The following is a 60,066-nucleotide window of genomic DNA, read 5'->3' on the forward strand; positions in this document are numbered from 1 at the left end:
AAAAAAAAGTTAAATAAAGTTTTAATAAATAAAAATAAATATTAAAAAAATCAAACCAAAAATCGCCCTTTACTACGAGGTATTATATAAAAAAAAAATTAATAAAATTAAAAAGACCCTGGCTAAGTAGACATCACGTGATTATACTCATACTGAGAAGTGTATACAAAATTTTTTTTAAATCCAAGCACTGGGACCTCCACGATCAGCAGAGTAGGACGCCTCATTTCACTTACGATGGACTGGTGATGCCATAGAGTCAAGCCCCTCTATCCATAAATGAAGGACAATGGGGCTCATTTACTAAGGGTCGCGGATCACACTTTCATCGGACTGTTCGCTGTTTTCACGGACACTGCACCGGCTCTCATGCAACACAAATCGGAGTGCGTGATTCAGACTGATCACAAGATTTAAGATTAAAATTGTGTCGCAAGCCCAAGCACTTACATGCAACAGGAAGAAGAAGGTGAACTTCTGTGGACCTGAGCGGGGAAGCGACACATGCAGGATATCGGGTGCGCGATCTTAGTGAATCGCGGTAGAGTACATTATCGTCGGACAACGCACTTTCGGTGAACTCCGCGAACCGGGTAATTAACGTGCCCTAATATGTATTTGGGTTGTTAATTGTCCAACCTTAAAAGGGCCTAAAGACACGTTTACGATGTTCCAAATAATTATTATTTACGTCCATCACATGTCGGCTCACGGTTCACGTTCAGGTCATACTTGTCTGCCGTGGTCATGAATCATGGTTTAATACTGTATATACAATAATAGAGGCTTTCAGAGGGTGAGAAAAGCTAAAAATATCTCAAATTTATGCGACTACTGTGGTTCCATTATTTGGTACATTGGGAGGGGTCGGTTCTAAGTTGCAACTTCCCAGCCCAGCCACTACACAAAGAAAGGAGCTCCGTTCTATCTGGTGGCAGCTGATCAGTGGAGGTCCTAAGACCATCACTATATGGAAATAGAGAAACCCTTTAAGGACCTTGTTTTTCCACACACCAACAGATATCATTTAAAGGGGTTTGCCCATGAAAGAAAGTGATGTTTACATAAAAGGATCATTTAACCCTCTTACTTTACAATTTTACTCATTTTTATTGATGTTTAGCACCTATCACTCAGTGATGGTCAGTGTAAGATTTCAGAGCATGAACGGAATCTAAGACATGATTCCTCTGTGCTATGAGATGCTGTGTGCTGACAATGTGCTTAGATTATCAGGGAACAGGTTTATATACACTTTTATTTAGCTTCTCAACATTTTACTAGTATTTGACACACAGAAAAAGAGAGATGATGAGATCCATGAGATGGATATAACACACAATGATACTCTTTTAACTCACCTATAACACATACTGACAGCTCTGCTATATGCCTCCTTCCCCTGCTATAAAAAAAACATTATCTTGCCTGTAGCTAGTCGATTAAGTCTCTGCACACTGCAGCTTGCATGCAGGAAGTGCCTGCGTCTGAGCTGGTCTTGTAATGCAGGGGGAGGGGCAGAAGGCAGAGAGCATTGCAGTGTGCAGACAGAAGAAGCTATTCATGAGAAGAATCCAACCATAGTCAGAAAATTTACAGTCGTATCCAGGGGCAAGCAAAATTGTAAACATCGGGACTGATAGAGACAGGTTGGAATTATATCTGTGAAATGCTGTATTTTTGTTAATAATAGTGAATTAGAGAAACCCTTTAAATGAAACCTATCAGGGTGATTTTGGACACTAAACCACCCACAGGTCCTAATGGACCAAATCTCCCTATACAATTTCCTTCTAGTACCACAAAAATACCTTTATACTTACCTTGGTCCTGAGCTATCTTTACCTTATCAAAATCATCTCTTGGTGCCCATGAAATTTGGAACACTAAACCATAGGTCCGTAAGGTTCAAATCATACAAATCAGGTCTCCATTAAGGGGTTTCCTGGAACGGACAGTATAAAAACTTAAAAAATCCAGAGCATACAGAGATTAAGGGGGCACTATAACTAGATCTTACCCCATTAAACGAGTCACTTATATAGGGTATGAAATTTCCTTTTTTTGTGAAATCTCATGAAGAAAATATTTCAAGTTAAGTCAAGTTTAGAGGCTGCAGTGTCACTTCAGACACCGCTATCTTCGGTTCTATATCACCTAGAAACAAGATGACATATTAAACATAAGGTCCGTAAGGTCTGTAAGGTCCGAACAGTAGGAAACAGGCAGTTAAAGATATGTGAGTTGGAAATGTGAGCTGCAGATAAAGAATTAGGCTGGAACTGGATCTTTCACTGCCTGCATTTCTGATTGCGTACTCGGAAAGATGACATTTTTATCTTTAAAATGACAACAAAAGCATGTGTCTAGGTGCTATAGAACGGAAGATAGGGGCATATGAAGTGACACTCCGCCTGCAGCTTCCTGGCTTGACTCATCCTGGCAAAAAAATGACTCTTCTCTGCTTGTTATCACATCATTTTTTTTTAGGTGAAAGGGTGAGATTTTGCCTAATAGAGGGAATTCTAGTTTAATCACCCCATTTATTTTGACTATTTATTTGCCTTCATGTAAAGCAGGAGGTTGTGTAACTATCTATTATTATGCAATGAGTGTTGTGCCATGTGCAGCACATGTGACAGGGCGGGTCTGACATGTTCCGTCACAGGAATGTCCACACAAAAATAGGATTAGAGGGCAGGGATACCCAACAGGCTCAATTAAGTAGTGGCAACACTCTGTCCCAGTATTGTGCTATTTTTGGACATGGATGCATCAGGGGAGATTTATCATAAGCCTCTTAGAGCAGAACTGTTCTAGTTGTCCATGGCAACCAATCAGAGCTCAGCTTTCATTTTCCCTCAGCCGTTTATAAAATTATAGCTGAGCTCTGATTGGTTTCCATGGGCAACTAGAACAGTTTTACCTCAGAAACTTGATGATAAATCTCCCCCATCATGTGGATCTCAAGTTATGAAATTGGGGTTCAGGTTATGAATAATAATAATTATTTTTTTTTGGAAAACAACCCATGCAAACAAAGTGGGGCACATTTACTTACCCGTCCCATTGAAGCTGCCAATCTGGAATGTCTGATGAGGATTCGGGTCTGCCGCGATTCACTAAGCCCATGCACCCGATATCCTGCATGCAGGGGCGGACTGGCCATTGTACCCACCGGGAATTTTCCCGGTGGGCCGGTCGGTCCTGGGCCGGTCCGGAGCTGGTCCGGGGCCGGTCCGCACTTCCTACAACTTTTGATTTAATCTATAGTACCTGCATCGTACGATGCAGGTACTATTGATTAGTACACAGACGCAGCGCAGCACCGCTGCTTCTGCGTCTGTGTATACAGGCAGCTACACAGGTCGCGCAACTGACGTCATTGCGCGACCTGCGTAGCGTGGAGGAGGCAGACACTTACCAGCTGTCAGCTCTCCGGCCCTCCGTAGCTCCGCGGCTTGGTGTAAGAGGCGCGGAGCAGTGACGTCACTATCCCGCGCCTCTACACCAAGCTACAGAAGACCGGAGACCGGAAGAAACCTGCGCCAGAGGTGAGTATTATGTTTGTTTTGTTTTTTTTAAATTATAGAATGGGTAACATTAATTATGCCTGGGGCGGGGGATTGCATTGTTCTATCTATCTGGGGCAGGGGGCATTATTATATGTCTGGGGAGAGGGGACTATTCTATATCTGGGGCTGGCAGGGGGGAATTATTATTATTATATGTCTGGGGAAGGGGGGGGATTATTATATGTCTGGGGCAGGGGGGGGGGTTATTCTATATCTGGGGCAGGCAGGGGGCATTATTATATGTCTGGGGCAGGGGGGGGATTATTCTATATCTGGGGCAGGCAGGGGGCATTATTATATGTCTGGGGCAGGGGGGGGGGATTATTGTATATCTGGGGCTGGCAGGGGGCATTATTATATGTCTGGGGCAGGGGAGGGGGATTATTCTATATCTGGGGCAGGCAGGGGGCATTATTATATGTCTGGGGCAGGGGGGGGGATTATTCTATATCTGGGGCAGGCAGGGGGCATTATTATATGTCTGGGGCGGGGGGGGGGATTATTGTATATCTGGGGCTGGCAGGGGGCATTATTATATGTCTGGGGGGGGTTATTCTATATCTGGGGCTGGCAGGGAGCATTATTATATGTCTGGGGCGGGGGGGGGGGATTATTGTATATCTGGGGCTGGCAGGGGGCATTATTATATGTCTGGGGGGGGTTATTCTATATCTGGGGCAGGCAGGGGGCATTATTATATGTCTGGGGGGGGGGTTATTCTATATCTGGGGCTGGCAGGGAGCATTATTATATGTCTGGGGCGGGGGGGGATTATTCTATATCTGGGGCTGGCAGGGGGCATTATTATATGTCTGGGGGGGGTTATTCTATATCTGGGGCTGGCAGGGAGCATTATTATATGTCTGGGGCGGGGGGGGATTATTCTATATCTGGGGCTGGCAGGGGGCATTATTATATGTCTGGGGGGGGATTATTGTATATCTGGGGCTGGCAGGGGGCATTATTATATGTCTGGGGGGGGTTATTCTATATCTGGGGCTGGCAGGGGGCATTATTATATGTCTGGGGCGGGGGGGGGATTATTGTATATCTGGGGCTGGCAGGGGGCATTATTATATGTCTGGGGGGGGTTATTCTATATCTGGGGCAGGCAGGGGGCATTATTATATGTCTGGGGGGGGGGGGTTATTCTATATCTGGGGCTGGCAGGGAGCATTATTATATGTCTGGGGCGGGGGGGGATTATTCTATATCTGGGGCTGGCAGGGGGCATTATTATATGTCTGGGGGGGGGATTATTGTATATCTGGGGCTGGCAGGGGGCATTATTATATGTCTGGGGGGGGGGTTATTCTATATCTGGGGCTGGCAGGGGGCATTATTATATGTCTGGGGCGGGGGGGGGATTATTGTATATCTGGGGCTGGCAGGGGGCATTATTATATGTCTGGGGGGGGGGTTATTCTATATCTGGGGCTGGCAGGGGGCATTATTATATGTCTGGGGCGGGGTGGGGATTATTGTATATCTGGGGCTGGCAAGGGGCATTATTCTATGTCTGGGGCAGGCAGGGGGCATTAATTCTATTTCTGCGGTAGGCTGGGGCAATTAATTTGATGTCTGGGGTAGGCTGGGGCCATTAAATTCAATGTCTGGGGTAGGCTGGGGCATAAATTCTATGTCTGGGGTAGGCTGGGGGCATAAATTCTATGTCTTGCGTAGGCTGGGGCCATTATTATTACGCCTGGGTCATAGTAGGAGCTATATCAATACTGGGGTGGGGGGGTTAAGGGGGTTAAAGGAGAGAAAGAAGAAATAAAATATCCTTCCCATTACAGTGTGTTACATTATGGGGCACTATTTGTGTGGTACTAATATTGTAGGGGGCTCTATTACAGTATTTGGGGCACAGTATTGGTGGTAGCAGAAGAAGGGACAGTTAAGGGACAATGGAAAAGTGCAGAACATAAGACGTCTGTGTGGTAAACTCTGCAGGAATGCTGTGTACCTGGAGGAAGAGACAAGGTGATGGTGGAACTAATGGAGAAGAGGAACGAGAACAATCCGGGGACACGTCACCTGATGTCACTGGATGCAATAGGTGAGGATCTCATGTGTTTTCTGTAGTTGTATATGATAAATACTGATTTTTTTTCATGTTCGCTTCTGTGTATATATGTCGTATTATAGTATATAGTATAGTATATAGTTATATTCTTGTACATAGGGGCAGTATTATAGTAGTTATATTCTTGTACATAGGGAGCAGTATTATAGTAGTTATATTCTTGTACATAGGGGGCAGTATTATAGTAGTTATATTCTTGTACATAGGGGGCAGTATTATAGTAGTTATATTCTTGTACATAGGGGGCAGTATTATAGTAATTATATTCTTGTACATAGGGGAAGTATTATAGTAGTTATATCCCTGTACATAGGGGGCAGTATTATAGTAGTTATATTCCTGTACATAGGGGGCAGTATTATAGTAGTTATATTCTTGTACATAGGGGGCAGTATTATAGTAGTTATATTCTTGTACATAGGGGGCAGTATTATAGTAGTTATATTCTTGTACATAGGGGGCAGTATTATAGTAGTTATATTCCTGTACATAGGGGCAGTATTATAGTAGTTATATTCTTGTACATAGGGTGCAGTATTATAGTAGTTATATTCTTCTATATAGGGGCAGTATTATAGTAGTTATATTATTGTACATAGGGGGCAGTATTATAGTAGTTATATTCCTGTACATAGGGGCAGTATTATAGTAGTTATATTCTTGTACACAGGGGGCAGTATTATAGTAGTTATATTCTTGTACATAGGAGGCAGTATTATAGTAGTTATATTCTTGTACACAGGGGGCAGTATTATAGTAGTTATATTCTTGTACATAGGGGGCAGTATTATAGTAGTTATATTCCTGTACATAGGGGGCAGTATTATAGTAGTTATATTCTTGTACATAGGGGGCAGTATTATAGTAGTTATATAGTAGTTATATTATTGTACATAGGGGGCAGTATTATAGTAGTTATATTCTTGTACATAGGGGGCAGTATTATAGTAGATATATTCCTGTACATAGGGGGCAGTATTATAGTAGTTATATTCCTGTACATAGGGGGCAGTATTATAGTAGTTATATTCTTGTACATAGGGGGCAGTATTATAGTAATTGGCTTGTATATGGGAGAAGGTATTGTAGTAGTTTTATTTTGTATATAGAAGGCAGGATTGAATGTGTTTTTGTAGCATTATTACTGTACATAGGAGGCAGTATCAATATATTCTTTCTCTGAATTGTACATGTATGGCACAGGGGAAAGGTATTTAAGGTTTATCGGGCTGTGTTTTTGCATCATTTACTGATCCACAGGTCACATTCTTTGCGCATTAGATTCACTTACTAGCAAAAGATGTTCTTGTTTTGCATTAAGGCCATCTACCAACAATTTGTCTGTAGTAACCCCACCCACATTATCTGACCACACCCACTTGTTTTGACTCCGCCCATAAAATGGGGCCACTTTTATAGTTTTTTCCAGGGCCATTTTATATTCCCAGTCCGCCCCTGCCTGCATGTGTCGCTTCCCCAATGAGATCCACCGGAGTTCACCTTCTTCTTCCCGGTGCATGTGAGTGCTGATCTTTTGACACAATTTCATTTTTAAATTCCGCGGTTTGTCCGAATCAGTCGAGTTTCCCGGCGGCCACGTCCCCCGATTTGTGTTGCATGAAAGCCGGCGCCGATGTGCCACAATCCGATCATGTGCGCCAAAAAACCTGGGGCAATTCAGGGCAAAACGGAAATATAAACCCAACGGGAAATGCGTCTGACGGACCCTTAGTAAATGTGCCCCAGAGTCTGCATACAAACTCCATACAGAGGTTGTCTTTGGTAGGTTCCGATGCCAGGACAGAGCCACTGAGCCAACTTTCTGTCCAATGGCGTAAATGCAAATGTGGGATCAGTGCAATCTATGTTCGTTCAGTGTCTATTCACGTCATAATTACACCTCATTTGTGTCAGTAAAGGCAAATTTACAGAATATATTATGTGACCTCTGATTCAGAATGTTGCGCTAAATGAATTCGATCGCACCGGTTCTACTGAATCTCTGCCAAGTATTTCTGAAAACAGATAAAATCTTCTGGGAGTCTGATGTTTGGGCAGGGAAGACTTTATAGCCCGGTTCCCAACATTTCTGCACATTCAATTCTTATGGGAATACCGATTCTAGGAATTCCAAGAAAATCTGCCTATAAAAGTTTAAAATGATCGCCCGCATCATTCCATACCGGTTTAAAATGCCATACAGTGCCGAATGAGGACCCAAGTAGTCATATATTAAAGGGGGTAATTTTGCAAACCTTCCGAGAGATAACTGACTGCAAGAGGGGAGGGGGGGGACTCTGAATAGTATCGAAGAGGTTAACCACACCTAGATGCACCTACTATGAGGGACCTCGGAGGAAGTATTTCTTAAAAAGAAGGGGGGAAATGGAGCAGCATATGCAGCAGGTTGGATATAGACAGGTAGGTCTCATCAAGGCATTTTTTATTCCAATGGTAAAATATTGCAACACGTTTCGAAGCTGGGTGGGTGTCTTCGTTAGGCTACTGTGGGTAGCAAGCCGCTCACACGTCATGAGAGGTAGCTGCACCTATTAGAAGACTGTGGGAACGTTGCAGCGGGGCAAATGAGGTTGGGAAATCCTAAGACTATGGAGGACTGTGGGGATTTGCTGAAAGAAAGTAACCACTGGGTAGAAACGCCTGCGGAAGACCCGACTACAGAATGACCTGAAATCGTCCAATCTACAGTAAATGGACTCCTCTGTGACGCAACCGTCCCACCACCGAGGACCAGCGCAATCTATGTTCGTTCAGCGTCTACTCACGTCATAATTACAAATTTACAGATTATATTATGTGACCTCTGATTCAGAATGCTGCGCTAAATGAATTAGATCGCACCGGTTCTACTGAATCTCTGCCAAGTATTTCTGAAAACCGATAAAATCTTTAGGAAGTCTGCTGTTTGGGCAGGGAAGACTTTATAGCCCGGTTCCCAACATTTCTGCGTATTCAGTTCTTATTAGAATAGGGATTCCAAGAAAATCTGCCTATAAAAGTTTAAAACGATCGCCTGCGTCATTCCATGTGGGTTAAAAATGTCGTAAAATGGAAACGGGTCCGGTAGCTATGATCCGTGTCCAACTCTACCCCACCAATGCACTTGTTAACTTCTTCTTTCAGCGCTCTAGTACAGCAATGGCGAACCTTTTAGAGACCGAGTGCCCAAACTACAATCAAGACCCACTTATTTATCGCAAAGTGCCAACTTAGACATTTAATTTGTGATTTATACTCCCTTCTCTGTCACAGCTTTCATTAATATCAGCACCTGAGGCACCAATACAGCAGAAAGTAGAAGAAATTTGGATGATCATTGTAGTTTCCCTCCAAGGTCCAATAAACAGGAAGAATTATCAGGGCTGGAGCAGGAACTACAATGATAATCCAGATCTGTCCACACCTTCCCACTCCTCCAGTAGTCCCAGGTAGTCCTGTCACTTTAATATAGCTCTGTGCACAGCAAGTCCTGGGCTGTCTGGGACTGCAGGAAGATACCTGGAGTCATCTCTGGTGATGGCCTGAGTGCCCACAGAGAGGGCTCCGAGTGCCACCTCTGGCACTAGTGCCATAGGTTCGCCATCACTGCTCTAGTACATTGCCCAATACTGAAGCAGGTGGCCCCCAAAAAGATTAAAGGGGTTGTCCGACATTAATAAAAACTTTGGGCTGGGGGGGGGGGGGCTGCTCAAAAAAAACAAACCTATACTTACCTTCCTCAGTGCTTCCGATGTCCTACGTGACCTGCCGCAGCTGCTGCGCCCCAGTTCCGCTTAGACAACTTCCAGGATCCCAGCGCCAGGATGAGCGATATTGTCACCACGGAGATGGCGTGTAAACAAACAGAGGGGGCACAGAGATGTACGACCGCTCAAGACACCAGGAGCGCAGAGGGAGGTAAGTAGAAGTTTATTTTTTCTCACAGCCAGCTCCCCTTCCCCCCAACGAGTAAAAATTAAAATCCTGGGTCATAGATGTAGCACATATACTATGAAACAGTTTTGGCAAGCTTAAAGGGGATGTCAGGCATTAAAGGGGATCTATCCCCAGGATGAAAGACTGCATGCAAATGAGCCTGAGGGGCTCCATGCTGTATTAAACCTATGGAGGCCGGAGCCCCTCAGACTAATGTGCATACAGTCCTTCATCCTGGTGGTAGATCCCCTTTAATGCCTGACATCCCCTTTAAGCTTGCCAAAACTGTTTCATAGTATACGAGCAGCATCTATGAGCAAGGATTGCCTGAGGAACAATAAGTGCAAGACCTTTTCCCCCAATTTCTTTCTATATTTCCAATGAAATTGACCGTCTAAATAAACCCCCTAGTATTTGTAGGCTTCAACAATTTCCATCGCTTTGCCACCAATTTACCAAAGCCCATTTACATCATTGCATTCCGCGAAAGATACAATACGATGTTCTTCTCACCATTGGTGACTTCTCCTCCAATCACAACGTTTCATCAGAAAATCTCTGGAGATGGCACGTGGGGGAACAATTGGGATAAAGCTGAGGTAAATGAAGAATATTACCACAACAAATACTAGAATGAGTCCCATCGGCCCGGTCCTATTTTTAGGCCTGCGTTTTATGAGCAGGAAAAACAGGTACAGCTTAGAAGTTGCACCTCTGGACCTAATCATGTTAGTTCTTCATACTACTTTAACATGAAAATCATCCTACGTACTGTACTTAGATGATTTTCATTTCCTCGAATTTATTAATCCGCAAATTAAAGTTATAATTACCTCTAATCCCTTATGCTACTTTATATAATGTAACAATATGATGGAAAAGGGAAGGAAAGCCGCCTACCCATATTCTCCAGATGGTCAGGCAATTGTCATATAACACATTTGTTACCAGAGCTAAATGTACCTTAAAGGGAACCTGTCATGAGAAATTGGTCTAATAACCAGTGTGGTGGCATCATCCAGAAAATCAACTTTTGAAGTGAGATGTACGTTAGTTGTATAAAGTCAAGGAGGCGGAGAGTTTAACACTGAAGTCACGGTGGGGAGCCCTGAACTCCTCCTCCTCTGTGATTGACATCATACATCAGACGTCTGGAGATCTGGTTAGTGATGTCTCTGGATTCAGAACCATATATTACAGTGAAGGGGCTTTCTGAGGAAGAGAGAGCTTGACTTCAGTGTTATAATCTCTGCCTCCTTGACTTTATACAACCAATTTACATCTCAAGTTTATTTTCAGGATGACGCCACCACACCGGGTGAATAAAGAAACACAGATTGGAAGGTGTTCAGCTGCTTGGCAACATACTGGAAGTGGATTATTAGGTCAATGTCTGCTGATAGGTTCCCTTTAACCCCTATGCGTCCAAGGGTCATTGGTGTCTGAATGTCCAGGTCAATTTTTTCAGTGTTGTCCCGCGCTTTGTTAAATGAACATATCTTTGGAACCAGTTTAAATATAATAACCATTTTTATTTCGTTTTTTTTCATGACTTGACAGAATAAATTTATTGATAACAATTCCTTTTTTTTAAGAATTAGCAGACAACTCAAAATGTTCAAATTTTAACAAGTGATAAATCTTCACCAAAGTAAGTGTTATCACCATTTTCCAGGTTCAGGAGCAGAGGGTGCATGAGTGTCTTCGGCTAAGTTCACACGACCTTTCAAACCCCAGCACCTTACCTCCGTTAAAAATAAAAAGCAATAGTTTGGCTATTTTCAGTGCTACCTTATACCGTGATGGAGAGTGGCTCTGAAGAGGTGGGACTGGCATCGATCATGTATATAAGACATTTCCTGTGGAAATCCGATAAATTCTGACCATGAGAATACCCGGTTAAGGGAATCTAGGATGTATATGAGAAAATGTGTGCTGTGTAAAATCACTACAGCTCCTGGTTGTGAATAGCGGGGAAGCATACAACAAGTTGTCCATCATTGTACAGTCTATCAGTGAAAGGCGCCAACTCTTCTCAGAGATAATCACAAGCATTTAGTGTCTGGTTTATCGATGTAGACTGGCATTATGGATCGCTAAAGTTAGTAAACACTTTTGGCATGTACTTATGTTCTTTTGGCACGGCCAATAAATTGCAAAAAGCGTGAAAACATAACTGTTATCTACAACTTCTACTTCCATCTAGTATGACTTTTACTCAACAACTTCTACTTTCATCTAGTATGACTTACTCAACAACTTATACTTCAACAATGTATGGCCTACTCAACAACTTCTACTTTCATCTAGAATGACTTACTCAACAGCTTCTACTTCCATCTAGTATGACTTAAGCCCCTTCCACACTGGCGTTTTTCACGCGCGAGTTCTGCGCGTGCATTTGACGCGCAGAACTTGCATTGCACTCTGTCCCATTGTATTCAATGGGTCTTTCTTCATTAGCGTTGGTTTTCACGCGAGTGCTTGCGTTCGTTTTCACGCGCGTCAAAATCGCAGCATGCTCTACTTTTGCGTGTCACGCACGTTTTTACGCCCCATTCAAGTCTATGGAGATGCATCAAGAACGCATTGCACTCGCAATCATTGCAAGTGCAATGCGAGTGCAATGCGTTTTAATCGTAAGGGTTGCTAGGTGACCAGAATAACAGTATTTCCCCTGCTCGCGAACGATCATTTAATTAAAAAAACACAGTGAAGAACAGTGAAGAATAGAATAAAAACAGTGAACACAGTGAAAACAGTGACCACAGGATCATTTAAGAGAAAAACACAGTGCAGAACACAGTGCAGAATAGATTACAGATGTTCGGCACATCTGCTTACTTATCGGGAGATACGCGCGGAGCGGTGCGAACAAAATAGCATGTGAAGAACAATATATATGTGTGAAGAACACATTGCAGATGTATTTAAACATCTGCAATGTGTTCTTCACACACATATATATTGTTCTTCACATGATATTTTGGGCGCACCGTTCCGCGCGTATCTCCCGACAAGTAAGCAGATGTGCCGAACATCTGTAATCTATTCTGCACTGTGTTTTTCTCTTAAATGATCCTATGTTCACTGTGTTCACTGTTTTTATTCTATTCTTCACTGTTCTTCACATCTGCTAACTTGTCGGGAGATAATATACACGGGGAACAGTGAAGAAAAGATTGTAGATGTTTGCAACTTATCAGAAGACATTCTTTTTCAATTAAATAACACATTTTAATCCCAAACCATGGTCCCTTTGAAAAATGCTCGAGTCTCCCATTGACTCACGCGTGAAAAATGCGCCGAAAACGCAAAAAACGCTAACAACACGCGCGTGAAAAACGCAAAAACGCTAATTACTGCAAGGAAAAATGGAACAAAAACGCAGCCAAAAACGTCAGTTTTTCACGCATTGCACCCTGACGTGAAATGCAACGCTAGTGTGGAAGGGGCCTTACTCAACAACTTCTACTTCGATCTAGTATGACTTACTCAACAGCTTCTACTTCGATCTAGTATGACTTACTCAACAGCTTCTACTTCGATCTAGTATGACTTACTCAACAACTTCTTCCATCTAGCATGACTTACTCAAAAACTCCTACTTTCATCTAGTATGACCTACAACTTCTACTTCCATCATGTATGACTTACTCAACAACTTATACTCCACTATGTGAACCTGTGATGTTTTTGGGCTGTGTAAGACTCCAACTAGGGGCCTTCAGAGAACCTGGTTTGCCTATGACCACTGGGCAACTAAGGTCATCAAATTTACAGGAAAATATCTGATAGTGTTCTAATCGAGTGGCATAATCAGACACATAAAGGAAATAGCGGGATTTTATTGAATAAAACATCACAATGCTTTGGTAGAGTAACCCTTTCTCAAGTGCAAAATGACTTATGCCAAGAATGTAGGTTATTTGAATCTTGGGAATCACCCAAGATTCACATAACCTTATTAGGCACCTAATCTGTCAGACATTCCTGACCATAAAATGGCCGCAGATGGAGGGTCATGTGATCTCTATCTGTCCATGAGCAAGAGCCAGATAGAGATCACATGACCCTCCATCTGTGGCCATTTTATGGCCAGGAATGATGAGGTAAAAGACAGGAGGTTTCACTTTACATATCAAGAAAGTGGAGCAGAACTATGTTGGTAAATTATCTTATATCCTGCCCCTACACTTACACATTACAAAAATATGAGGTAAAGTGGCCAACCCCTTTAAGACTGCTTTTTGATGTCTCAGCTGCCTTTACCCTAGTTATTATGCTGTGTAAGTCAATTTAGGCGGAGAATAAATGTATTTATGTCAGCCGAGACGTTACTTGGAAGCCTCTATTATCATTTAGCATATAATAATTATAGCCATGCTGTGTCTGCCCGGGGACTAGTTCATTAGCACACAGGACACAATGTGCAACTAAGGGAAAAAACTTTGGCGCTTCTTCATGTAACCATGTGGAATATTTTATCCATGACGTCCTATCTTCACGCAGTCCAGGATACGGCATGTACATTATATCGTTGGTGATTGTGTCTGTCTTGTAAAATTGTTGCAGACAGAAGATAGTTTAATATTATAAAAGCAATATAATAATTACAAATGCAATCAATCTACCTGTCATGTCTGTCACGGGTGGTCCCGCGACCCATATCGCGGGTCGCGGGCTCACCCGTGCCCCCAAGCCTCGCAGGCGCGACTCACCTCTCCCCGCTCCGGAATCGCTGCCAGGTTCCGGCCGCGCGCATCCCCGTCTCCCAGGGCGCGCGCGCGGTATCTGCAGGAAATTTAAGGGGCCAGTGCACCGCTAATTGGTGCACTGGCTGATCACTTCCCCTTTAAAAACTCTGCACCTCCCTCACACTCTTGCCGGATCTTTGTGCCTCACAGCCTTAGAGAAAGCTCTGTTACGATTGCCTGCGTTCCAGTGTCTTCTGCGTTCCTGTGTTTTCCGCGTGCCTGACTCCTTCCGTGTTCCTGTGTTACCTGACTACCTTCGTGTTCCCGTGTACCAGTGTTCCCCCGTATTGCTGTCATGAATTCTGTGTTCCCGTACCCTTCTGCTTGGACCTCCTGTTGCTGACCCCGGTTTGGATTCTGACATTGCATCTCTGCCGCCTGCCCTGATCTGCTGTTTCTGTACCTCAACCTTGGCCGCCACTGCAGACAAGTCACGCCTGAGGAACGACCTGGTGGTACCACGCCGCAGCTTGTCTAACCCGCTTTGCGGCGGGCTCTGGTGAAAACCGGGTACCACTTAGACTCCGGTCCCAGGTAGTGGCTTGAGCCATCGTCTGCAGTGGTCCAGCGGATCCACATCCCGCAAGCCTGACAATGTCATTACAGTAGTGTGTGGACAATAATCTAAAATTTTTGAGGATGTTTTTTTTATCCTGGTCCCTATGAAAGTTTTAAAATAATATTATAAAACTAAATGAAGCTCCTGCTCCAATTACAGTCATGGCCAAAAGTTTATATTATATATTAATATTAAATATTATATTGTCACATGATCTGTTGCCTTCTGGTTCGTCCGATGTTTTTATCACATACAGAAATACAAGTGCAATCATATTATGAGAAAAAAAAGCTTTTATTGTCAGTGAGAAGGAGTTACTGCAGCGAGTCAGTATCTGCAGTGTTGACCCTTATTCTTCAGGACCTCTGCAATTCTCCCTGGCAGCTCTCAATCACCTTCTGCACCAAATCCTGACTGATAGCCGTCCATTCCTGCACAATCACTGCTGCATTGTGTCACAATTTGTTGGTTTTTGTTTGTCCACCCGTTTCTCTTGATGATTGACCACAAGTTCTCAATGGGATTAAGATCCAGGGAATTTCCAGGCCATGGACCCAAAATCTCTATGTTTTGTTCCCTGAGCCATTTAGTTATCACCTTTGCTTATGGCAGGTGCTCCATCATGCTGGAAAAGGCATTGTTATCACCAAACTGCTCCTGGAGGGTTGGGAGAAGTTGCACTTGGAGGACATTCTGGTCCCATTCTTTATTCATGGAGGTGTTTTTAGGCAACAGAGAGCCGACTGTGAGAGAGCCGATTCCCTTGGCTGAGAAGCCACCCCACACATGAATGGTTGCAGGAGGCTTTACAGTTGGCAGGAGATAAGACTGGTGGGATCGCTCTCCTTGTCTTCTCCGAACAAGCTGTTTTCCAGATGTTCCAAACAATCGGAAAGAGGATTCACCAGAGAAAATGACTTTCCCCCAGTCCTCAGCGTCCACTCCCTGCACCTTTTGCAGAATATCAGTCTGTCCCTGATGTTTTTTCTGGAGAGAAGTGGCTTCTTTGCTGCCCTCCTTGACACCAGGCCTTGCTCCAAGAGTCTCCTCCTCACAGTGCGTGCAGATGCACTCACACCTGCCTGCTGCCATTCCTGAGCAAGCTCTGCACTGCTGGGAGCCCCATCCCCAAGCTGAAACACTCACCTGGCACTTGCTGGTCCTTCTTGGGTGACCTGGAGCCTTTTGGCAACAATGGAACCTCTCTCCTTGAATTCCTTGATGATGCGATAGATTGGTGACCGAGGTGCAATCTTTCTGGCTGCGATACTCTTCCCTGTTAGGCCAGTTTTGTGCAGTGCAATGATGACTGCACGTGTTTCTTTAGAGATAACCATGGTTAACAGAAGAGAAACAATGATGCCAAGCACCAGCCTCCTTTTAAAGTGTCCAGTGGTGTAATTCTTACTTAATCATGACAGATTGATCTCCAGCCCTGTCCTCATCAGCCCCCGCACTTGTGTTACTGGAGCAATCACTGAAACAATGTTAGCTGCTCCTTTTAAGGCAGGCCTGCAATGAAGTTGAAATGTGTTTTGGGGGAAAAAGTTCATTTTCTAGGCAAATATTGACTTTGCAATTAATTGCTGTTAAGCTGATCACTCTTTATAACATTCTGGAGTATATGCCAATTGCCATTATAAAACCTGATGCAGTAGACTTTGTAAAAATTAACATTTGTATCATTCTTAAAACTTTTGGCCATGACTGTACATCTAGAGGCTAAAACTATACGTCACTTTAGCTAAATCCTGTTTATGTAGTCAGTAATTTGTCCAACAAGTCAAGCACATCTGGTACAATGTTGGTGCATGAAGACAAGTTACTGTTTACTTTCAATATTTGAGCTTCAGTGTTCCATAAAGTGTTGGATGAAATAGGTTTTAGAGAAAAGGGACACAGCCCGTGGTGCAAATCCAGCTGCCCCAGTAGAGACCAATGAGCACTTCAATCCCTAAATGGGTAGGGATGAGGACAGCTGGCAAGTTCTCACCTCTCTCTGGTCCTCTCCTGCTGTTAGTTGCACGTGCTGGTTTCAGTTTCCAGAGGAAAGAGGCTCCTGGAAAAGGAGAGAAACGGGACATTGCAACCAACATCGCAGCATACTGAAGAAAGGCCAGTGTGGGGTTTGGTTTCCAGTATTATTATGTTCTGCTCTGGGGTCTCCAGTATTCTTGTCTGCTCTGGGGTATTCTCTATTATCATTCTTTGCAGTGAGATCTCCGGAAGTATTATTGTCTACTCTGGGGTCTCCAGAAGTATTATTGTCTGCCCTGGGGTCTCCAGTATTATTATTGTCTGCTTTGTGCTTTACCGTATTATTATTTTCAGCCCTTGGTTCTCCAGTATTTGTCTACTTTATGGTCTCCAGTAGTATTATTGTCTGCTCTGGGGTCTCCAGTAGTATTATTGTCTGCTCTGGGGTCTCCAGTAGTATTATTGTCTGCCCTGGGGTCTCCAGTAGTATTATTGTCTGCCCTGGGGTCTCCAGTAGTATTATTGTCTGCCCTGGGGTCTCCAGTAGTATTATTGTCTGCTCTGGGGTCTCCGGTGTTTGTCTACTTTGTGGTTGCCAGTAGTATTATTGTCTGGTCTCTCGAGTATTATTGTTGTCAGCCCTTGAGTCTCCAGTATTTGCCTACTTTGTTGTCTCCAGTAGTATTATTGTCTGCTTTGTGTTCTCCAGTATTATTATTGTCTGATCTGGGGTCTCCATTATTATTGTCTGCTTTGTGGTCTCCAGTATTATCGTCTTGTTGGGTCTTGTATCGTCCAGTGTAATAGCGTGTATTTTAAGGGTCCCGCAGAAACTTAGGGTCGTACTAACGGTGCGTTCTTGGTCCGTTTTAAAACGCACTAAAAACGTATGCGTTTTTGCATGTTTACCATGGGTTTGGCAACATTTTCAAAGCTGCTTAAACCAGCCAAACAAGCAAAAACGTGTGCATTTATAACGCACTAAGAACGGACAAAGAAAGGCCCAAGAAAGCACCGTGTGACTGCAACCACCGGGGCGGGCCGCAGCCCGATCGCAGGCGTTTCCATAGAAACGCCGATGCGATCGGGCCGCGGCCCGCCCCGGTGGTCGCGGCTTTGTCTGCGTTTGCAAGCACAGACAAAGCGCCACGTCTGACATCACCCTTAGGGTGGTGCCACATGTTAGCATTTTGAATCCGTTTTTAGGCCATTTTTAAGCAGTCCGTTAAAAAAACGCATCTGTTTTTTGTCCGTTTTCCAATTGTCTGAATTAAGGTAATTGGGAAAAACAGTCAAAAACGGATGCATTAAAAAAAAAAAACCTGCGTAAAAACGGGTTCAAAACGCCACGTGTGCCACCACCCTAAGGTGTTCTGCAGCAGCTGTAAAGAGGTTTTGCAGCAGCTCAGGTGTGTTTCCATTGGTTCTACAGAAACTAAGGTGTGTATAACGATATGCAGCATCTATATTGAGGTTCTTCAGCAGCTGAGGTTTGCATAATGAGGATCTACAGTAGTGACGGTGTGTATTATGAGGTTCTGCAGCAGCTGAGGTTTGCATAATGAGGATCTACAGTAGTGACGGTGTGTATTATGAGGTTCTGCAGCAGCTGAGGTTTGCATAATTAGGATCTACAGTAGTGATGGTGTATATTATGAGGTTCTGCAGCAGCTGAGGTTTGCATAATTAGGATCTACAGTACCGTCGGTGTATATTATGAGGTTCCGCAGCAGCTGAGGTTTGCATAATGAGAATCTACAGTAGCAACATTGTGTATTATGAGGTTCTGCAGCAGCTGAGGTCAGCAATATTATTTTCTTCTCTTTCCCTTTTATGCCATAAACTTTTTAATAGCTACAAATCAGAAAAAAAATCTAATTTCTGTTTAATATGAAGAGAAATAGCGCCACCTACAGGAGATATTGAAATTCTGCAGCGCCTTCAGAATGATTTACGGATTTTATGTTTGACTGATAAGACTCAAAACCCTGCAATCGTATAGATGATAGAAATAATGAATGAAGTTACAGGACTAAATGGTTTTTATTTCTGCGAACACTTATCATATGGTGGGTAAGTATCTGAGCGCTGGTTAAGTTTAGGATTAGGACACTACGGTGACATTCAATAAAAATAGAGAATGGATGCCGAAATGTAACAGTGGTTGTTATAGTGTATATATAATATCCATAACATAAAAATAGTATTGTTCATTCTGTCTGCATATTATACCTATGTACCTCAACTAGTGATGGCTTTGCCTCTTAGCTTTTTGTCCCTCTGCTGCTCCCATCCCTTTATTGAAGGTAGAGAGACCCCAGTGCAAGACATAGGGGCACATTTACTTACCAGTCCGCAGAAGTTCCCCAAAATTGCATTGTCCGACAATCATGCACTCTGCTGCGATTCACTAAGATGGTGCGCCCGATATCCTGCATGTGTCGCTTCCCCGCTCAGGTCCGCCGGAGTTCACCTTCTTCTTCCTGGTGCATGTAAGTGCATTGTCTTGCGACGCAATTTTAAAGTTAAATCCCGCGCTCAGTCCGAATCAGTCGGATTGTCCGACGGCAACCCCCCCCCCCCCCCCCAATTTGTGCCGCATGAAAGCAGCGCAGCTGCGCCAAAATCAGGCCGTGTGAGTTAAATACCCATCACAGTGCCGCAAATCCCGAAAACGTCTGAAAATCCAACGAAAGTGCGGCCGCAGACCCTTAGCAAATAAGCCCCATAGGGTTCTGGTTACCGATCGCTTGCATTTCAATAGAAACACATATGTAAGCGGCCGCGGCTCACCCCCGTACCTTAGTGGTACGTATGACCCCCACCCTCATAGTCCTAAAAAACATCAGTAATATACCAGTCAGGCTCCGTAAAACATCAGGGGAGACAAAGGAATACATTGCATTTCTATACATTTTAGATACTTTTTAGAGGAAATGTCACATAGCGGTCACTCGGTGCGTTTGACGCGTTTTTTAAACAGCGTGTGATCAAGGCTGAAGCCTTTGGAATGCGTCAAAAACGCATCATGTGAACGCGCACTGAGGGTGCAGTCACACGTCGCGTCTAACGTATACATTACAAAACGCATTGTAATGGCGCTTTTTTATTTGAGACCATTTCAGTAGTGACTGCAGCGGTTACATGCTGTGCTCCCTTATATACTGCAGTGACCCGCTGTGCACCAGGATATAGAGGAGTCTGGGGTAGTCTATGGAGGATGCGTTTCCTGTGCATTGGATGTTCCTGAGCCCGATTGGGGCTGCCCCGCCCCTCCTGTAAGTACTGACGACTCTTCTATGAGCAGAGACGAGTCATATTTGCTGGAGATAAGTAGAGCAGTGGGGTGTCACCTCATACACCACTATCTTAGGCTCTATAGTTCTATATTGTGCTACCTTATTCCCCACCAGACATGCAGTCCCATGTAACGTACACTTCATATCACCTGCAGCCCCACCAGACATGCAGTCCCATGTAACATACACCTTATGCTATTACAGCCTCCACCAGACATGCAGTCCCATGTAACATAACCTCATGCCACCTGCAGCCCCCACCAGACATGCAGTCCCATGTAACGTACACCTCATATCACCTGCAGCCCCACCAGACATGCAATCCCATGTAACATAACCTCATGCCACCTGCAGCCCCCACCAGACATGCAGTCCCATGTAACATACACCTCATATCACCTGCAGCCCCACCAGACATGCAGTCCCATGTAACATACACCTTATGCTATTACAGCCTCCACCAGACATGCAGTCCCATGTAACATAACCTCATGCCACCTGCAGCCCCCACCAGACATGCAGTCCCATGTAACGTACACCTCATATCACCTGCAGCCCCACCAGACATGCAATCCCATGTAACATAACCTCATGCCACCTGCAGCCCCCACCAGACATGCAGTCCCATGTAACATACACCTCATATCACCTGCAGCCCCACCAGACATGCAATCCCATGTAACATAACCTCATGCCACCTGCAGCCCCCACCAGACATGCAGTCCCACGTAACACATAACTCACCAGACATGCAGTCCCATGTAACATACCCCTTATGCTATTACAGCCTCCACCAGACACGCAGTCCCATGTAACACAACTCACCAGACATGCAGTCCCATGTAACATAACCTCATGCCACCTGCAGCCCCCACCAGACGTGCAGTCCCATGTAACATAACCTCATGCCACCTGCAGCCCCCACCAGACGTGCAGTCCCATGTAACATAACCTCATGCCACCTGCAGCCCCCACCAGACATGCAGTCCCATGTAACATAACCTCATGCCACCTGCAGCCCCCACCAGACATGCAGTCCCATGTAACATAACCTCATGCCACCTGCAGCCCCCACCAGACATGCAGTCCCATGTAACATAACCTCATGCCACCTGCAGACCCCACCAGACGTGCAGTCCCATGTAACATAACCTCATACCACCTGCAGCCCCCACCAGACGTGCAGTCCCATGTAACATAACCTCATGCCACCTGCAGCCCCCACCAGACGTGCAGTCCCATGTAACATAACCTCATGCCACCTGCAGCCCCCACCAGACGTGCAGTCCCATGTAACATAACCTCATGCCACCTGCAGCCACCACCAGACATGCAGTCCCATGTAACATAACCTCATGCCACCTGCAGCCCCCACCAGACATGCAGTCCCATGTAACGTATACCTTATGCTACTACAGCCTCCACCAGGCATGCAGCCCCATGTAACATATACCTACACCCCCCACCAGACTCTCCCATGTGACATATAAATCACCAACCAGACGTGCAGTCCCATGCAACATAACACCATCTCCTCCATAACACACATGTAATGAGACACCACGTGCTCCCTCTCCCCTGCACGTGTATAACATAACTTCTCTGCTTCCTGCAGTGTAAAGGCAGTGCGGAAAGCCACACCCCTGTCCACGAGGCCCACCCCTTTCCGTGACATCGCACCAACCAGGAGCAGCTCCATTCCAGGGACCACTTCCCCCTCCCTTCCCTGACACGTGGTGACGTCACAGCAGGACGCAGGAGGTGCGGTAGGCTGTGACTGCGCATGCCCGGGATCTCAATGTCAGCTCTGCCCGTCCAGAGGTTAGCGGTGATTGTGTGACATAGTCGGGGAGGGGGTGGACGTCACTATGGCAACTAATAGCTGCTGCCTATAGACCTTATGTAGTCCTATAGCAGGGAGGAGCCTCCTCCTGGCGGCATGGCGGGAATGAGGAGAGAGATGGACGCCCACCATGTGCATGAGCTTGTGTGGAGCCCCCCATGCACATCAGTATTCCCCTGTATTACACCACATTGTATACAAATGTTTCAGGCTGCGTTCACACATGACGCTTGCATTGAGTTTCTAAGGCCCCATTCACACTTGCATGTGTTTTTCATGTGTAGGACTTATAGGCACCACTCATTGTCTATGGAGAAGCATCAAAAGTGCATTACATGCCTCTCAACTGATCCAAATCACCTAGACAGGCCCAATTCTCAGGTTCTGCCCCGTCCGGGAAATAAAAACCATAAAATGACAGGGGGAGCTGCTGCGAAGGATGGCACAATATCATGGGGAGCTGGGAGGGAGGGGGTCACAATACTCGGGAGTTGCTGGTGGGGGAATCACAATAACAGAGGGAGCTTTAGGAATTTGCACCATAGAGGGAGCCCCTGCCGCTGGGGGTTACAGTGTGAGAGGGAGCCCCTGCCGCTGGGGGTTACAGTGTGAGAGGGAGCCCCTGCCGCTGGGGGTTACAGTGTGAGAGGGAGCCCCTGCTGCCGGGGGTTACAGCGTGAGAGGGAGCCCCTGCTGCTGGGGGTTACAGTGTGAGAGGGAGCCCCTGCTGCTGGGGGTTACAGTGTGAGAGGGAGCCCCTGCTGCTGGGGGTTACAGTGTGAGAGGGAGCCCCTGCTGCTGGGGGTTACAGTGTGAGAGGGAGCCCCTGCTGCCGGGGGTTACAGTGTGAGAGGGAGCCCCTGCTGCCGGGGGTTACAGCGTGAGAGGGAGCCCCTGCTGCCGGGGGTTACAGTGTGAGAGGGAGCCCCTGCTGCTGGGGGGTTACAGCGTGAGAGGGGGCCCCTGCTGCCGGGGGTTACAGCGTGAGAGGGAGCCCCTGCCGCTGGGGGTTACAGTGTGAGAGGGAGCCCCTGCTGCTGGGGGTTACAGTGTGAGAGGGGGCCCCTGCTGCTGGGGGGTTACAATGTGAGAGGGAGCCCCTGCTGCCGGGGGTTACAATGTGAGAGGGAGCCCCTGCTGCCGGGGGTTACAATGTGAGAGGGAGCCCCTGCTGCCGGGGGTTACAATGTGAGAGGGAGCCCCTGCTGCTGGGGGTTACAATAACAGGGGCAGCTGCTGAAGTGGCACAATAAGAGTGGAAGCGGCTGGGGACACAGTAAGAGGGGACACAATGAGGAGGAGATGGAGGGCACTGAGGGACAAATAATACTGGGTGTAGTAAGGGGCGGAGAAAAGGTGTGGCTTGGGCAATAAACAATTCCATCGGTGCACATGGAGCGCCACGTATTTAGTCCATCTTTCGCTTTTACGAAAGTTGTGAGGTCTGGTGCGCTCTTTTCAGGGGTTGCACTCTGCTGTGAATGAGACCTTAGCTAATCCGGATGGCACCAGATGGGGCTTGACCCGATCCCATATACATTTCCACAAAAAACCCATACGATGGCGATCGACCACCATGTGAGAAATCCAAAAATGTAAACAATGTAAAACAATGTGGTGCTTGTTACCAATCAATTGTGTTTCAGTAGAAACGTGAACATCGGGCCAAGCTCCAGCCCCTCCACCTGAGGGTCCGGCCTTGTGTACCACTATTGGTTAGAAGCACAATGTTCGTGCACGGGGGCGGCCACGGCCCCAATCACATATGCGTCTTTCTATGGAATCCAGCACCCAGTGTCTTGTATGTGGATATGCGATGGGGCCGTGTTACACCACACTGCGCTTCTAAACAGAATCCAAGGCACCTTAAGAGACCAGGGCTGTAAAGAGGTTCTGGGTCTCACCAAAAGTCTCAATTCTTTCACTCCTTCACGGCTGCTCACCGTCTTTAGTCGCACCGTGTAGCGTTTGCAGTTCTGTTCTTTGTCGTCGCTACCGTCTCTCCACTGGAGCAGACAGCCTAATGGCAGGATCTTGTTTCCGGTTTCCCTAGGGGCATTCTTGGCCTGCAGCATGCTGTACGTAGCCCTGAGGGGCCTCCGAAATGGAGTACTGGCAGGGGACTCGTTCATCCGTACCATGGGCTCGCTGTCCGCTAAAATGGCAGAATACAAAAAAATGTGGAAGCCAAGTGAACCCAGAGACTGGACTGTGCAGTACCAGGAGCGATACATCCCGTTCTCTACAAATCAGCTGGTGGAGCTTTTATCCAAGGTTAGTGAGACTGCGTGGATTTACATGTCTGACTGCAGGCACCCAAGGCCCCCCTTGGTTCCTCCCTTAGTACCAGTGTCCCACAGTAGCCAATTTTTCAACAATGCCCCCACTGTAGCCATTATAGTACCAGTGTCCCCACAGTCGCCAAAACATTAACAGTGTCGCCACTATATGCAATATAGTCACGGTGCTTCCACAGTAGCCCATATAGAAATGGTTCCCCCACAGCAGCCAGTATATTAACAGTGCCCCCACAGTACACTAGTGGCTGTGGTTTCGGTGCCCCTATTGTAGCAAATACAGGCAGTCCCCGGGTTACATACAAGATAGGGTCTGTAGGTTTGTTCTTAAGTTGAATTTGTATGTAAGTCGGAACTGTATACTTTATAATTGTAACACCAGACAAATTTTTTTTTTGGTCTCTATGACAACTGGATTTTAAAAATGTTGGGTTGTCATAAGATCCAGGATTAACCCAGCCCAGTGGGTTGTATAGCAACATTTGAGAAAAAATGGACCGCGTGTACGGATGTCATCTTTATGCAGTCTGTGTGTTTTTTTTTTCTTTTGTGGATCCAATGACTTCTATAGAAGCCTGTAATCCACATATGGATGTGCAGATCGCGTAAAACGGCCGTAGCCTTCTTTTTAAGCATCAGGTTTGCACTCCCTCCCTACTTGTTCCTATTTTTGTGAGTATGTGGCATGTGTCACTGAAATAGTTACTCAATTTCTACAGGATATGGGCGAGTGCCGTTCCTGTCAATCTGCTTGCACGTTCCGTGTGGATTAAACTATTTCTTTGGATCTGTGCACCACGTTAATCCTGATGGACATTACACCTGCGATAGACACTTTTGATGGACTTTGCACCTATCCGTATGGTGGTAGAAGGTAGAAGGCCGATATCCCTTGTTTGTTGAATTAATGGGTCAGTATGCCATCCGCAAAAAGATAGCATACAGACCTCAAAAATGTCCGTCTGAATGAGCCCTAACAGTTAGTCGTTTTATTGTCCAGTTAGTTTATTACTTATCCATCAATAAAAGCAACGCGGTGTCCCCTTTACCCTCCAGGAGTTCCACTCGTCTCATGAGGCTGAAGAGCAATCCTTCCTTTCATTTGTGAAACAACTGGAAACCTCACTCCTCCAACCTTATCACTCCATCCTGCAGGGGCTCCAAGTAAGTTTTCTTTCTCACGCCTCCCAAGTACGTAAAGGGGTTATCCCGAGGCTGAAAAACATGGCTGCTTTCTTCCTAAAACAGCGCCACACCTGACCGTGGGTAGTGTGTGGTATTGCAACTAAGCTCCATTGATTTCTATATAGCTGAGCTGCAATACCAGCATTAACCATGGTCAGGTGTGGCGCTGTTTTTGGAAGAAAGCAGCCATGTTTTTCAGCCTCCGGAGAACCCCTTTAATACCATCCCCTCTGCTGTAGCATTTCTAGTTCGGAGTTGATCGGCCAACATATTTTTATCCACATTTACTGTGATGTATAAGGGGCATTTATCCTGGAAATGCCATAAATATGTCCTAGAAAAGCAACTTTTTCTCCACTTACACCACCTTGAAGCAAGTAAGTAGATTAAAGGGGTTGTCCCACGAACCAAGTTAGGCCAGTGATGAGACCCCCCCACAGATCACAAGAACGAGAGGTTCCGATGGGGGTCCCAGGTACCTCAGTCGAACCCCTTTTCGCTCCTGGAGATTAATGGAACAGATGGCCACGCACGACCGTTCTGCTCCATTCATCTAGATGGAGCTGATGGAGACCCCATTGTATCCTTAGGGGGGGCACCGTGGCTTATTGGTTAGCATTACAGCCTTGCAGCGCTGTGGACCTGGGTTCAAGCAAAGAGTTAGTATATTCTCTCCGTGTTTGAGTGGGTTTCCTCCTGGTCCTCTGGTTTCCTCCCACACTCAATAAAACATACTGGTAGGTTGATTAGATTGTGAGCCCCATTGGGGACAGGGACTGATTTTGTGAACTCTTTGCAACGCTGCATATTCTGTGTGCGCAATATAAATAAAGGAATTATTATTATCCCTCGTGATCTATAGGGGTCTCATCACTGTGACCCCCATCAATCAACAAGTTAGACGCTAACTTACTTCGTGGGACAACCCCTTTAATTGTAGTCTTTCCAGGTTCCTGCCAGAAAGCCGTAGAATTCATCCATCAGAGCCTCTCGATACATTCCCCGTCGTCTCTGAGCACTGGTTCTCATTTATTATAAAGCTTCTCATTTCATAAAAAATTTGAGTCGGATTGTTTCTTGCATAGTTTGTGTTTTTTGTTAGGTTTTATATGATCCTATTAACCCCGACCGCGACGCCCTGCTGGAAACATCAGGCCTTTCAGACGCAGAGAAACTGTCCAGGGAGAAAGAAGTTCTAGAACATTTACAGCCCATATTGGATCAGGGTAATTTCAACGTCTTGTCAGAGGACGCCTTGGCGTATGCTCTAATAGTACATCACCCCCAGGACGGAGTGCAGGTAATAGATCTCGTGTCACCTTCTTCTGTGGGTTGAATAAATGTTATGGAAAATGCTGCTTGGCCTTAAATTATTATGAAAATAGTATATGTTGCAGTATAAGCCACCAGAATGATGAAATGCCCTGCAGCAGCCCCCTTGTAATAATACGCAATGACCTGCAGCAGCCCCCCTAGTAACGCAATGACCTGCAGCAGCCCCCTTAGTAATTAAATTCCCTGCAGCAGCCCCCCTCTAATGATATGCAATGACCTGCAGAAACCCCCCTGTAATGATATGCAATGACCTGCAGCAGCCCCTCTAGTAATGCAATGACCTGCAGCAGCCCCCCCCTAGTAATGCAATGGCCTGCAGCAGCCCTCCCTAGTAATGCAATGGCGTGCAGCAGCCCCCACCCTAGTAATGAAATGCCCTGCAGCAGCCCCCCCAGTAATGAAATTCCCTGCAGCAGCCCCCCCCAGTAATGAAATGCCCTGCAGCAGCCCCCCCAGTAATGAAATGCCCTGCAGCAGCCCCCCCAGTAATGAAATGCCCTGCAGCAGCCCCTTCCAGTAATGAAATGCCCTGCAGCAGCCCCTTCCAGTAATGAAATGCCCTGCAGCAGCCCCTTCCAGTAATGAAATTCCCTGCAGCAGCCCCTTCCAGTAATGAAATTCCCTGCAGCAGCCCCTTCCAGTAATGAAATGCCCTGCAGCAGCCCCCCCAGTGATGAAATGCCCTGCAGCAGCCCCCCCAGTGATGAAATGCCCTGCAGCAGCCCCCCCCCCAGTAATGAAATGCCCTGCAGCAGCCCCTTCCAGTAATGAAATGCCCTGCAGCAGCCCCTTCCAGTAATGAAATGCCCTGCAGCAGCCCCCCCTCAGTAATGAAATGCCCTGCAGCAGCCCCCCCCCAGTAATGAAATGCCCTGCAGCAGCCCCCCCAGTAATGAAATGCCCTGCAGCAGCCCCCCCCAGTAATGAAATGCCCTGCAGCAGCCCCCCCCCCCAGTAATGAAATGCCCTGCAGCAGCCCCCCCCAGTAATGAAATGCCCTGCAGCAGCCCCCCCCAGTAATGAAATGCCCTGCAGCAGCCCCCCCAGTAATGAAATGCCCTGCAGCAGCCCCCCCAGTAATGAAATGCCCTGCAGCAGCCCCCCCAGTAATGAAATGCCCTGCAGCAGCCCCCCCAGTAATGAAATGCCCTGCAGCAGCCCCCCCAGTAATGAAATGCCCTGCAGCAGCCCCCCCCCCAGTAATGAAATGCCCTGAAGCAGCCCCCCCCCCAGTAATGAAATGCCCTGAAGCAGCCCCCCCCCCAGTAATGAAATGCCCTGCAGCAGCCCCCCCAGTGATGAAATGCCCTGCAGCAGTCCCTTCCAGTAATGAATGCCCTGCAGCAGTCCCTTCCAGTAATGAAATGCCCTGCAGCAGCCCCTTCCAGTAATGAAATTCCCTGCAGCAGCCCCCCCAGTGATGAAATGCCCTGCAGCAGCCCCCCCCAGTGATGAAATGCCCTGCAGCAGCCCCCCCCCCAGTAATGAAATGCCCTGCAGCAGCCCCTTCCAGTAATGAAATGCCCTGCAGCAGCCCCTTCCAGTAATGAAATGCCCTGCAGCAGCCCCTTCCAGTAATGAAATGCCCTGCAGCAGCCCCTTCCAGTAATGAAATGCCCTGCAGCAGCCCCTTCCAGTAATGAAATGCCCTGCAGCAGCCCCTTCCAGTAATGAAATGCCCTGCAGCAGCCCCCCCCCCCAGTAATGAAATGCCCTGCAGCAGCCCCCCCAGTAATGAAATGCCCTGCAGCAGCCCCCCCAGTAATGAAATGCCCTGCAGCAGCCCCCCCCCAGTAATGAAATGCCCTGAAGCAGCCCCCCCCAGTAATGAAATGCCCTGCAGCAGCCCCTCTAGTGATGAAATGCCTTGCAGCAGCCCCTCTAGTGATGAAATGCCCTGCAGCAGCCCCTCTAGTGATGAAATGCCCTGCAGCAGCCCCTCTAGTGATGAAATGCCCTGCAGCAGCCCCTCTAGTGATGAAATGCCCTGCAGCAGCCCCTCTAGTGATGAAATGCCCTGCAGCAGCCCCTCTAGTAATGAAATGCCCTGCAGCAGCCCCTCTAGTAATGAAATGCCCTGCAGCAGCCCCTCTAGTAATGAAATGCCCTGCAGTAACCTCCTTAGAAATGAAATTCCCTGCAGCAGCGCCCCCCCCCCCCCCACTAGTGAAATGCCCTGCAGTAGCCTCCTTAGAAATGAAATTCCCTGCAGCTGCCCAGGACCTCTAATCTGCATATCCTAATTAGTAGCTTCATCAGCTTCAGTATCAAATCTAAATTGGGCTCTACTGTCGTGGGGATGCTCCTGGGCATCAGCAGGCAGCCTAACTCTGCCATTCTGACACCTTAAAGAGAGACCTTAAAATAATTAAATTAATCACTCGGGAACTGTGAGGGAGTCAAGGAGAAACTAAGCCAGAATCCATGGAACAATATCTCTTTGCTTTTGCAGAATTCTAAGAATCTGTTCACATCTGCATTACACAGTTACATAGTTGATACAGTTGAAAAAAGACATTTGTCTATCAACTACAACCAAGGAACAGAAGGGATATAAGGGAACACAATTTGATAAAATAATCTAACCAGAAATGTTGTTTTGATGTAAAAAGACACCTAGACCTTGAAGCTCTCTGCTGTCCCTGCTGTGCTCTGCTCCTGAGCTCAGCTATTCCACTTATTCACAATTCTTGCGGTAAAGTAGTCCTGTCGCCTATGGAGATTAAGCCTTGTTTTTTTTCCGGTTGGAGACCACACCCCCTTGATTTTTGTAATTGAAAATGGAACAACTTTCCAGCATATTTTTTTTTGTACACATGATTTATATGTTTATACAAATTGATCATATCCTCCACACCCTTTTCACATTTGATCTATGATGTACTAGAACACCCTGGTCCTTCTCAACAAGGGACTCTCCCAGATTGACTCCAATTCACCTGCAGCCTATGAACATCCTCCATAGACTGTATAACACTACACAGCTTGTACTACTACTCCCATCCTCCATAGACTGTGTTACACTACACAGCTTGTACTACTCCCATTTTCCATAGACTGTGTTACACTACACAGCTTGTACTACTACTCCCATTCTCCATAGACTGTGTTACACTACACAGCTTGTACTACTACTCCCATCCTCCACAGACTGTTACACTACACAACTTGTACTACTCCCATTCTCCATAGACTGTGTTACACTACACAGCTTGTACTACTACTCCCATCCTCCATAGACTGTTACACTACACAACTTGTACTACTCCCATTCTCCATAGACTGTGTTACACTACACAGCTTGTACTACTACTCCCATTCTCCATAGACTGTTACACTACACAACTTGTACTACTCCCATTCTCCATAGACTGTGTTACACTACACAGCTTGTACTACTACTCCCATTCTCCATAGACTGTGTTACACTACACAGCTTGTACTACTACTCCCATTCTCCATAGACTGTATTACACTACACAGCTTGTACTACTACTCCCATTCTCCATAGACTGTGTTACACTACACAGCTTGTACTACTACTCCCATTCTCCATAGACTGTATTACACTACACAGCTTGTACTACTCCCATTCTCCATAGACTGTTACACTACACAGCTTGTACTACTCCCATTCTCCATAGACTGTGTTACACTACACAGCTTGTACTACTCCCATCCTCTATAGACTGTTACACTACACAGCTTGTACTACTACTCCCATCCTCTATAGACTGTATTACACTACACAGCTTGTACTACTCCCATCCTCCATAGACTGTATTACACTACACAGCTTGTACTACTACTCCCATCCTCCATAGACTGTATGCTACTACACAGGAACAATAGATTAAAGTCCGATTTTTAGCTTGGAGAACATAGTAGTTTGGGTTCTCTTCACTTTGAACCCCAGGATACCGGGCTGGTCTTGCTGTCAAAATTACAAAAAAACTTCCTTTAAACAATTTTTTTTCTTTTTTTTTAATTTTTCAGGTTCATGTGAATCTGGACAAGTATGAATATATTCGTTATTGGGCTCTAGGACAGAGAGTTGGGCCTCTCACCCTGCAGATGAGCTCCAAGCCTCAGGATTCTTGGTTCTCCAGGACCCCTCGAGTGCCACCAGAAAGGCAAGACATAGTTCTAGGTGCTCATCGTGTACAATGTAATTATAAAGTTTTGCTATAACTACAGTAGACTATGTGTGACATACGGTACCGAATTATTATGCAGGCAGCACATGCTAATGCTAATAAAGTATACGGGGAAAATATGCGTGTATGTCAGCTGAAGGAATCTGCGCCGTTGTCTTTACAATTACCAATGTTTGCACAGTCCCTCTTGCACTCCGGGAACGTCATAAACTCAGTTTTGAGTCAAAATTTTCACCCCACGCTTTCCAAAATCCACTTCTTAACCACCATATGCAGGAGCCATTGTCTGCTGGATGCTGTGGCAGTAAAAGACCAATCATAACTTACTTTCTATTTTGCCTCAGGTCATGAATATGAGCTCTGAGCTTTGATTTGGTTACTATAGGCAATGAGTATACAACGCTTATGTGTGGGGTAAGATGGGTAGAGAGGGAGAGAGACAGATATATACATACAGATCACTAAAATACAACGAAGCAGCACTCCTTAAAGGGGTTTGCCCATGAAAGAAAGTTCTCAAATTTTAATCTTCTAGTGATGTTTACACAATATCATAACTTTACAATTTTACCCAGATTTATTGCTGTTGCAGCTTCTATCACTCAGTGATGGTCAGTGTGAGCTGGGAATCTCTAAGCAGACACTTTATGATTCCTCTGTGCTATGAGATGCTGTGTGCTGACAATGTGCTTAGATTATCAGGGTACAGGGTTATCTACACTTTTACACTTCACGTTCTACTAGTATCTGACACATAGAAAAAGAGAGATGAGAGATTAGAGATATAACAAACAATGACACACTTCAGCTCTGCTATATCTGAGCTATAACACACACATAGTGACTCCCTCCCCTGGCTAAAAACTTTATCTATAGGTTGTAGAGTAAGTCTCTGCAGGAGGATGCTAGCCAGCAGGAAGTGTCTGTGTGTGAGCTTGTCTTGTAACGGAGGGGGGGGGGGGAGAGACAGTGCGCAGATAAGAGAAGCTATTCATGAGAAGAATCTGCACTGCCCGACCATAATCAGAAGATTTACAGTCAGATCCCAGGGCGCCCGAAATTGTATACACAAGGAACTTGCTTAACCTTCTCCTTCCTCCTGCTTGTTTTCTACATAGATAGATATAAAACATATGTTGTGACATCTAAGAGCAGTCATTTCCCTGGGCAATGTCGGGAACCATTTGTTTCTAAAGTTTTATTTCCATCACAGTCGGTAGAAATTTGGAATCTCACCTGACTTTTTTTTCTGTTTGAATAGGCGATACTTTAAGAGAGTTCTTATAGCCGCTCGCCCCAGACAGTCCCATATGGTCTTAAAGTGCTTCAAAGACATCCCCCTGGAAGGCCTCGAGCAGCTCCTCCCTGTGGTAAAGGTCCGGACCTCAAGTATCGACCGCACCTTAATTAACACTATGTTGTTGGTGAGTGGAGGAATGGTGTTTGTCAATGTCGGAATGGTGGTCCTCACCGACCTGAAGATCGGGACGTCGTTCTTACTGTTTTTATTTGCTGGATTCATGACTTTTCGAACTTGGAAGGTAAGAAGCTAAAACAGAGTCACAGCTGTTATAGGGTTTGACACTTTTAGTGTGATTGTCAGGAATGATTCAAATGAACCCCCAAGAGTCATACCCGAGACCTAAAGTATCCCTGTGCTCTAGGGTAATTTGTGACTAAAGCCAATGACGGCAAGTCACCCTAGAGTGCAGGGGTGTGCTGCAACCCAGGAAATTCGTTGTATGGCTGGTCGCCTCCAACAGCTCGAGAACCGCCTATTCGCATAGAAAGCCATCAGCTATCGCTGGTGAATGGCGAAAGGTTCATTATAGACACTTTTAAGCTGATTATTGCAGTTTGGAACTATAGTAAAGCATGCAGAGACTTCACCAAAGATCACAGTGGCCAGAGGGGTCCGTCTGTAACTATGGGTCGTTTGTAAGTCGGGTGTCCTTAAGTAGGGGACCGTCTGTATTTATATAGCTCACACAGATCAGCAGCTCTGCACAGAACTTGCCAAATCAGTCCCTGTCCCCAATGGGCCTCACAATCTAATCAACCTACCAGTATGTTTTGGAGTGTGGGAGGAAACCGGAGGAAACCCACGCAAACATGTAGAAATTCTTAAAATGACCCCAGGCTCCTATTATTATTATTATTATTATTATTATTGTTTATTTTTTTCTGGTGTCCATGAACCACAATTTCCCAGCTTTAAACACCCAGACTTCTGGCGTTCGTATATATGCAATCCATCAGGTTATAAATTTATTAGGGTTAAGTTTTCTGTTTTTTTTTTGGCCTAAAACATAGCAACAATAAAAACTGAATGAGATTTTCCCATGAAAGAAAGTTCTCAAATTTTAATCCCCAAGTGATGTTTACACAATAAAGATCATTTTATCCCCCTTACTTTGCAATTTTAGTCAGTTTTATTGCTGTTTCGGGCCCTCATCATTTCCTAGACAGGTCAGTGTAAGATTCCAGAGTGTGGGCAGGGGACACCCTAAGCAGACACATTATAATCCCTCTGTGCTATGAGATGCTGTGTGCTGACAATGTGCTTAGATTATCAGGGTACAGGTTTATCTACACTTTCATTTAGCTTCTGTATATATTCACTAGTATATAGCACATACAAAGAGAGATGAGACTGATCAGAGATGAGGAGATCCATGAAATGGATATAACACACAATGACACTCTCACCTCTGCTAACTCACCCACAGCACACACAGAGTTAACTCTGCTATATGCCTCTTTCCTGGATAAAGACCTTATCTGTAGTGTAAGTCTCTGCACTCTGCTGCTTGCTGGCAGGAAGTGCCTGTGTCTGAGCTGGTCTTGTAATGCAGGGGGTAGAGAAGGAGGCAGAGAGCACTGTAGTGTGCAGACAGGAGAAGCTATTCATGAGAAGAAACCGACCATAGCCAGAAGATTTACGGTCGGATCCAGTGGCAACCAACACAGGTGGGAAGAATCTTGTCTTAGTGAGAAATTATAACTGTTAAAGATATTGCAACGTTATGTAACTTTACACCTGACCGTCCATTCCGATCTGTCATTGGCAGGTCTTTGCCCAAAGAAGGAAAGCTCATTCGCTAGAACTGGCTCACATGCTCTATTACAGAAGCACTTCCAACAATTCTGAGCTTCTCGCCGCCCTCATCCAAAGAGCTCAAGAAGAACATGCAAAAGAAGTCATCTTGGCTAACAGTTTTATGAAACAACTTAACCTATCATGTGACGGAGATGAGACAGGTGAGAGCAGCAGGAAATCACAGCAGCCATCGAAAGGAATTTTTCCTTCCATCTTTACAGCTCTATACCCAGTGCACAAATAACGTTTATAAATGCCAAGACAGTGGCCAACTTCAAAGGGCTATATCTCCTGAACCCTGGCACCTAGAAATACAATTCTAGAAATGCAGGAGAATCTCCACTTTAATATGAACTCAGGATTGTGTGTGGATGCTTCACAGAACCAGAGATATCCACCCTTAGGCTACATTCACACTGACATATGGAGGACGTATATACGGCCGACGTATATACGGCCGATATACGTCCTCCATACACGTCAATGGGCGCACGGCACCGTACCGCTCCGTACCCGGAAAAACATAGGACCTGTCCTATCTTTCTCCGTAGTATGGCGCCGTGTGCTATTAATTCCTATGGAGAGGGGCGGGGGTGAGCTGCGCTCACCTCCTCCTCCTCTCCCCGTGCACTGCTGTTGCCCGTTACGGTACGGTACGGGCGGGCAATGGCAGTGTGAATATAGCCTTAAAGTTGGAGTAGAAAATTTAGATTTTTTTTTTTGTATAGAGCTTTCTATTTCTGAGATGTCTGACTGTGACTTTAAGAGTGGATTTCCCCCGTTTTGTGAAGCATCCTCACACAATCCATATATATTTAAGGGGAGATTTTACTGATTTGCTTGTCACCTGAAGGCAGAATGTAGAAGAAGCTGCAGGAAAGACTTACAATTTGCACAATTATAGAAGTGCATGCACCCTCTGCACCTGTAGCTGGACTTGGGGAAAGGGTAATAGAATGACGCTGTACATTTTTACTACTTATTTAAAAAAAAACTTTAATGAGAGAAATGACAAAAAAGCTTATTTTTCTTGCATGTGCAGTTTTTACATATCAAAACAATTTTTAAAGATATCGTCCTATAAAGTAGCGCATAATAGAACTGCAAAAAATTAGCTGGACATTCAGGATTACCCGGTCCTGTCAGGATCCCCGAACCGGACGGTCCGACGAGGATGAAGTCCGGCGCGATTCATCAACATTGTGCGCCCGATATCCTGCATGTGTCGCTTCCCCGATGAAGTCCGCCGGAGTTCACATCTAAATCCTGTGCGTTGTCCGAATCCTTCGGCTTGTCTGCCGGCCCGCCCCCCTCAGTTGTGTCGCGTGAAAGCCGCTGCCGATGTGCCAAAATCTGATCGCGTGTGCCAAAAACCCCCTGTTAAATGTGGCGCAACTCAGAAATCGTTGTGAACCCGACGAAAATGTGCTCCACGGACCCTTAGTAAATGAGCCCCTTTATGTTTTATAATTGTAGATCCAGACAATTTTTTTTTTTTGCTTCAGTGACAATTGTAGTTTCCAAATTTTTTGCTGTAATTGGACCAAGGGTTATGAATAAATCTTCATTACAGACACCTTACAGCTGATCATTGCAGTCTGGGACTATAGTAACATCCAGAGAGGTCACAGGGGGCAGAGGGGTCCGTCTGTAACTAGGGGCCCTCTGTAAGTCGGGTGTCCTTTAAGTAGGGGATCACTTGTATGTAGTTTGTACATTGTATGTAACGATATGACTTTGGGGATGAAGTCTGTAATTCTTTATGAACCAGAAATAATTAAAAATGTTTACAAAAAAGTAGGACAAAGTACTACTGGTATACACTCACCGTCACTTTATTAGGTGCACCATGCTAGTAACGGGTTGGACCCCCTTTTGCCTTCAGAACTGCCTCAATTCTGCGTGGCATAGATACAACAAGGTGCTGGAAGCTCCTCAGAGATTTTGGTCCATATTGACATGATGGCATCACACAGTTGCCGCAGATTTGTCGGCTGCACATCCGTGATGCGAATCTCCCGTTCCACCACATCCCAAAGATGCTCTATTGGATTGAGATCTGGTGACTGTGGAGGCCATTTGTGTCCAGTGACCTCATTGTCATGTTCAAGAAACCAGTCTGAGATGATTCCAGCTTTATGACATGGCGCATTATCCTGCTGAAAGTAGCCATCAGATGTTACAGGGTACATTGTGCTCATAAAGGGATGGACATGGTCAGCAACAATACTCAGGTAGGCTGTGGCGTTGTACCAAGGAGCCCAAAGAGTGCCAAGAAAGTATTCCCCACACCATGACACCACCACCACCAGCCTGAACAGTTGATACTTGTTGATGCCAAATTCTGTTGTTGATGCCAAATTCTGACCCTACCATCTGAATGTCGCAGCAGAAATCGAGACTCATCAGACCAGGCAACGTTTTTCCAATCTTCTACTGTCCAATTTCGATGAGCTTGTGCAAATTGTAGCCTCAGTTTCCTTTTGAGTCACTGTTGCCTTTCTATCAGCTCGAACCAGTCTGCCCATTCTCCTCTGACCTCAACAAGGCATTTCCGCCCACAGAACTGCCGCTCACTGGATGTTTTTTCTTTTTCTGACCATTCTCTGTAAACCCTAGAGATGGTTGTGCGTGAAAATCCCAGTAGATCAGCAGTTTCTGAAATACTCAGACCAGCCCTTCTGGCACCAACAACCATGCCACGTTCAAAGGCCTCAAATCACCTTTCTCCCCCATACTGATGCTCGGTTTGAACTGCAGGAGATTGTCTTGACCATGTCTACATGCCTAAATGCACTGAGTTGCCGCCATGTGATTGGCTGATTAGAAATTAAGTGTTAACGGGCAGTTGGACAGGTGTACCTAATAAAGTGGCCGGTGAGTGTATATTGGCTGCAAAAAAGGTAAATTTATTGAGTTTTCTGAATAAAGGGAAAATGGTGGGGAAACGGCCACCGTCTGCTTCCTGGATGGTAAGGACATAACATTCATTGTATAAGTGCCATCTGCGGCAATCCCTGGCATATAACGTGACTTCTGAGGACAGGGATTGGCTCGGGGGACATGTGTACAATGACTGCATCACCATAGGCTCCAAGAGCTTTCTTCTATGTCCCACATACATTGCCATTTAGGAGCAGAGATCCCCTATAACTGGAATTCCTAAAAAGTAAAGCCTGTTTTTTTTTTTTTTTTTTTTTTTTTTCTTGCAAGACCCTGAACTAACGCTAAAGATCAAAAAGCACGTAGAGTCCTGGCTGCAATCACAATCTGGATTGGAGATCACGTTTTCAGCAGAACGAGCTCTTCAGAATCTGAGGACTCTGAAAAGACACAAAGAAAATACAAGCCCTTCCAAAGAACGAGTCCTACAGATGCACAACTAAGGACACGCACTCTGCTTTATCAGCATGTGGATGTGTAATGGCCGGAGCGTCTGTGTGTATGTGTGGGCTGCGCGGCAGAAATGTAAATATACTTAATATATATAAAAACTTAAGTTATGCTTCACACATTGACTGCTTCATTTTTTTATGTATTTAAGGTTCATTTTCATGCAATGTCACAAAATCAGTTTATAAACTTATGTGCAACTCACCTAAGGTGACACTACATGAGTTACTTGCATGGCCCTCTTCTTGTTCCTGAGAACAAGTCATCTGACCCGGATGACATCGTCAAAGGTTCTGTTACATCTGCAATATCTACCCTTTGTATGTATATGATCACATGAAATTTCATTTCTGCAATTTCATTTGATCACATGTATGCATGGTGTACAGTTTGATAATGTTAAGAGGCTAAAGGACCTGTGATGATGTCACTCTGGTCACATGACATGCGGAGAAGAGGCATGGGACATGTGGTGGAGTAGAGGGAAGGGGCTGACCGAGCAGAACAAGCCTTCTCTGATGCCAGGGAATATAATATAAAGTTGATTTATGGAGATGTAAGGGAAAATATTTTTAACTACAAGGCGGTCAGTTAGTTAATAGGGCTCTATAGGAACCTGTCACTAGCCTTATATGTGAAAATGTGGTGACAGGCTCCCTTTAAAGTTATTTATTTCTATGTCGTTTCTATGATATATGATATACAGGTTTTAGTTTTCTTTAGGCCTCTCAAAATCAATTGAAAGCTGAGCAGGTGCCTCTAAATATAGATTTTGGCGATTAAAAAAAACTGCACCTAAAATCTAAACCTCCTAACATCCTAGAAATAATGATAAAAAACATACATAATTGTTTTTTCAGCAAAACCACTCAATTCAGGGATCAAACAAGATATGTTTCTGCATCGGTGTAGCTACAGCATTATCAGGGTGTGTTTGGTTCACTGGCTGGCTGTATACTAGAGGGGGCAGGCTTGGCTGGCTGTATACTAGAGGGGGCAGGCTTGGCTGGCTGTATACTAGAGGGGGCAGGCTTGGCTGGCTGTATACTACAGGGGGCAGGCTTGGCTGGCTGTATACTACAGGGGGGCTGGCTGGCTATATACTGGGGGGGTCTGTGACCAATGCATTTCACACCCTCGGCTTACACTCGAGTCAATAGGTAAAATTGGGGGTCTGGGATGATACCCGGGTTGGCTTATACTCGAGTATATACGGTACTTCAAGGGTCAATAAACTTCATAAAAAATCTTTTAGATACGTTGGGGGGTGTAGTTTCTATAATGGGATAATTTATGGGGTTTTACTATTATTTCGGCCTCTCAAAGTGACTTGAAAGCTGAGGAGGTCCCTCAAAAGGGTTATGATTACATGTTTAGAACGAAAATGTGAAAAATGTCACCTAAAGTTCTAAGCCCCCATAACATTGGACAAAAATGTGAGGACACATAAAAAACCAAGTCAACATCAAGCAGACATCTGGTAAATTTCTAGTCATGTTGGTGTTATGACCGTCAAAAAAAGTAGAAAATTTTTGAATTTGGAACATTGAGAATTTTTGAAAATTGCTTTCCAAATATCCTTTTATAAACTCAAAATGTATCACCCAAATTTTTCACAAGAAAACATGTCGAGGCGCTCCAAAGCTATAACCACTTGAAATTTGAAAAAAAATTGGTCTTGGCAGGAAGGTGCAAAATTGCCAAGTCGTTAAGGGGTTGAGCCGGCTTCTGAGCCGGTCACTATTCTATCTGGTGACAATGTGGACCAACGGAAGTGCTGTGACCACGGCTCCGGAGAATCCTGCAAGTACCCGAGGTTAGAGGTGCGGATATTGTGCAAAACTACCTGCCCGTGAGCGTGTCTTGTCTTCTGAAGATATCCCTGTTTTTGAACCTTTTCAGTCTGCAAGCTTTCCCTTACAAAAACAGCGCCACACCTGACCACGGGTAGGGTGTGGTATTGCAACTAAGCTCCATTCATTTCTATAAAGCTGAACAGCACCTGGTAAGGTGTGGCTCTGTTTTTGGAAGAAAGCCGCCACTTACAGTCTATGAGGATGAGGGGATGACACAAGAGCTTACAGCAGGGGTCAGGAACCTTTTTGGCTGAGAGAGCCATTAACGCCACATTTTTAAAATGTTATTCTGTAAGAGCCGTACCATATGAACATGCACCCCAGTAGAGAGGTAGTCCCAGTGTCATGGGTGCCCCTGCGATCTACGTCTCGCACCCCTTTCCGAGCTCACTCAACTCGTCACTTTCCGGCTCCCGTCCCGGCTGGCCAGCGCTTGCGCACCACCACTTGCAAATTTTAAAGGCCAGTGCACTGCTGATTGCCGCAGCCCACTTACCGGGTTGCTATAAAGAACGGATATATTGCCTATCGGATCTTAGTGCTTCATACCTATGAGGAAGCTTTCCACAGTGTTGACCTCCCATTGTGACCCCGGACCAGTAGATGGGTAACCACAGCATATACTCCCAGTAGATATGTAGCCACAGCACATGCCCCTCAGTATATAGGTAGCCACAGCACATGCCCCAAGTATATAAGTAGCCACAGCACACGCCCCCAGTGTATAGGTAGCCCCAGCACACACTCCCAGTATATAGGTAGCCACAGCACATGCCCCCAGTAGATAGGTAGTCACAGCAAAAAAAAAAAAGAATATTCACTTAACAGTGCTCCCTGCAGCCAGCTCCTCATCGGTCCCACGCTCTTCTCTTTGACCCAGGCTCAGACGATGGCGCCTGGGTCGTTCAAAGGACGTGGGCAGCGGTAACAGTAACAGTAACTGCGTCCAGTGATCAGTCTAAGAGACACACAGCAGCCATCACTATTTATTAAAGTTCTGTCTAGGAGCCAGATGCGGCCAACAAAAGAGCCATATCTGGCTCCCGAGCCGTACGTTCCCTACCCCTGGCTTACAGTCTATGAGGATGAGGGGGTGACACAAGAGCTTACAGTCTATGAGGATGAGGGGATGACACAAGAGCTTACAGTCTATGAGAATGAGGGGGGACACAAGAGCTTACAGTCTATGAGGATAATGGGGTGACACAAGAGCTTACAGTCTATGAGGATGAGGGGGTGACACAAGAGCTTACAGTCTATGCAGATTAGGGGATGACACAAGAGCTTACAGTCTATGAGGATGAGGGGTGACACAAGAGCTTACAGTATATGAGGATAAGGGGGTGACACAAGAGCTTACAGTATATGAGGATAAGGGGGTGACACAAGAGCTTACAGTCTATGAGGATGAGGGGGTGACACAAGAGCTTACAGTCTATGAGGATAAGGGGGTGACACAAGAGCTTACAGCCTATGAGGATAAGGGGGTGACACAAGAGCTTACAGTCTATGAGGATGAGGGGGTGACACAAGCTTACAGTCTATGAGGATGAGGGGGTGACACGAGCTTACAGTCTATGAGGATGAGGGGGTGACACAAGAGCTTACAGTCTATGAGGATGAGGGGGTGACACAAGAGCTTACAGTCTATGAGGATAAGGGGGTGACACAAGAGCTTACAGTCTATGAGGATAAGGGGGTGACACAAGAGCTTACAGCCTATGAGGATAAGGGGGCGACACAAGAGCTTACAGTCTATGAGGATGAGGGGGTGACACAAGAGCTTACAGTCTATGAGGATGAGGGGGTGACACAAGAGCTTACAGTCTGAGGATGAGGGGGTGACACAAGAGCTTACAGTCTATGAGGATGAGGGGGTGACACAAGAGCTTACAGTCTATGAGGATAAGGGGGTGACACAAGAGCTTACAGTCTATGAGGATAAGGGGGTGACACAAGAGCTTACAGCCTATGAGGATAAGGGGGCGACACAAGAGCTTACAGTCTATGAGGATGAGGGGGTGACACAAGAGCTTACAGTCTATGAGGATGAGGGGGTGACACAAGAGCTTACAGTCTGAGGATGAGGGGGTGACACAAGAGCTTACAGTCTATGAGGATGAGGGGGTGACACAAGAGCTTACAGTCTATGAGGATGAGGGGGTGACACAAGAGCTTACAGTCTATGAGGATAAGGGGTGACACAAGAGCTCACAGTCTTTGAGGATGAGGGGGTGACACAAGAGCTTACAGTCTATGAGGATGAGGGGGTGACACAAGAGCTTACAGTCTATGAGGATAAGGGGGTGACACAAGAGCTTACAGTCTATGGGGATGAGGAGGTGACACAAGAGCTTACAGTCTATGAGGATAAGGGGTGACACAAGAGCTTACAGTCTATGAGGATGAGGGGGTGACACAAGAGCTTACAGTCTATGAGGATAAGGGGTGACACAAGAGCTTACAGTCTATGAGGATGAGGGGGTGACACAAGAGCTTTCAGTCTATGAGGATGAGGGGGTGACACAAGAGCTTACAGTCTATGAGGATGAGGGGGCGACACAAGAGCTTACAGTCTATGAGGATGAGGGGGTGACACAAGAGCTTACAGTCTATGAGGATGAGGGGTGACACAAGAGCTTACAGTCTATGAGGATGAGGGGTTGACACAAGAGCTTACAGTCTATGAGGATGAGGGGGTGACACAAGAGATTACAGTCTATGAGGATGAGGGGGTGACACAAGAGCTTACAGTCTATGAGGATGAGGGGTTGACACAAGAGCTTACAGTCTATGAGGATGAGGGGGTGACACAAGAGATTACAGTCTATGAGGATGAGGGGGTGACACAAGAGCTTACAGTCTATGAGGATGAGGGGTTGACACAAGAGCTTACAGTCTATGAGGATGAGGCGGGGGGGATGATACAAGAGCTTACAGTCTATGAGGATGAGGGGGTGACACAAGAGCTTACAGTCTATGAGGATGAGGGGTTGACACAAGAGCTTACAGTCTATGAGGATGAGGCGGGGGGGATGATACAAGAGCTTACAGTCTATGAGGATGAGGGGGTGATACAAGAGCTTACAGTCTGTGAGGATGAGGGTGTGATACAAGAGCTTACAGTCTATGAGGATGAGGGGGTGACACAAGAGCTTACAGTCTATGAGGATGAGGGTGACACAAGAGCTTACAGTCTATGAGGATGAGGGGGACACAAGAGCTTACAGTCTATGAGAATGAGGGGGAGACAGAAGAGCTTACAGTCTATGAGGATGAGGGGGTGACACAAGAGCTTACAGTCTATGAGGATGAGGGTGACACAAGAGCTTACAGTCTATGAGGATGAGGGTGACACAAGAGCTTACAGTCTATGAGGATGAGGGTGACACAAGAGCTTACAGTCTATGAGGATGAGGGGGTGACACAAGAGCTTACAGTCTATGAGGATGAGGGGGTGACACAAGAGCTTACAGTCTATGAGGATAAGGGGGTGACACAAGAGCTTACAGTCTATGAGGATGAGGGGGGTGACACAAGAGCTTACAGTCTATGAGGATGAGGGGGTGACACAAGAGTTTACAGTCTATGAGGATGAGGGTGACACAAGAGCTTACAGTCTATGAGGATGAGGGGGTGACACAAGAGCTTACAATCTATGAGGATGAGGGGTGACACAAGAGCTTACAGTCTATGAGGATGAGGGGGTGACACAAGATCTTACAGTCTATAAGGATGAGGGGGTGACACAAGAGCTTACAGTCTATGAGGATAAGGGGGTGACACAAGAGCTTACAGTCTATGAGGATGAGGGGGTGACACAAGAGCTTACAGTCTATGAGGATGAGAGGTGACACAAGAGCTTACAGTCTATGAGGATGAGGGGGTGACACAAGAGCTTACAGTCTATGAGGATGAGGGGGTGACACAAGAGCTTACCGTCTATGAGGATGAGGGGAGACACAAGAGCTTACAGTCTATGAGGATGAGGGGGTGACACAAGAGCTTACAGTCTATGAGGATGAGGGGGTGACACAAGAGCTTACAGTCTATGAGGATGAGGGGTGACACAAGAGCTTACAGTCTAGCAGACACTTCTGCCCTATCATGACAAAATGGCATTATGCTATTTGTAGCATGAAGGTATTATACTCTGAGAACACTTAATTATATGATGGCAATGGTAGATCCTAGTAAGTGCCACATGAATATATTTCGGGAATGCTGTGATTTGTAGTGTCAGGAGCAATTTTGTGTTGAAAATTGATCTAACTAGGACTATGGTAAAGCCCTATTAGGACCTTAGGATACTTATGTTTTGGTATACGGCAGCCAATTGAATATTTCTGCATACTCCCATTGGCCTATTATGGCGGCTTCTTATCACAGACAATTAACCCGGAAAATATACTCATGCAAGCTTCTCAAGTCTTCTCTGTCAGAGACTTACCTATGAACCGCAGTGATATCAACCTTGCTTATAAGGATATCAATAAAATTTACCAAAACTACATACATGCAAGCTGGGAGGTGGCCAACTCGGACACATATTTAAGGGCATTGTTCATAGGGGGGCTTCTTATTCCTATAGCTCCCAACTCTAATCTGGAAGATCCAGAATCCGTGAAAGGCTGGCAACGATTACCGACTGAATGTTATTTACTAAAAAGAAGTGCGAGACTACAAAAAGAAATACAAGTGATTCCTTCATTCCATGGACGACCGGAATTCACGTCTTTTGAAAATAAATTACAGAGAAATAACTTGACAAACGATATAAAGACGAAGAAACGCTCTAAATATCTGCGTGACAGATTGTGACTTCGAGACGGGACAAATTTACTCTAATAAATATCAGCAAAGCTACAGACAATCGACCCTGACAAATCTATACACTGACATTTCGGAATCGGATGTCTCTGGCACTGACGGAACATCTACCGTATTTTCCGGGCCATTAGGCGCATCGGAATATAAGGCGTATCGGACTATAAGGCGCAGGGTCGGGGGCGTGGCGGAGGTCCGGGGGCGGAGCGGGGACGCGTCAGGACGCGACGCGGAGAAGAGACGCGGGGAAGGTGAGGGGGAGGTGGTGGAGGGCAGCGGACCATACTTACATAGGTTCCCGCTACCGGAGACAGCAGATCTCCAGCGGGAACTGCAGACCACACGGCAGAAGTTGTTCGTGCCGCGTGGTCTGCAGTTCCCGCTGGAGAACTGCTGTCTCCGGTAGCGGGGACCTATGTAAGTATGGTCCGCTGCCCTGTGCCATACATAGGGCGCACCGGACTATAAGGCGCACTTTGGATTTCCACTCCGCTCACATGAATTTTGACCGCACAAAAAAGATCAGCAAAATTATACTACTTAAACATAAACTACAATGTCTCATGAGAAAACAATATCAAAATCACAGGGATAAGTTAAAGTGGTGAGAGGAAAACACTCTAATTAGGAAGAGACATTGGGATGTAAAAAAAAAAAAAAAAAAAGAAGACGAGCCTTAGCATACAAAAAGGCTGCGTCCTTAAAGGGGTTTTCGCTCCCATCACTCAGTGTGAGGGGACTATCTAAACAGAGACTTCCTGATTCCTCTGTGCTATGAGATGCTGTGTGCTGACAATGTGCTTAGATTATCAGGGTACAAGGTTTATCTACACTTTCATTTACCTTCTAAACATTGTACTAGTATCTGACACATAGAAAGAGAGATGAGACAGAAAAGAGATGAGTTGATGAGATCCACGAGATGCATATTACACACAATGAGTCAGCTCTGTTACATCTCTGCTCTATCACACTATCCTCCTCCCCGGGATAAAGAACTTATCAGCCTCCTTTTGCTGCTGATGGCAGGAAGATGTCAGTGAGAGCTCCGTCCTGGAATGCAGGTGGAGTGGGGCAGTACAGCTCCGCAGCATCAGATAAAATGGCTGCCGACCCTAAAGTCATAACATCCAGGGTCGAAAACCAGGTGCAACTGAAATTATATACACCAAGACTGATAGACAGGTTGGAATCATATCTGTGAAAATCTGTATCTTTTCTAATAACAGTGAATTAGAGAAAGTGTTATTTTGTTATCCTGAGTATATTTAAGATCTTTAAGGGGCTAAAGTTAATGTGGAAAAAAGTCAATACAAGGTGTTTGGTGTGATGAACATACGAGAAGATGTGGGTTTGAATAGGGTGGAAGGTGTGATTAAGTTATTATGTGTTAAATTTGATGTGAATCTGGATGGAAGTGAGACTATGAAGGGTTTGGGTGACAAAAAAGGATGAAAGTTATGTATGTGGAGGATGAGAGTTGTCATTGATTGATTGATTTACATTGTATGTGGCTTTCTTGTTTCTTCCAAGTGTAATACAATTGACAAGAGTGACTAGAATTTTATGTATTTTCTTTTGGGGATCAAAAATGGAAAGATTGAGAAGAGAGATTGTTATAAAGAGGGTAGATAAGGGTGGTTGAGTGGTTGCAGAGTAGCGCTTTTACCTCCTGGCGGTGGCTCATCTCCGTGAGCAGTGCTGAGAGTTCTGAAGGGGGCCCGGTCTGGGCGAGCTATGTGCGGTATCGCTTCTCGGACCTTTTGGCTCCGATCAAGGCTTGTCCGGACCAAGTCAGGGGTCGAGGGAGTGTTCCAGAGGGTAACCTCTTGGAGCGAATCCCTTGCTTTGAGAAGAGATCTGGAAAATTTTGCTGTGGCGTGAGGGCCGACAGTTTCCTTGGAGAAGAATATAGCGGTGAAGAACACGATCCATTCCACGGTACCGGTGGCAGATACGGAGAGGAATAGAGTTTGTTTGGTGGACAAGTGTGGAGTTAAATGGATAGTATATATACTTTTTGGATTGGCGCACTAGGTTAGAAACTTTAAATGAAAATGTCGCTGGTATCTTTAGCAAGGTGGCCTGCACCCAAACTACCAAGTGGTTTTCACAGCAGGAAAAAGCCACAAAAACATAAAAACAAAAGGATTTCAGATACCTGCGCCAATTATGGACATATATGCAAAATATCTATGAAGTGCTGGAGAAGCGCAAAATAGATACACTTTATCAATACTGTAGTTGTTTTACCATATTTCGCTATTAAATGGGATAACATTTTCATTTAAAGTTTCTAACCTAGTGCGCCAATCCAAAAAGTATATATACTATCCATTTAACCCTTTGGCCTGTTTCTGGAACCGGCTGCACAGTTGAAACAAAATGAGCACCTTATGGGTAGACCGTAAGGAAAGAATCACTAATATTCAAAAATTCTTTCGATTCCCGAATCAGAATAAAGAACCGTACGACACATCTGAAAATAAAAGATTTTTGGACGCAATAACAGCTGTAAAAACTTTGGAAAAATATTTAATACTAGAAATGAAAGATCTTTGGGAAATTGCATCATTAGAAAAATACTTGGAGTTCGATACCATACCGAAAGGTCTAGTGGTATATAAAACTCTCTCAGGGGATATGGGAGATCCCAATATTCAGCATGAATGGAATGATATGTTCCATGACTTTTCTAAACAGGCAGTATATTTTATAATTAGTAAACGACGTAACCAAATGGGACAGATCAACAGACACATTTTAGATCTGTTAGAGATAATAAGACCATACAAAAATCATCCAGAAATATCTCATTTGGCATCTAACATTAAAGATCGTATCAAATCAAAAGAGCAAGAAATTATAGAAAAAAAGAAACGTAAATTCTTGAGAGATTCTGTCCCACATATTGAAAGTTTGGAAAAGGAACAATCGGAACAATCAGAACCTCCAGAAACAACTTTACATACCATTTCAGAAATATATAACACCATAGACGATCTTAATTGCAACTCAGTAAACATGGAAGATCTAACAACAGACAGCACTACTTCCTCAGTAACCATCGAACCTATAACCACCAGAGAAGAGAGAACAACAAACCCGGTCCCACTAACTCCAAACATTTTTATCAATCAGAAAAGAACTTTAACCTCCCAACCGCAACAAAACGCTGAATCAACTATTACACCGACCCCTAACAGATATGAAGTATTGAGTAATGTAAGCATATTAGACACCAATGAAGAAATTGAAGAATTAACAGTAGAAAAACCGAATAGGGAAAAAATTGTTACAAGAAATACAACAAACATTATCAACGGTAAAAAGACAGAGGATAAAATGAATGCAATATTTAGTGGCAAAGATCACAATCCAACAAATGAATCTATAAAAATAAAAAAGCCAAAAAGAATTACCACAAACCAAAATTTTTTTGGGGGACAAAAAAGAAACACAAACGTGGGAAGCGGGCGGGGAAACTCACCAAAAATAAAATAAGGACAAACGATATAAAAATACTCGATAACAAAGAAATAAATACAAATAAATTAGACACCGGACAAAAAATCTTTAATTTAAGTGATCATATATTAACGCAGGGAGAAATTAACTTACTCAAAAAAGGACTAAAATTCGCACCGACAACACGATTTGACAAATTCAATGCCTTTATAGGTATAAAAAAATTAATGCGAAATTTAGCCATCAAAAAATATTTTCTCAAAAAACCAATGCACACTATCAAACCCAACACTCCAGACCGGATAGTTCATACGACATTAAAACCACAATCCCACTTCAACCCCCCAAAATGAATATTCGGAAGCATTCAAAGTCTTCCAACATATGGTCATTAATGACATCAGAAAAGTTAAAGACATTGGTATTAACAAATACAATAATAATTTGAACAACAAAGAAAGACAGGCCATTCTGTCCATACAGAAAAATAACAACATTACTGTCCGACCAGCGGACAAAGGGGGCAGCATAGTGGTTCAAAATGTGGTGGACTACCACCAAGAAGCCCTACGCCTATTGGGAGACCAGCGAACATACTTAAAACTAAAATCTGACCCCACTGTCAGTTATAAGAAAGAATTAGGAATTTTAGCTTAAAAAGGTCTAGAGTCAAAAATCCTAAATAAAAAAGAATACCAACATATCAACATTCTTACACCAAGAATCCCTATCATGTATCATATACCAAAGATCCATAAATCAAAAACCAAACCCCCAGGCAGACCTATCATATCAGGTATAGGCTGCCTCACATCAAACTTATCTGAGTATGTGGACCACATGTTGCAACCATATGTACAGAATTTACCAGCGTATCTAAAAGATACTGCACACATTTTGCGCATTCTAAGCACTATCAAATGGCAACCTCATTTTATTTTGGGAACACTGGATGTCACCTCTTTATATACAATCATTGAGCACAACCGAGGAAAAGACTCAGTGGATCACTTCCTTAGACAAACAAATCTACTAATGGAAGAACAAATAAAATACATTGGTGAATGCATCACATTTATTTTAAATCATAACTACTTCCAATATGAAAACGACTTTTACCTACAAACATGGGGTACTGCCATGGGGACCAGGTTCGCACCAAGCTACGCCAACCTATATGTGGGTAAATGGGAAGCTTCCCAGATTTTCCCCAATGGGGTGCTTGCTGCGAACCTGGTCCTCTGGCATAGATTCATTGATGATGTTGTATTTATATGGTCCGGTGACGAACAATCTCTTCAGAAATTTTTCACAGAGATAAATCAGAATGAATACCACCTAGAATTCACTCCCACATACAGCCAGGAGAGCATTAACTTCTTAGACCTAACCATTTACATCGAAGATCAAACCATCAAAACAAAAACTTTTTCTAAACCCACCGATAGTAATAGCTTAATTTTGAAGACGAGCTGTCATTTACCAATTTGGCTAGAAAATATACCGAAAAGTCAATTCCTACGCCACCGAAGAAACTGCACAGACCTAGCCATCTATAGAAAAGAAGCTCAAGCAGTACATCAAAAGTTTCTACAAAAGGGATATGATGCAATCCCATTAAAAACTACAGAAGACGTCATCGGTGAACTACTAAGAGCTGACATTCTAGTTGAAAAGAAAAATATCAGGGAAACTCCCAAGGATGAAGAACACATACAAATAGAAACAAAAATAGAAGTACCGATCGTCACTCAATATACACAAGACAGCGCAGTTTTAAAACGCATAATTTACCGTCACTGGAACATCCTAACACAGGACAAAATAATTGGCCCATATCTGTCAAAAAAACCCAGATTCATATTTAAAAAAGCCCGCAACATTGGCATGATAGTAGCTCCAACTATAAAAAATAACAAAACCACTATACCCCGTCAAAAAAACTTTTTAGAAATTGACGGCTTTTATCCCTGCACTCGTTGTGCCTCGTGCAAAATTACACATATAAAACAAGCTACTAAAACATTTGGTCCCCAAACATGTAAGGAGAAATATAAAATTACAAACCACATAAACTGCCACACAAAAGGAGTAATTTATTGCATCAAATGTCCATGCAATAAACTCTATGTTGGTCGCACCAAAAGAGCCTTAAAAGACCGAATTAGTGAACATAGACGGAACATTAAGAAAGGACTAGAAGATCATCCGTTGTCCAAACACTATAAAATGTTCCACCATGAATGTTTCTCCGGATCACAGTTTTTTGCAATAGAAAAAATCCACCGAAATTGGAGAGGTGGAAATTACATTGCTCAAATGTCACGTGCAGAGAGCAAATGGATATTTTTACTGGACACATTGGCCCCAAAAGGGTTAAATCAGGAAATAGAACTCTTTGGGTTCATGTAAATATAAATAAATATCTTTACAATATATTAGCTAACGATAACTTGGATGCACCTAATTTTAATTTTGAGTGATTTTATTCAAATTTTTTATGTTTTTCTATGAAATTTAATTTTAAGGCATAAAATAAAATAAAGTTTAATCAAGTTTTAAGTAATTAGTTACCATTTTTACGATAGTATAATATCACCATTGTATCACATATCATCACCATTGTATCACATATCATTACTATGGTATTCAATCATACAAAGTTCATGAACCTGGTTCCGGGCTATAAAACTACGTCCAATCCGGAGCAACAAAATTCCCTGACGAAGGAGGAAGTATCCTCCGAAACGCGTAGGAGATTGTGTCCTTCCGGACTTGCCGTAACTTCTGGTGACGTCACCACACGAAGAACTGCCGGAACCTAGTGTAGAGGTATAGCCACCGGCCGGGGCTTTCCTCCACAGGTCCCAAACAACGCGGACACCAGTGAACGATTGGAAACCTAGCAAGGATATTCAGAACATCGGAACACTGTTTTATTGAAGAAATATCGCAAAACTGATAAATAACCGCAGGAACCAGGTAACCACCATACCAATATTAAGTCTTACTGTAGAGCAACATATTTATGTTATCCCATTTAATAGCGAAATATGGTAAAACAACTACAGTATTGATAAAGTGTATCTATTTTGCGCTTCTCCAGCACTTCATAGATATTTTGCATATATGTCCATAATTGGCGCAGGTATCTGAAATCCTTTTGTTTTTAAGTGTGGAGTTAAGGCGGAAGACCATTTTGGTGTGAGCGACCTCCCAAGCCGAGAAACTTTAGAAGTTACATTTACTTAGTATGATAGATGCTTGAATGTCTTCGAAAAGGTGAGGACGTTGGAGGAGGATCCGTTGTTCCAAGGTATAAAGGTGGAGCCACTCTTCGGGCTTGAACAAAAAGTGCTGTTTGTTCATCTCTTTAATATATACACACCGGTAAGTGTGATCACCGCCTATTTGAAAAACTAAAATCTACCACTCCTTTGAAAAAGTTTCTTGGAGTTTACAATTGCCGAATCAAGTATGTGGTGAAATTAAGCGGGACAATGCCTCAGTTGGGGGTCTTTTGCATCCCCTGGCAAATTTTTCGGTTGACGGACACTGGGAGAATATGCTACGAGGGGCAACCTACCTATTGTAGCAACTGTTTCCAGTTTCAACATACGGCAGCTGAGTGTAAAAATCAGGCTACCTCTAGGAATTGTAAGCAGCCTGGTCATCAGGCGGGGGACTGTAAGCAGACGAGGAGGTGTGACCTGTGTGGATCAGAGGGTCACTTCTTTAGAAATTGTCCCATGCTGGAGGAGAGAAGAAAAGAATCATTGTACACTGAAAGAGTGGCGGAGTCCAGTCAGAGGTAGCGGTCCCTAATGAGAAAGATTTACGGGGATCGGAGAGTGGCTGCCAAAGTGGCGGAGAAGATGGCCATGGAGAGGATGGCCAGAGAGAGGGCGGCTGAGAGGCTGAGTGGCTCCTCCTCAGGCCATAGACCCGGTGGTGCCAGTGATAGAGGAGATGCGGGATGATGAGGACGTGATTGAAGAATGTGAGAGTCCAGTCAATTTATCTGCACCTGAGAACATCATTGATTCCTCTGGGGATCCAGTGGGATCCAATGTATATAATAGGGAGGGTGGTGGGGTTATGAAGCTTAACTCTGAATCCGAAGATGATCGCATCCCACGGTGTTACTTCAAGAGGTCTTGCAGAGGCCGATGTGGGCTGTGAAGGTGTCCAGAAAGAGGTGGTCGTGGACGAAGAGGAGGAAGATATGGACACTGTGGATTTTTCTCCAAAATTTTGAGCTTTAAGGCTAATTGTTAGTAGTATAAGTACGTTTTTTGAAATAATGAATTTAAGAATTATTTCACAGAATGTGTGGGTGATAAAATGTAGCGTAAGGAGGTTTTTAGTTCTTGATTTTCTTAAAGGGGAGGGGGGTGATGTTTTTGTTTGCATGAGTGTGGAATTGTGAGTAGTGTGAGTGAGAGTGAATGGGGGCTTGGGGATACGGTATGGTCGAATAGTATGTATAATAAGAATGATGGTGTGGGTGTGTTAGTTAAAAATAAAGATGTGAGTGTGGAGGAATATGTGGTGGTTTAGGAGGGGAGGGCTTTGTTGGTGGCCCTAAAATATAGGAATGGTTTGTTTAAAATATTTAACATATATGCTCCAACTAAGAAAACTGATAGAGTTAATTTTTTAAATAAGATTAAGTTTTTTATGCAGGGGAGGACACCGATTGTTTGTGTTGGGGACTTTAATGTAGATGTTGGGGGGGATGAGCGGGATGTGTCAGGGAAATTGTTAAAGAATATTGTGTTAGATTATCATTTGAAAGATGTTCAAGAAACGGTTTGTAAGAAACCTTATTCTGAAACTTATTTTGCAGACTGGGGGGGGGGGATTTTAAAATGGTCGGATTATTGTCTTGTTTCAGAAGGGGTTAGAGCTGTCAGATATAGACAAAAAAATTGTGTTTTTTTCAGATCATAATTTAATGGAATGTGAGATTAGTTTGAATTACGGATGTATGTAAGGGAGAATGAAGGTGGGAATGTTGGAGGATGAGGATGTTAGAAGGCAGTATGGGGTTTTGTTAAAAAAAAATGGTGTGAGAGGCAGAAGGATTTTAGGGATGTTGTGTGTTGGTGGGAATGGGTGAAATCTAAAACAAAAAGTTTCTTTAGAGGTATAGGTAATGAGTTAGCAAGGAAGAAAGGAGTATAAAAGGTTCAATAGGAGAATTAGAGGTTTGGATGTGATGTGGTCGGTGATTTTTTAATAATGAGGCGCGAGGTGAAAAAATTTACTAAAGAGAAAGGACGTAGTATAATTTTTAGGCCAAAATTAGACAATGGTGAGTATGGTGAAAAGTGTTCGAGAAGAAGGTCTTTGGGAAAAAACAGGTGATGTCTGTTGTTTTGAGGATGGTTGTGAGGTGAGAGGTGAGGAAGTGGGGGAAGAAGTGTCTAAATTTTATGGAAGTTTGTATGAAGAGTGTAGAAGGATGTGTTGTAAAGTTTGGAGAGGAGTTTGGATGATGAGGGGAAGAATGTGGTGTCAGGTAAGATTGAAATGAATGAGGTCTGGGAGGTGGTTAAGTCGGTGGCATTGAACAAAGCGCCTAGTGTGGATGGTTTGCCGATTGAATTCTATAAGCTGATGTGGGGTGTGATTGGGAAGGAAGTTTTTAGAGTGATTGAGAATATGTGGGAGAATGTGATGATTGCGGATAGTAGGAAAGAGGGTGTGATTGTTTTGATAACTAAGAAAGGAGACTTGAAGCTTGTTAAAAACTGGAGGCCGATAACGTTGCTTAATTGTGACTATATGATCTATGCCAAGTTAATTGCAAATAGAATGAAAAGAGTGATTGGAGGTGTGATTGGTGAGGAACTATGTTGTGTGAATTAGGGTTTCTGGAGTTGTTTGTGAAGCGTGTTAGAAGGTTGTATGAAGATGTGTATAGCCATGTGTTAGTGAATGGGAAGGTTGGGAGAAGAGTGGATGTAAAGTCTGGTGTGAGACAGGGATGCCTCCTCTCGCCAATAGCCTTTATCTGCGCCATTGAGCCATTACTTTGTCTGGTGCGGAGGCATAAGGTGGTGAGAGGGGTGCAGATTCCGGAAGCAGGTTGAGTGGAACTCAAGGTGAATGCGTATATGAATGATGTATGTGTGGTTTGTGATTCCTTGTGTGCGATGAGACGGGTGAGGTTGTTAGCGTCAATTTTTTGTTTGGCTTCGTCTTTTTAAGGTTAATTGGGAAAAGAGTGAATGGAAAAATTATGAGCATGTGAGTGTGAATGAAGAGATTGGAATGAATAGGGTCAGTGGTGCAATCAAAGTTTTGGGGATAACATTTGAGGAGAGTTTAAAAGGAGATGAAAGTTGGATGGATCCAAGAGAGAAAGTGGAGGAAAAATGATGTATGTAGAGAATGAGAGACTTGCCTTTAATTGGGAAAATAGTGGTGATAAAGAGTGTGGTTTTATTGATTTTTTTGTATGTGGCGTTGGTGTTTCCACCAGTATATATGGAATTAAGAAGGTTAAATAGGATGTTGTTTATATTTTTTTGGAACTCTAAGGGTGATGTCACACGTATGCGTTTTCAATCCGTTTTTGGCCCGTTTTGCTTAAAAATGCATTGAAAACGGATTGAAAACGCATACGTGTGCCATCACCCTAAGATGGAACGATTGAGAAGGGTGACTGGTGAAGAATGTGGAGAAAGGTGGATTAGGGTTTCCAAATTTAGAAGTTTTTTTTGGGTGTGAATATATTAGTTTTTATGATGGGAGTACTGGAGAAGAATAGAAGACTGGCATGTATGAGTATGGTAAGTTTGTTAGTGATAGAATGATGTATAGGTTGAGGTGGGTGAATGTGAGTCTAAGAAAGCCAATGAGTTTTGTATGTGCAGACTGGTATGAGTGGGTTTGGGTGTTTTTTGTATAAATACAGTTTGTGTGAGGTGGGAGTGAATTAATTAAAAAAGAAGAAAGATGTGGTAAGAATAATTGAGAGTAAGGATGAGGCAGTGGAAATTAATATAGTGAGAGGAGTAGATGCAAATTAAGTATGGGAGAAAGTGAGAATGGATGGTTTGACAAATAAACAAAAAGAAGTGGTGTGGCAGGGGCTTCATGAAGTACTTCCATTACGGGAATTCCAAAAAAGTAGAGGCTTGGCACAATGTGACAAGTGCCCAAGAGAAGGTTGTGGGGGTTATGAGATTATTACTCATTTATTTTGGAATTGCGGGTATGCGAGAGAAGTGATCAAGAGAGTTGGACCCTTGTTATGAGTAAGACGCCCAGTGTCGAAACGTGTTAACCGGCTTTATTTCCCTTGTGTTGTAATGGATATTTTACATGAATAAAAGGAATGGTTTTTGGCAACAACCTTCTGGGTCGCTATGAGGGCGACTTGTGCGCCCTCATATGCGAACCTCTTTCTTGGATGGTGGGAGGACACTATAGTGTTCTCTGACTATCTGGCAAGATATAACAACCAGATTCTATACTGGGGTAGGTATATCGATGATATACTGATTCTGTGGGAAGGGGACAGTCCCCTGTTCTTGCAGTTTGTGGAGACCCTTAATACCAACGACATTGGGATGAAATTTACTTATGAAATCCATGATAAATCTATCAATTTTTTGGATCTTACCATAACAATTGGCGAGGATAATAGATTGCATACAGACATCTTCCGCAAACCAACATCAACTAATAGTCTCCTCCACTGGGACAGTTGGCACCCTCCAGCCCTGAAGAGGGGAATCCCCATGGGGCAGTACCTCCGAGCTAAGAGAAATTGTTCTGATGAGTCTAGCTTTAAGATGGAATGTGATCAACTATTAAAACGATTTGGAGAGTGTCAATATCCTAAATATACGGATAGACTCTCACTTACAGACTCCCGTGAACACGGCACACAAGCAGGTCCGATAAGATGTATAGGTACCTATGATTCATATGCCGGAAAAATCGCTAACATTATGAGACGATACTGGCCCATTTTGAAGGCGGATCCAGACTTATCTGAACGACTACCAGACTACCCCTCAATTACGTATCGTAGAGGAAGAAACCTAAGAGACTATTTGGTTCATAGTCATTTTGCCCCCTCGAAAGAAATAACGAATAGACGAGAAAAGAATACGGTTGGTTCATTCCCTTGTGGCTCCTGCACATTCTGCCGCTACTTGCCACGAACTTTGAACTTTACAAATCCTCACAATCAAGAATTTTTTGCCATACAGGATTTTTACAACTGCAAAAGTGTGGATATAGTTTATGTAGCCTCATGCCCCTGCCCCAAATTATATGTGGGGAAGACCATCCAGGAGCTGAGAAGGAGGATATCGGGACATCTGAGTTCTACAACACAAAGAAGGACACACCAATCTCACGACACATTTGGAGCCATCATGGAGGTGACCCCACAGTTTTGAAGTTCTGGGGGGTAGATCGTATCAAACGGGGCAAAAGAATGGGTGACCAAAATCAGAGACTTTTACAGATAGAGGCAAGGTGGATTCACCGCCTCAAGAGCCTCAGCCCCAACGGGCTTAATGAAGGTTTCACCTTTACTCCCTTTTTATAAAATAGATATACACACTATATATACTTTTGTGCTTTGGTCCCCCCTCTCTCCCCCCCCCCCCTTCTTCTCTTTTTTTGTCCCAGAAGGAGACTTTATGTGAACCATTACTCCTTATTTCTTGTTTTGGCTATAAATGACAGACCTCACCACGTACTCAATGATCCAGCTAAGAAAGCAGTATTTGGACTGTCAATTACAGTGATATCGTGTTTCGATCCACAGCGTGACGATTCGGCTGATGAGAGCCCCAACTGTTGTATTTACGACTGGATTTTTCTTTTTTCATAAATTATACTTTATACCACATGAACATATCACTCGGATTTAAGCGTGCATAATATGAATATATCTATTTCTGCCCCTGAGTTTACACACTCTGAACATATATATGATCCCCTTTCAGGATTGGATCAATTGTCTTTACTCAGGCCACTGTACCTACCCGTGCTCGATATCCTTCATGGGATGAGTTTCCCCCTCGTCTCTACCCCCTTCTTGCCAAAGGGGCACATGGATATCCTTCTTATTTTGCGTCCCTGCCCCGGACTGGTTACTATGGTGACCGTGATCTCGGATCACGTGATGACATCACGTGACGAACATGAGATCACATGTCGACTCCATCTGAAGGCGGACGGCCTCCCACAGTTACCACGCGTCACTGGACAGGTGACGCGATGTGGGCGTTACCACCGTGACGTATCCTGTAAACACATGACGGCATCACGTGATAAGCGCTCCCCCAAACATACTTAGGGGCGGACACAACAACAGCGAGGCGGACAAGCCTCCTTTTGCCCCTGGACAGCTGATTGGGCACATCCCCTACCTATGGCACTCAAAGTAAGGGTATAAGTACATACTCTGCACGCCGCTCGCGAGTTAAGCCCGCTACCCCTGATGAAGCCGTGTATTCGGCGAAACATGTTGGGGGGCTTGAGCAGCAATTTTTAATAGCAGAGAGTCATATGCCAGTTTAGAATTGATATCTATTTACCTAGGAGGCAGCTTAGCATTTGAGCAGTTCATGTGGTGTGAATGTTATTTTGTCAGGTGCATGAGACAATTGGGTCTTGGAACTGGTTTAGGGAAATTGGGGTATTAGCCTCCACCAACTCTTTGATCAGCACAGTGATAAAAGACTGATCTACTTTGCTCCCGTGTAGGGACACAGTATCATAAGAGTATTAACTACCCAATAATCTACTTGGATAATATGGTGGACAAACCCCACTGATCTCCAGGAGGTGCGAATTACCCTCCTGGACCCATCTCCCTAACAGTCCAAAGTTACATTTATCCCACCACTACAAGTCTCACCTGAGGCATACAATTCACACGCACCACTGCAACCTGCCCCATTGATACATATGTAACACAATTATTACCTAGTCTGGCCAATCCGGAGACCAGGACTGGGATATATTTATATACCTGGCATCTAGACAACTCTGTGTTTTTAGCTTCAGTTCTATGTTCAATGTACATTTAATAAGAATACCAATAAAGGTTAAATTTTATTTCCTGGTTATGGTGCCTTAGGGCTAGTTAGCCCCCTTTTGTAAAAACCTTCTGGGTCTGTTTGTAATGTGACGTCGACGACGCTCTTGTGCTTTGTCACCTCCTCAGGTGTGTTGTGTGCTGTGTCTTTTGCAGGAGGAACAAAGGCTTCTCACTAATTGATTAATGAGGTGCTACAGACCCGGAACAAAGGAGAAAAATAAAAGTGACCCAATCGGCGGCCTAATTAATTGGAGCTAATTGGATCATGATTAGTCTGGAGCCGTATACTTGAATGGAAGACACCTGCAGGTTGAGATTTGGCTTCCTCCTCCACTGCTAGCAGTCACAGTCTGAGAAGGCGCGAACGACCGAAGGTAAGCAGTAGCTATCAGCGTGTGCTGGAGCGAGCGTGCTTGTCCCCTCACACCGTCCAGCGGCTGTGTCAAGAGAAAGGAAAAGTCAGGCAGTCGGCAGGCAGGCAGGCAGTCGGTCAGACTGACTTGACAAAAGAGTTGTTGTGGGGAGGGTGTAGCGGCGGGCGGCTGGCAGATGAAGTGCAGACGCCCGCTCGGCCCCCCTGCTGCTTTGCGGGGGAAGTGCCTGTCGGGGGCGGTCCTATGCAGATTAATTGTCCCCACGCAGAGGACTGTGTGACTTGCAGAGTAGGTTTTTCGCCTCCTGGCGGTGTCTCCTCTCCGTGAGAAGTGCTGAGAGTTCTGAAGGGGGCCCGGTCTGGGCGAGCTATGGTCGGTATCACTTCTTGGCCTTTTGGCTCAGATCATGGCATGCCCGGACTGAGTCAGAGGGTCGAGGGAGTGCCTTGGAGGTGCTTTGCCAGAGCGTATCCTGTGAGGAGTGATCCCGGAATTATTTCCAGAGGCGTGAGGGCCGATTACTTTATTGAAGATGGCTGTGAAGAATACCATTCGCTTTACGGTAGCAGAGGAGGAGCCGGAGAAGAATCGTGTATATTACATTTTGAAGACTATCCTGGTGGATAAATGTGGAGTCCATGCCGAGGATCTTTTGGGAGTGAATGACGTTCCAGGTCGTAGACTCTTTGATGTAACCTTCGTTGACTATCTCAGATGCTTTAACACCTATGAGAAGGTAAAGGCTTTGGGGGCGGACCCTTTGATCCGTGGTATACATGTGGATCCACTGTTTGGTGGTGAAGAAAGGGAACTGTTTGTTCATGTCTTCAATATATACACTCCGGTGGACGTGGTAACTGCGTACCTTAAAAATTATGCGGAGATAAAATCCATGACCCGTCTGACCAATTTTCTTGGTGTATATAACTGTCGCCTGAAATATAAGGTGAAATTTAAGCCGGATGAAACGTCTGTTGGGGGCTTTAAGACCCCTCGGCCAATTTTTCTGTGGGTGGTCATCGCGGCAGAATTTGGTATTTAGGACAGCCTGAGTTTTGCAGGAAGTGTTTTCAATTCCAGCATGTCGCCAAGAATTGCCCAAATCAGGCTGCGTGCAGAAATTGCAAGCAGTCTGGACACCAGGTGAGAGACTGCAGAAGTGGGAGAAGGTGTGACCTATGTGGGTCTCAGGAGCACATCTTTAGGGATTGCCCCGATGGAAAAGGGGAATCCTCATATGCGGACAGTCTAGAGGAGACCAACCGTCAGCAGAGGAGGATGATGAGAGAGGTGGACGAGAACAATAGAGTCGCCGAGAGAGAGGCTGCGGAAAGGAGACTTGCAGCAAGGACATGGGTGGAGGTGGGGTGGGGTTCCTTTTCCTGTTCCGAGTGGGGTTCCTGTTCCTGTTTCAGGTGGGGCTCATGTTCTAGGTGAGGCTCCTGTTCCAAAAGGTGGGGCTTCTGTTCCAGGTGTGGCCCAGGTGGAGATGGAGATGAGGGATGAGAGCGAGGTTATTGAGGACTGTGAGAGTCCGGAGCACTTGTCTGCAGCGGAAAATATTATTGACTCCTCTGGGGACCCAGGAGGGTCTGATTTATATTGCAGGGAGGGTGGTGGGGCTAAAAAGTTTGACTCTAGATCCGGGTCTGGGTCCGACGATGAAGGGTTTCCAAAGAGCTCGAAAATCAAGAGGTTCCGCGGAAGTTCAGAATCAGTGGCCAGTGAAAAGGTCCATCAGGAGGTGGAGGTGGCGGAAGATAGTGTGGACTCTATGGAATTTCGCGAGGGGGCTGGGTGATGCCTGACTTCCTTTTTTTCCTCTTGATGTGTTCTTATTGAGCTTTAAAGCTTTTGTTTGAGAATCAGAAGTATGAATGTGAGAATTATTTCTCAAAATGTACGTGTAATCAAGTCTTGTGTGAGGAGAGTGGCTATTTTTGATTTTCTTAAGGGGGTGG

General features: G+C 44.7%; 1 protein-coding gene across 2 annotated transcripts; it reads left to right on the forward strand.

The window, feature by feature from the left end:
• The first annotated feature begins 21,837 nt into the window (after positions 1–21,837).
• TMEM143 (transmembrane protein 143) lies at positions 21,838–37,619 on the forward strand. 2 transcript variants are annotated; one of them, XM_072112469.1, is made up of 8 exons: positions 21,838–21,953; positions 24,089–24,309; positions 25,389–25,496; positions 26,620–26,817; positions 30,849–30,985; positions 32,271–32,550; positions 34,081–34,270; positions 37,323–37,619. In XM_072112469.1, exons 2-8 carry the CDS (start codon positions 24,109–24,111, stop codon positions 37,493–37,495), a joined length of 1,287 nt encoding a protein of 428 aa, XP_071968570.1. In that variant the 5' UTR covers positions 21,838–21,953; positions 24,089–24,108; the 3' UTR covers positions 37,496–37,619. The 2 variants fall into 2 exon arrangements, with proteins under 2 accessions (XP_071968570.1, XP_071968569.1); XM_072112468.1 differs by having other exon boundaries at positions 21,863–22,013.
• The last annotated feature ends 22,447 nt before the right edge of the window (positions 37,620–60,066 follow it).

The sequence above is a fragment of the Engystomops pustulosus genome, chromosome 6 (genome assembly GCF_040894005.1).
Source record: "Engystomops pustulosus chromosome 6, aEngPut4.maternal, whole genome shotgun sequence".
NCBI classification, from domain to species: domain Eukaryota; kingdom Metazoa; phylum Chordata; class Amphibia; order Anura; family Leptodactylidae; genus Engystomops; species Engystomops pustulosus.

What these genes read in the sequence shown, in the direction of transcription:
- TMEM143 (XM_072112469.1), top strand. Translation starts at nt 24,109, where the DNA reads ATGCTGTACGTAGCCCTGAGGGGCCTCCGAAATGGAGTACTGGCAGGG. An exon ending in TGGTGGAGCTTTTATCCAAG is followed by an intron (nt 24,310 to 25,388) that starts GTTAGTGAGACT and finishes TTTACCCTCCAG; the next exon opens with GAGTTCCACTCGTCTCATGA. An exon ending in ATGTGACGGAGATGAGACAG is followed by an intron (nt 34,271 to 37,322) that starts GTGAGAGCAGCA and finishes TTTTCTTGCAAG; the next exon opens with ACCCTGAACTAACGCTAAAG.